A 70,074-nucleotide genomic window follows, 5' to 3' on the forward strand; every position below is an offset into this window, starting at 1 on the left:
TATATTGTTGTGGTTGTGGATGTTGTAATAGCTTATATTTGATTGTTTTTTGTTCAAGCATGTCGTTTTGTGATTGTAGAATGGATACAGCTTTGTGAAGCATACAAAGTTGTTTGTGAAAAATGATGAAGAGGCAACAACTGATTTAACTACTTTGTTGATTCAATTATTTAATACATGTATCAACATGGTATTTTGCTATCATTTTCAATAGGTTTCTTGAAGGTAAAGATTTTCATTCATTTGATGCTATATTTTTATAGTTCAATTTTTTTATTAGACCTTTTTTCTGACCATAGTTGGGATAATCATTCTTTTGCACTATGCCCCATTATTAGAGATTAGATCTGTTGCTTTCTCAAAGAACAGAGAAATGCAGAAGGTATTACATTAAGGAGTTTTTATTTTATTTGTCTTTAATGTGTTATGAACTTGCAGGATATGAGGTAAGAGAGATGCCAACTCTAAACACATGGATAAAAGGGGGATTGGATTACATTATGTCGCAGTTCTTAAATACTGATGGAATACGTACCATTGGAAGTGTTCTTTGTCAAAGTATTGCTCTTGACCACTATGTGTGCCAGGTGTGTAGTATTTGATCTCTAGTGTTGACTTTCTGAATATTAACTTGATTATGACTCTCAAAACTTTTTTTTTTAATCATAGGTTGATGGGATGGTTGTAGAGTTTACCCACATAAATCGTGGGATGAAAAAAATGGGAACATTTACCATGGACAGCAAAAAACTTTTTAGATAGTGGGAAAGGCAAATTCTAATCTTGTTGATGTGATTTTTAAGCTTGGACTTTTTAAGAGGTAACGTTTTACTGTCCATTATGTTGGTAATTGGCCCACAATATATATCATGGCTATGAAACTGTTTCCAAATTAATTTGTAATAATCCATTAATTTCACTTTATTTGTTTTTAGATTGGTCTCATACGGGGATAACAAAAAATACCAACAGGAATGTCTCTTTCGGAATGTATGCAATTTAGCTCATGCATTTTTCTTGGTTTTAACGGATCAGATATTGCTTGGAAAGATGCCAAATACGCTCAAATATGGGAATTTTTATGAGATGAATTTGAATTAACTCAAAGATTTGCGAGTCTTGATTTTAAGTTAAAATTTGTTGAGGTATGCTATTTACTCTCTTAGAAACATGCATTTATAAAAAAAGGCAATTTGTGGCATACATGTTTAAGTGTACTACTCAAGATATACATATGCATGAAAACAAAGTCATTATTGATATGGGACTTTTTCTTTTATGGTAAAACTATAAGAAATATTGTACATTGCCTATCTGCAAACATATGGCATCCCTTTCTCCCTTTGCAGCACAACATTCAATTTCTTCAAGAAATTCTTCAAAATAGGAAATTGGATTTTTTGGAGTGGCTCATCATTGTGTTGATAAGTGCTGAAATTGTTATATCTCTTTATGACCTTATTAAGAGGTCGTTATGATGACTGCTGTACAGGAGGTTAGCAATTTTTCGCATCTAACTATTAGTCAAAATAGTTGCTAATCAAAGGTCGCTGTTGTTAAGACTCGGTCAGGTCTTTGAAAAAAAGCTAAATTTGTTTGATTTATTGTATACCCGAGTTTAAATTTTGCTTCAATTTGCTTTGTTTTAAGTAAAAAAATTTAGAACTGGTTCACGTGCGAGTCAAATGCTTTAGTGTTTTCTTGTATTAGAATTGGTTCATGGCTAACAAATTGCTGTTAGACCAAGTAAGAAAAACAATTGCTTCATAATTAGTACAATTCTCATTCATTTTGGTGTTTTCTTCAATCCAAAAGTTTAATATGAATGATTCTGATTTTGGGTTTTTTATTTTTATTTTTTATTTTTTTGTGTTCTATTGAGTTATGATATAGAAGCATACATGTTTTGGTGACTTTATAAAAGTCCTTATAGAGTTGAACATTCTTCCAGGCCATGGCCAATCATTTTATGGATATAAATTAGACCTGTAAGTTATATAAATGAATCTGTTGTAACATGAAATGTCATGAAAAAAAATGTGCAAAGTGAACTAATGTGCAAAGAAGATAATAATTTTGAATTTTCTTTTTCATGTTTCATTTGTAAGAGCTTAGACTAGATTTCAGTTCTGCTTCAATTTTGATATCATTTGAATATTTGATTTCTTCTCAATATAGGATACCTCAGGAGTTGGAATTGGAAACTTTGAGGAGATTGGGCCATTAAACACTAACTTGAATCCAAGGTATTCTACTTGGTTGGAAAAAGTTAATCTTTTATTTGTGGTTGGTTAGCCATAATTCAAATTTCTAATTTAATCTCAGTACTAAAAAAAGTTTGGGATAAACCCACTTTTTTAGTTTTAAAGGATTTGACTCCAAATGCTATTATTTGGGTTTAGGTTGCAACTGCTGTTATTTGGGTTTAGATTGCAAATGTTGTCATTTGACTTCAATTTCTTATTGATGATTGTTTATCATTGGTGGTGACAGTAGCTTTTTTGTTGCTATTTTTAATCTTAGTTTTACCATTGAAATTTTAGTTTTTGATGTTTAAAGTCAGTGAATTTTCTTTTTGTCTTGTTGGTATTTGATTTGGGTTTTTTAAATTGATCTTTGATTGCATGTGAATAATTTTTTGCTATAAAAGGTTCTCTGTTCTTGGTGAATTCCATTGTGTTTCTTCTTTTGTTTTGTTTGTTTTTGTCGAATCTTACATGAGTTTTTGGAGAAACTTCTTGCTTCAAGTTTTTGGAGAAGTTTTCTTCAGTTTTTGTAACCCAAAATGCTAGAATTTGCATTGAATTTAAATATGGTTTTGTTTTTTTCTTATGGTTTTGTTCCATTTGGTTGATGAGAAAAATTGGGAAGCAAAAAGAAAATTTGGATTTAAAATTTAAGTGTTTTTTATTTGTATGATCAAGAAAAGAAAACCCTTTTTGCTTGAATTAAACTAATTTAACTACTTGCTTATACTTGTACCATTTTATATAGCATCAGATTTGAAGGTTTTTTTTTTTTATTTTTTTTTTTATATTAATGTTGATCTGTTTCTAACCGAGCATATACATGGGTGATTATTATTACATAGTTGCTTGCTTTAGAATTTGATCACCCAACTTTTGGTTCCTTATGATATTTCCATAACTTTAGAGCATATTTATCAATAAGTGATTTGTTCAATTAGTTAAAATTATTTTTTTCGATGATAAAATTTTGATTTTAAATTTTTTTGATAATCATTTATTGAAATCATCTTAAATGTACGATATGTAATTAAATATCTTATTTTTATATAATTTTATGTTTTGTGTGTATATATATATATATATATATATATATATATATATATTGTTGTTGTCCTATTTCGTGGATATGTGAATCTCAAACCTTTTGCCAGGTGTTGGCATGTGAGCCCGAGGGTGATTTAGTTATTGTTTTCTGTTAGACTAAGATTTTCCACTTTTCTATATCTCCTATGGTTCTAAAAGCTTTAGTAGTTATAGGATTGGTAATTGACAAAGAAACAGTTAAAAAATGATATTTTAAGTAACTTTTTTATTTAGTTTTGATAGGAGTTTTGGTAAAAAAGCTGCATGTTATAATTTTGATCAAACTTAGCTATGAAACCGAAATTATTATTGGTAAGATATAAATCTTTAAGAATTTAAAGTTATAGCTAGAAAATTGGGAAACATAAGTTATGTGGCTCGAAGTCTATTGTTGCAATGCTGTTTGGCTTTGAAAATAATTAGTAGAATTACGAAAAGGACTTGAAGATCTTTTCATTGAAATATTAGACATGAAAGAAAAATGAATGGAAAATTTTTAATGAACTTTTATAAAGAGATGTTTACATATGTTCGGGACATTATTATTTAGATTGCGAATTATTTCCAGCTATAATTTTTGGTGCTTGTTTTGACAGGTGTGTTTGTGTTTTTGGGCGTTGGACAGGTGTATTCGTTTGGCTCTGCTACACTTATTCTTTCTACAGGTGGATCTCTTTCTTTCTACTATTTCTTGCCAGTATCTCTTCTTTCTCCCCTTTGTCTCTTTCTCTTCTCAATATTTCCTTCTTTTGGCCTTTTGGGGTGCTCTTAATCTCATCCCTGTGATCTGAAACACAAAGAAGATGAAAGGGGTTGCTGCTGCTATAGAATATTCTCTATATTCCGAGAGAGAAAGCAAAGACATGGGAGAACCTATGCCACGAAATGTGCGCACATCTGTCAAAGTTTCAAATGTGAGTTTATCTTTTTTGTGTCAATAATCCTTTCTCACTGTTTTAGCATTGGTAGAAAGTTAGAACTGTTTATTCAATGGTAACGCTTTTCCAATATGCAAGTTATTTTTTGGAGGGTTTGGATGCATAGTTGCTTTCCAATTGGTCTTTAACATGACATCCGTTTTGCTTTTAGGACTAGTGACTACAAAGATTCACCACATTACAACTAAAACGAAAAGTGTTGATAAAGGCCAAATTTGTTAGTCCCTCAGTCCTGTAATGACATTAGAGGCTTCCATTATAAATGCTACCATGGCAATCTTTTATAAAACAGGTCAGATGCTTTTATACTCTTGTGAGATTGGGAACTAGCACATGTTTACAAATAAACCTGAACTTTTTTGTCAAGCACATAAAACTTTGTTTTTTCTCCAGGCAAGAATTCCTTCAATCAAATTCCATTTTAGGCATATCATGCCCGTATTCATCCAGAACTTGATCATTCCAAGTGCTCCCTCTGTTCTTTAAGTTTTGCTACAAGTTGTTACTTCTATTCAAGTAAGAACTTTTGGCATATTGAATTTCGATTGCACGAAAATAATAGATCTGTTTTTTTACATATTTCTTTTACTTTGGATATCAGCGATGTTTTTCCTTTTCTTTTCATCATCTATTTTTTTATTTGTTAAGGCTATTGAAAGGTTAAAACAGAACAAAGAAAATCACAAAGGAAAGTTATTTATTAAAAATACTCGTGTTTGGAAATTATAATGTGTTGCTAAATTGCAGTTGGTGGGATCCCTCTGTAGTGTGTAGACATGTGTGCTGGAAGTTTGATGGTTAACTAAAAATTCTATTTGCTTATCATATAGGTTAGGGGTCATTTCCACTGACGCTATGCATTCTGGGGAGAGGCATTGTTGATGCTTTCATTCGCTGTTTTTGGCTTTGTGGTGAAACCTTTGCAGTTGAGAGGTCACTATTTTTATGTGTCATTTGCAATCCAGAGTTTTTAATTTTATGATCCTACAACAATTTAATTATTGAATACTACTCAACTTTGAACTATAGGATTTTGTTTTTTTGAATCAAAAAAAGCATCGACATCTATGGAGATAATTTCCGGTGTAATTGATGGTATCAAACATGAATACTAAAAATTATTATAGTAAATCGAGCGAAGCCCATACTAGTTTCGTATAAATGTTTTCCTCCTTTAAAAGCTAATAACAAAAAGCAGGAAGACGTGGAGTTACAAAGACTTGAAGTGGAGTGGCTTTCAAATTTGTCAACCCAATTGCCTCAGTCATATCAACCGATTCATCCGACGGGGTTCCTAGCTCGAACCCTTGCAGCAGACTAGCTAGTGTAAGCTCCAATACCTGAAGCGCAAAGGAAACTCCGGGGCACATTCTTCGACCGCTTCCGAATGGAATCAGCTCAAAATTCTGTCCCTTAACATCAAAATCTTTGAAGGTAGTTAGGAATCTTTCAGGCTGAAATTCACAAGGATATGACCATACTTTTGGATCGCGATGGATTTTGTTAAGATTGATCAGAAGTCGTGTGCCTGCAGGGATGTGGTAGCCACTTACGACACAGTCTTCCATGGACTCGTGAGGCAAAGAAAGTGGTCCGGGAGGGTATAAACGCAGTGTTTCCTTGACGACGGCTTGAAGATAGACTAACTTTTTGAGGTCGGATTCTTCCACTAGTTTGTCTTTGCCGACATGGATGTCTAGTTCTTCTTGTGCTTTTTTTAATGCGTCGCGGTTGTTAAGTAGTAAAGACAAAGCCCACGTCAATGTAACCATTGTGGTGTCAGAGGCTGCTAAGATCAAAGCCTGCAATAAGGAGGTCCAACAATGGAGGATTTTCCATAGGGGTTAGTTAAACAGATTAATAAGATTATATTAGTTACATAATTCCATCAACTTCTCAATTAGATACATAGCAAGACATAATAGAATGAAATTGCACATTCAAATTTATATTAAAATGTTAAGAACTGTAAACAAGTGTCAATTTGCACTTTGTCAAGATTCAATGAAAATCAAACAATTAACCTTTTTTAAGAAAAAGTGATGAACTATTGTGAACATATACTATAATATTCCTTTTGGAGAGTTCGTCATTTACTGTCAAAATCACTAATATGATATGAATTAAATGAAATGAATATATACTAATTAGAATAAATTACTAATATTATTGAACCCAAATTAAATATTTGTGACTAACAAATTCGTACCAGGCAGGTTGCTTTGTTGATGGTATCGGCATCATGTTTCCCATCGTCAATGACGATTGAAAACATCACATCCATGAAATCTTCGTCGCTCTTCGATTTACCTGCTGCATCTGATCTCTTTCGTTTGTGATCTTCTAACCATCCCTTGGCAACGTCGTCTAATTCTTTTCTTACCTTCTTCATGAACCTCTCGTCTCCTCCGATGTCCAACCATCTTAAATACGGTAACGCATCGGATATCACAAACTTCCCACTCAAGTCAAAGAAGTCCTTCAGCGCCTGTTTCCATCTCTCACTCTCTGCATCGTTGCCCGAACTTGGGATTCGCTTACCTACTATCATCCTGAGAATCACGTTAAGAGTTACATTCTTAAACCATTTCTTCATCTCCACCGAAATCTTACCAGAGCTATCTTTCTTCTCGTTCCAAAGTTGATATAACTCTTGTACTGATATCTTTATCTCAGATTGTCGAACATGTCTGAGCCTGTCAAGCCGGTAGCTGGAGAGGAGTTCAAGAGTGGCAATTTTACGCATTTGACGCCAGTAAGGTCCGTAAGGGGCGAAGCCAAACATGGCATGGTTGTAGCTCAAGAGCTCCATGGCAAGAGTTTTTGGACGAGTGGCAAAGGCTTTGTCGTTTGTGGTTAAACACTCTTTAGCAGTTTCATGGTCGCTGACAACCAAAGCCCTATGAACACCCATCTTGATGGTGAAGATAGGACCGTATTTCTCTGCCATGTCGCTCAGGACTATGTGGGCTGGTGTCGGTCCTCCTAGGAGGTGGAGATGGCCGATTAGAGGCCATGAGCCGCCAGCGACTGGTGCTGCTCTCTTTTTGTTTCTGCTTTTGAAGGCAGTTTTTGATATCCATAGGAGTGACAAAAGAAAGAGTGGAAAAGCGAATATGGTACCAATTACAACTGAATTTGTTGGGAATGTATGAAAAAGCTCCATTTGATAGATTATAGGAAAGAGGAGGATGTGAGATTTGAGAGAGAATTATTATATACCAGGTATACATATAACAGTATAGTATAACTATAATAGGTTCCATTTCACTAAATCTAATATATAAATATATATATATATATATATATATATATATATATTACAACAACATACATAAATAAGTTTATCACATAAGCACTAATATGAACAACTATCTTAAATAACACATAGGATACTTTTTTTAAAAGAATAAATAGTTTTTTTTAATTACAAATTAAATAATTTTAAATTTATTCAAATATTTAAATTATTTAAATTATAATTAAAAATCAAATCAATTTATAGATATATTTTTTAAAATTAAAAATATAAAATATAGATTTTATTTTTTTTAATAAATAATTTTAATTGTTTACCAAACAACTTTATTTAACAAATTATTTAATTATCAAAATCTTTTGAACTTGTTTAAAAATTACAAAGATTAAGTTTATTCAAATCTTTCAATAATTTTTTTTACCTTGATTTAAAAATTATCTTTTTAAAAAATTTATGTAAGACATTAAAAATTCAAATAATTTTATATAAGATTTTAAAAATTCAAATAATTTTCATATTAAATTTTTAAATAATAAGATTATCAAAACGATTATATCCATTTGAACTCTAATTATGAAATTTATATTTCAAATAAATACAAAAAATATAATATTATCTTTATCACTTATTATATCCATTTTAAATTTTAAAAAATTAATTTAAAAATTATCTATTTAATCCTAATTACCACTAAAAAATTCTTTTGCAAATTTAAGACTACAAATATAATACGTTAAATTTTATTTTTTTTATTTTTTCAGTAATTTTTTTCAAGGTATATTTGATTACTATTGCACTTTTTTTTTGTTTATAACTTTTTTTAAGAGAAATTTTATTGTTGTTACAATTTCATTTTTATGAAAAATAATTTTTTTAATTTATTGTTTCTTCTTTCACATATTTTTTAACATTTTTCATATTTTACATAATAATTTTGTCGAGATTACTAAAATAAAAATATGTTAATATTTTTTTATTATTTAATTTATCATTTAGTAATATATATTTTTATTTTTTAAGAAATACATAATTTATTTTTATTTGATATAATCTTACAAGTATATAAATATTATTATAAATAAAAATATTCAATTTTTTTATTATTTTCATAAAATTTATTTTTTAATGACAAGTTAATATATATAAATTTTATGTATACTATAAATTTAAAAAATTTAAATATAAATTTAAAAAGAGATTAATATATATTTATATTAAATAAATAAAATTATTTCGTATATGACACGAATTATAATTTAGTTGTTAAATAAAGTAAAAAATTATTATTCTAGAACTTTTACTTGGTCCAGACGTTGATAGGTGAATTGATAAGGCAAGCCGAAACAATTTATTTTTTGAGCCAATAAAATCTTGGCAGCAGCAGCACCATTGGAAGAAGAAAAGCAAGGCAGTCAGAAATGTTGAAATGAGCGGCTGAAAATGTGGTAAAAAATGAAAAATCTACATCGATTTCGAAACCTTGGCATAGAAAAAATTTATGTATGGGATTAAAAATTCAAGTAATTTTATATAAAATTTTAAAATTTTTATTTAAAATTTTTAAATAATAAAATTATCAAAATAATTATATTTATTTGAATTTTAATTATCAAATTTATATTTTAAATAAATGTAAAAAATTTAATATTTTCTTTATCACTTATTGTATCTATTTTAAAATTTAAAAAATTAATTTAAAAATTATCTATTTAATCTTAATTATAACTAAAAATTTTTTTTGTAAATTTAATACTATAAATGTAATGTGTTACACATCATTTTTGTTATTTTTTTAGTAATTTTTTCAAGGTATATTCTAGTACTATTATAATTTTTTTGTTTATAACTTTTTTTTAAAATATATTTTATTATTATTACAATTTTATTTTTATAAAAAATAATTTTTTTAATTTATTTTTTTCTTCTTTCACGTATTTTCTAACATTTTTCATATTTTACATAATGATTTAGTCAAGATTATTAAAATGAAAATATGTTAATATTTTTTTATTATTTAATTTATTATTCAATAATATATATTTTTATTTTTTTAAGAAATATATAATTTGTTTTTATTTGATACAATCTTACAAGTGTATAAATATTATTGTAAAAAAAATTCAAAAGAAAGACATAATTTTTTTATTGTTATTTTCATAAAATTTATTTTTTAATGACAGGTTAATATAAATAAACTTTATATATGCTATAAATTTTAAAAATTTAAATATAATTTAAAAATAAAATTAATATATATTTATATTAAATAAATAAAATTATTTCGGGCATTATAATTAGTTGTTAAATAAAGTAGAAAATTTCTACTTGGCCCAGTCATTAATACGTGGATAGACAAGTCAAGCCGATACAATTGATTTTTTGAGCCAATAAAATCTTGGCAGGAGGAGCACCGTTGGAAGAAGAAAAACAAGGCAGCCAGAAATGTTGAAATTAGCAGCTGAAAATGTGGGAAAAAAAAATCTACATCGATGTTGAAACGGAAGCATGGGAGATGAAAGTCAGCACAGAAAGTCTTGTAATATAATGTGATGAGAAGCAAATTTTCTGAAGCCCGATTTGGAACATTCAAAAAAATTCCAACCACCGCGATAGAGCTCGAGAGAAAATTCAGAGAGTGACTGAGCTGGAAAAATAAAAGTACTTATTTTGAGTTTTTGACTAGTGTGCCTCATTCTTTGTGTTTTTATTTTTAAAGTGAAATTTTTTTATATTTTTTAAAATAAATATATAAAAAATTTATTCTTTAATAAATGATATTATCTTATTCATTATATTAATAAGATAATATTATTTGATTTTTTAATAATATATAAAATTTATGTATCAATAATACATCAAATATAAAAAAAAAAAATAGTAATTGACTGGCCTTATTGTCATGAGCCTTTGCATCACCTCCTCCAAAGTACCTCTTCCCGGCAGCATCCTAAAGACCAGATTGAAGGCCAAGTCCCCAAACCATTGTTTCATTTCAACTAAGCATGGTTTGAGTAGCCCTTTTTATCGGTCCAGAGTTTGTAGAGCTCTTTCAACGATGTCTCTACTTCAGGGACGTGCTTGAGCAGCTCGAGTCTACCGTTTGACAATAACTTTAAATTGACAATTTTGCGCGTTCCACCCCAGTATGGGCCGTAGGGTGCGAACCCAAACATGGGTATAGTTGTAGCCTGTAGGCCATGTGTTTTGAAGTTGCCATTTTGGGACGAAAGGCAACAGCCACATCAAGGCTTGTGAATATTCCCTTAGCCAGCTCCCAAGAACTCACTACCAACGCCGGGTGCACCCCTAACCGGATGGCTTAGATAGGACCATATTTTTCAGCCATGGCTCCAAGTGTTCTATGTACGAGGAAGCTTTGGTCCTCTTAACAATGGAAGGTGGCCAATAATGTTTTTGCTCTTAGCGTAACTACAGAGCTGCTTAGGTCAGGCAGAAGGAAACCCATCGAAGCAAATGACTGATCTTTTGATTGGCCCAGACAATTTGTCATGGATGAATTTTTTAAATTAAAATAAATTATTAAGTGATAAACTTGTTACCATTGGATGATAACATTGAGAATGAATAAATAAATATCTGCCGTGAATTGATTAAAGTTTGAATGCTATTTCATCATATCTCAAGCAGGACAAATGGATTGCGTGGTGTCTCTCCAACCAAACTTTCATTTTCCTTTTCACCTACTTTGTAACGATCATTTTGTATTAATTTTCAAATTTTAATACTAGTATTTATATAGTCTTTTCCTTAATCACGCAAATATGGATCATTTGGTGCATCAAGTCTAGTGGCCAATTGTAGTACATTCTCTTTGTTAATTATTTGTGAAAACTAAGAAAAAATTTATTCTTCTTCTCATTTTCTTCTCATTTGACCAATAGATGAACCAAAAAACTTTAAAGGAATTCTAGTAACGTCTCTTTTTTATGTTAAATTTTCTTTCAAGTTTTTATCTTATTCGGACTCCGAATGTTTTTATTGAAAATTTAATAATACTTTTATAATTCGAGCATTAGAATGCCTTTATTGAAAATTGAATACTTCATTCTAGAAGTGATGATTTTTCACTTAAAGGTGAAGAGATATTTCTAATTCTAGTCAAAGTTTATAAATATTTTCATTAACATTCATTTTAACATAATTTTATGTAATTTTACATCCAAATCTATGAAGAATTAAACCATTCACTCACTCTCATATTTCTAGTTCGAAGGTTCATGTATGTTCAAAAAGAATTTGAATTAAAATCCTATTCTTTTTCATTTAGACACTATGTCGTGTGATGATATTTTCAAGTGATGATTTGCACCTGTAATTAGAAAACTATTAGTTAAAAAACCTTCTAAAAGTGCGTTACTTAAGTTTCTTCATTTCTTTTCAATTGGATCAGTCTCCTGTCATCAAATTCGACGAAGTTTTTAATATGACACTTTCTACTTCAGAGGCTCTAACATGTGTCGATAGCTCAAGCCTACGGCTTGACAAAAGCTCCGAGGCTGTTATTTTGCTCATTTCGATCCATTATGCACCATAAAGGCAGAAACCAAGGATGGCATAGTTATAGCCGACGTAATTGCCTACAGTAAGTTTGGGCCGTGAGGACACAGCAACATCATAGGTGGTAAATATTTCCTTCGCCAACTCCGAACTACTGACCACCACAGCCCGATGCAAGCCAATTAAGGTGGTGAATATTGATCCACACTTGTTAGCGAAGGCTCCCAGTGGTAAGTATGGAAGCTGCGATCCATCTAATACATGGAGATGACCGACTAAAGGCCATATCTACCGGCAGCTTCTGGAGTTTTTTGGGCCTTCAAAGATTCTTTAGACCATTCTAATTAGCAGGAAACTGGAGAATTGTATAGCAAAGACACCTGTAATGTTATTGCTTAGGTAAGGAAGGAGGAAATCAATATCCATTGTGGCTTGGATTACTGCATGATAGCATTTGGGGGTGTTTAACTTTTGATTAGTAAACACAAATAATTTATTTAAATAAAAAAATATGTCAGCAGTTGAACATAGGACACTGATGATGTTTGTTACACATTTTATTTGAAGCTAAACTTTGTTATAGATGGTTCAATCCTATCTAGGATGGTCCTCATAGTATTGGAATACCTTAATCAGACAAAAATAGGAACAGTCTATGTTGCACAGCAGAGCAAGCACTCATTCCAACATTATAAGATAAATCATGATCTATGACGAGAGACAAGGTAAACAGTCTAAAAAATAAATCAAAATTCCCCTTTGTTTGAACAGTGTACTGAGGAATCGTTCTCTGAATCTATTCATAACATGGAAGACATGAAGCTCATCCAACATGGATTCACAAGAAGCCCAAATGCAAACAGAATCAAGGAATGGTTCAGCAGCATAGATAATAATCCAATAACATTGGTTTCTTTGTATAATTTCAAATTGTTGCATAGACAAATATAGTCATTTCCTTTATGCATGATTCTTCTCCCAAATGGGATCAGATCAGTGCAGAGAGTGAAGCATTCACATAATCAGGTCTCAGAAGACTGGAATTCTCATCTATATTAATCTCATGTAATCAATATATGAAATTCTTTATCCAATATTGACTTGTTCGCACCATTAGTCACATAATCTTTAGTAAATTTTACAGTGTCTTGGGATTACATTAAGCTATTGGCAGCAAAGGAAAATTGACCAAGAAATTGAAATGCCCCAATAATACTAGAAAATCATCAATACGTCAATTTGGGACCACAAATCCATTGGCAAAGGATATGTATGATTAAATCAACAAAGTTATCTATAATTTGTCTGGAGACTGTATGTTTGATATACAAATTAAATTGTAATTTATATTACATACCCAAAAACATATAAAAAGAAACAAAAAAGAATCTAATACATTGGAAAAAGCAGAACAGGTTAAGACATGAAAAGAAGTTTCAAAGAAAGAAATGGAAGCACAGGATAAATAAGTGTTTTGTCGGAAAGATTTCTTTAACAAGATGAGATATGTAATGATAAAACCGCCTGGAAATTTTGTAGAAAACAGCTTAAAAATTTTAGTAGAAACTAGAAATGATGAAATTTTTGCTTTTCTTGGGTGGGTACTCGAAAAATGACGCTGTCTCATTGGCGGACACAATTTCCACGCAACAGACAACCATGCAATCATTATCGACAAAAACAAGGACCAGTTCCCAATTTCCAACACCCTTCTTTTTTTTTCCTGGACCGCAAATTTTTTGAAGGCCTAAAGGCTAAGACAGAGTCGAACAGGCCCACAATAATTTTGATTTTCAGCGATGGAGACCACCTGATAATCAGCACAAAATCGAGATTGGATCTAACGGGCCTTTTTCTTTTCTTTCTCTGTTTTTGTTTAACCTTCAAGAAAAATGTACAGGTAGGAATTGAGCCTAGGGTAATGAAAGATTGATAGCGACTGTGCACCATATATCCAAATGAAAAAGTACAAGATTTCATTTTCTGATTTCTTCACTGCAGTGATGAAGAAAGGGGCGTGGGCAATTACACGACAACTAACAATGGGGGAAAATTGTATGTTTGCTTTTGTGAGCGTGTGCCTCCATTAATGACTCTGTCATATGTATATGGGACTTCAATTTATAACAGTGTATAAATATAGTCATCCCTTTGATTTTAAACCGAAGTTATCAGAAGGTTTAATTGATCAAGTTGAGATTGAACAGGGGAGGGGACCTCGACCAAACTGGATATCTATGGAGAATTTATGACCACAAGCCTTATTGTTTCTGACATATGCTCCAAAGGAAACGAAATCCGAGTAAGTTGGATATGTGAAATTACTCTTGGATTTCACTAGTCGGTTGAAAGAATCACGCAAATTTGGTGGTCATAGCTTGGATAGTAATTTGAAGAATTGAAGAACAATCATGATTCATGACAACTTTGAAAAAATGTGGTCCTAAGAGAATCATCACGATTACTTAATTAATGCAAAGGGTCATTATTACTATTTTTCAGTAGACGTGTTATATGTGTGGAGTATGGACCCATCTCTTATCAAATCGTACGTTCAAGCTTCTAAGGCCAGAGCCCATCAGGACACGAGCTTTCAAATCTTGGCTACAATCATATCCGTGGACACGAAGGCAGGCATGGCCATACCCAGCTTAATGTTCACAGAGAGCACCGAATGTGAAATTGATTGATTAGCATAAACTGTCGAAGATATTTCGCACACCTGTTCACTGTTGGGGACCCTCCTGGAACGATGCAGAACCCTAGCAAGGACCATAGACCATGGCCCCGAAGTATCAAGATCATTGCTGGATTTTAGAATGCTGGTTTTTTTTTTTTTTTTCACAATGCCATCAAAATTACATGGAACAAGAGGGCTTACACGACATTCACAAGGCTAAATACACTTTCTTTCACGTTTTTGCTTTTTCACTCCAGACAAAATTTAAAGAACATGGAACAATCAAATTCATGCAAATTAGATATTTCCCCCCAAATTCACAGGAAAAACATCATATTTGCTGGTTTTTATGGTGTCTATTGTATAACACTTGAGACGGGTTAACTCATTTGAAGATTCAGCATAGTCCATTTGCCAGCTTGGCCTGCCGAGGGTGAATTCTAGGTTAAGGAACATGTCTGAAGGTGACAAGGAGCTGGGATCTAATCTCTCCTTCATTCTATCCGACACACAAAGCACTTCCTTGTCTCCATCCACCTATAGCAAAACTAAAATTAATCATACGATTGATTATTAACACAATGATAGCTAATTGAGCAACCAATATGTTCGATTTTGTTTTCGCTTATGCAATCATACCTTCGCATCATTTGGCTTAAAAGTCAAGCCATTTCCAGGGCTTGATATGCTCAAATTATTTGTCTCCGTTGAGGTTAGCCATGAACCGCTGCAAACAAGTAAGAAAACACAAAGTAAGATTAAATATAGCTCGCTAGCTCATCCTCCAGGAAGAGGAAGCACTAGCAATTATTAGTCTAAACCAAATCCCCTCTTCATGCATACATTGATCTTATTTGCAGTCTATTCATTTCTAACTGTTTATCATTATTTAATTCAAGATGAAACAGATAAAGAGGGTTTTAATTTCATCTATTTAAAATGTGTGTATAAAAATTGGCTTTCTGAAAATAAGATTGGAAAGTTGATTATAATTACATGATGAGGATATATCTATGATCTATAGTATTTCTTCTCTTCTCTTAAGTTTTGATATATCATATCAAGACTCTAGATATAAATGACTCAATTAAAAAATGTTGAGCATGGAAAGCCATGCAACTCTTGTTGAACATATCTCGGATTAGGAATGCAGCTCCAAAATCTTGCTTTTACAAGATCACATTATACTAAGCTATCGTTGAGGGAGTCAACAAATTAAAGGAGACAGCAAAGTGTATAATTAATTAATTAATTAGTAGATCAATAAATAAGTACAAAGGTCATGCGAAGTTTAGGGTGCTAGCTTCTTGTAAAATGTAGCAGAAGAAAGCCCGTCAGGTTATAGACTTATAGCAGCATTGAAATTTGAACAAAAAACCTTGACTTTTATTAGAAGATAGATATGGGGATTAGTACATTCGAAATCTAACGGGTGGAAACTGGATGGAACTTGGTTTTTGGAATGGAACACGAAAAAAGCTTAGCTTATCAAAAAACCCTAGGTCATCTTCATTAAAATCTATGTCATTGAGGTTCTAATAAACTGGCTTTATCTACACTACAAACAATGACAGACAACACATTGGACCAAAGGAGTCCATGGCCAAGAATATGTGTATTTGCGTGCATGTACGATCGTATTGAGTTGATGCATCAATTTAAATTAGGCATTGTTTTATCTTTAAATTTATGAAGATAGAGAAGATCACGATGCAGCTTCTTAGACAAAGAAATTAAACAGGAAAGCAGAGAGGGGAGATGTTGCAGATGTCCTCACCTTAGGGTCCTTTGTGGTGTCAGTTGTTGTGAGGTTGGTGATGGTTTGAGAGAATAAGAATGGTTGGTATCAGCTTTTCCGGAAGATAGTCTTCCATCCAAATCATCACTCCCTGTCCTTAGGTTCAAACTCATGTCTGTCAGCCCTTGACCTGAAACACCCACGATAAGTTGAGGCACTGCTATTGCTTTATCAGACACCCAGCAAATAATTCATATTTAGAATCAATCAGTCTAATAGTTCCAAACGATTCTGTTTTAGGGGGGAATAGTGGATCAAATGATAAAGCCGCTGTCACACTTGGTCACCGAGTTAGTTCTCAAACAAATTAGAGAAATAATAGAAGAGAAATAAAAATGCTGTAGTCCTAAGGGAAAATCCAATTACCTGATCCCTTGTCAGTGCTCTTCACTGTTCTATACATCTGCATGAACACAGAACACCCATAGAGATAATGAGAAAAAAGTCCATCTTGGTAAGATTACCATCTATAACTAGATGCCCTTTTGTCCTTACCCCTTGTTTCTTCACACCTACTACAGTTGAATCATAGAAATACAAAAATAGAACACGATAAAGATGCCAAAACAACTAAGGAAAATCATAAAATAATAACACTTCTGATCATATACATAAGTTCAAAGAAATGAAGATTGCCCACAGTAACCCCACCTGCAAGTGACTCTTCACGTGAGCTAGGGTTAGATCCTTGACATTCATCAACTCTAAGACAGATTTTGGCGTTGCTCCTGTGACAGTTGCCGATACAAAGATGTAAACTTGTTATGCTTTTTCCAACAAATTTTTCCATTTTGCACTAACTGGGAAAGGAGAAAAATTAAATATATCTATTCTAGATGAAAAGATATGTGAGGTTTATATTACTTTCATGGCCTCCAAGAAGCTGGACTGCATGAACAAAATGAGCATGGAGGGTTGAAGTCCATCTCATTCTGGGAGCTCTGATGCTTCTTTTTACTCCATTGATCATTCTTGCATTTCTCTTGAAATCACGACCATAGATTTGAGGCTGATATTGATGCTGATGATGATTAACGTTTCTTGGTTGTTGTAAATGGGGAGGACCCAAATCTGCCATTTCAAACCCTAAGCTCAACGTGGGTTCCCCAGGTCCTGGATTACTGTATCCATTTTCATGGCTCAAATCGCTTCCACTGCTGCCAGAATCAGTCGTTGAACTCCTATCATTATAGATTGATTTCCTTGATAACCCATCGTAGGCCATTTCCTTGGCCTTACAATCTGAAACGGATGGTGGGCTAATCTGCAAGGATAGATCAGGCAAAGGTGTGGTTCTCATTATATTATTGGAGCTTGTAAACACAAGGAAAAAGTTGAAGATCTTAGTCAAAAAGCCCTGAAGGGAGTATTTTAACACTTAACAGAGACAAGAAATTAAAATAAAGAGAACAAATGAAGGGAAGTGTAATCAAAGCACTGCCCAAAACAATAAGGAAAAGGAAAAGAAAACCGACAGGAAAAGTTGGGTTAGAACTTCGAAGGTAAAGAAATGAAGAGCCGCAAAGGAAAGGAAGGGATGTGTTGTGATTATATCATAAGTGCCCCATGATTTGCATGAGTATTATGTGTGAAAGCAAGAGCGAGTGAGAGAAGAGATTATAGGCTTGTTTGTAGGATCCCTCTAGGTTTGATAGAAAGATGAGAGGTTAAAAAAAAATTGCAGAGACTACAACCAGTCAGATTAAACCAAAAAAAAAAAAATCAATTGCAGCAAAAGAGAAACTAACAATGTTTTTCGAGGGATGATGGTATGAAGGAAAAGTTAATGAAAAGGGCAACTTGTGTATTTAAGGATGCAGAAAAAGATCAGAGACCTTTCCTTCCTTCCCCAGAGTAAGAAAAGTGAGAGAGAGAGAGAGAGAGAGAAAGAGACGAAGCAGGAGTCCGTTTTTCCTTATCTTTTATAATGGGGAATGAAAAAGGAGGTGCTATAATGGTGGTTTATGCAGGTTTGAATTCGAGAAAACACAAAGGGCACTGTTCAATGGAATATTTGGAATGGAAATTGAGTCACTCTCTCTAGAGATCGATCAGTCTGTCTACCTTGGTGACGGATCGCCACCCCCCATTTAAATTCCTCTCCTACTCTTTTTTTCATCTATCTATCTATCTATATATAAATATATATATATATATATCACATTTTTTATCTCAATTTCATAGCTTTTCCTAGAATTGGAATATTCCCGCTTTCATTTCTTGAACGAGGATTGCCTGGCTGCAGGCCAAAAATACCCTATGTTTAAAATTTTTAGCTGCTTTTGTTAGGACTTTTTCATGCAGACATGGCATAAACTTCTTTAAAATCTTTTTCTTCTCTTTGAAAGCTTACTGCCTAACAAATGATGTTTATGCTTAAACTGCTGCGATGTTGTTATTCATGTTGAAAGATTTAACAAAGCGACAAACATAATTATTCACAATGATAATCATTAATTCCATGCTATATATACCAAAACATACTCACCCTTTTCTGTTTATCAAAATCCTTATCATTTCTTCTTATTATGGGTCCGGTTTTACATTTAACTATCCAAAAATCCTGATCAAACCACTATATTTGCCAGCTTTGGTCAAGTCTGTGTCCAATTTTTTAAAAGGAGTCGGGTGCTTTGGCTCAAGGAAAACTCCTGTGGGTGGTGTGTTAGAGTCCTGGTGGGCACGTATGGCAAAAACCTGAATTGTCAATGAGCATCGAGCTGTACACGTGGGAAGATGTTGCCAAGAGAGAAAATATGTGTGTGGGAATGAAAAAATAAAAGGTCCAACGAGTAATAAGGAGGGAAGGAATATGGAGCGGGGACTATTGAAGAGAGGAGTAGTGTCAGATTGGCTGGGGTGTCCGGCAACACCAGGGTCTCAGACCCACATGCAACTCTTACCTAGGCCCCATGTATTTCATTTAAGTTTTTTTTCACTGTTACTTTCCCACGCGCCCTAATCTTAATTTCCTTCTCGTTTTTCACTTCCAAGAGCCCTAGCCCGAGCCTTCAGTTTTTCATATCAAAAGTAAAGGATACCATTCCTCCTAAGTGTGTTTAAAATTATCGTCAACAAGAAAATATCAATAAATTTTAAATTTAAAGGATTCGATTAATAAGTCATGCATATGAACACTAGTTAAAAATAACAAGAGGGGACAAAAACAGAAACAGAGAATTGTGTTGATATTGATTTGAACAAGGTCATGAGCAAAGTGATGAATTGTAAAAACAACAAACAACAAGATACTTGTACATTATTGACAATTTAGTAACTCATTGCATAGGATTATATAGTATGCCATGTATAGTTTTCCAAACACAATAATCCTACCATTGTAAAACTTATTTTAGGGGGTAAATGGTTATTGTAAAACTTCAAACTGTTAGGTGTTGTGTAATCTATTAGTAGAACATTTCATTTTTAATATAAATGAACAAAATTTAATTTCTTGCAGCTTCAAATTCATGAATTTTAACAGTAAAGTATGCAAAAAAAACTAAATACATTAAATTGTATGTATTGAAAATATTTATCTTAAAATTTAGTACTGCTTTGTGCTAGTACAAATTTTACATCCCAAAAATAATACTACTTGGTGACAAAGTGTGAGGCGCGTTCGGATCACGTGAAAGAAAGCGAGTAGGAATTCAAAGACACTGCCCAAACATAAACGTTGAACTCTATGGGTGGTATTTGTTTAACGTGTAATCCTCGCCAACGCCCACTTTCGCTCCCCGTGTCCAAATATTCCTGTTTTAACCTTAAAAGAAAAAAAAAAAAAACCTTGTTGTCGAGCCCCACCCGCGCGTGAAAATCCACATACCAAAAATTAATCTAACATAAGACCATATTCCTCGGCGTCAACATGGTATCTATCACGTGAACATGCGGACGTGAGTCGTGACCTTGTCTAGGTCGTAAGCTCTTCTTTTGTTCTCTTGTCTTGTTCTTTCCTTCTTCAAATCCCCGTTTTATTTGCTGAATTTTCCCTTTAATTTATTCTCATATTCTCGAACCCCCATGGCCTGTCCTCCTTTTCTTTAATCCCATTTGTTTGATTGAAATGTTGATCAAACAGTAACAACAAGAGGACTACAAGGAAAGAAAAAACAATAGATCATATGTTTAAAATGCTTTAATCATTTGTTTATAGTTTTCAAAGCCACGGTCAGCGCCTGATGCGCTCTAGATTCTCCGAGAAATGAAAAATATTTTGGTTTCTTCTGTTAGTTTATTTGAGAGAATAATTAAAATTCTTTTTTATTTTTTCTTTCTCTTTGGTTTGTGTTGGGCTTTGGATTATTGAATTAATACGTTTTGCAGTGGGGTAATATCCGGTCAACATGTCCCTCTATGGCTCACTTGAAATGTTGTCAAATGCTTGGGTTATATTCTCATTCCATGTGTTTGTCTTATAAGAACATTTTGCCTATGAATTTTTTTTTCAATTCGTGAAATCTTCCAAACTTGTAGTTTTAATATCGTTTTCATTATCATATATATATATATATATGTATATATATATATATATAAATTGAACATCACTCTTTTTATAAAACCTTTGTTTGATATATATTCAACTGATTAAGTCTAGAATTCAAGATTAATTAATGCTTCATTTGAATGATCGATTAAAGGAGATTGAATTCAGTAATAAAATGAAGTGATGGCATGGTAGGAATTTTTTTCCATCATTCATTCAAATGAAGTATAAATAACAACCTATACCATTTAAATTAATCTCATAGTGCTTATAATTTTAATACGTTTCCAGTTGGTAGCTGTGGTTTTACGAGATGCATAAATGTTTTTAATGGTGACGTTTGTCTCTTAAAAAGGAAGAAATGATGGATGCAGTGCATATCAAGCAAGAACAGACGTGTTTATATTACTATTGTTAATTACCAAAATTATTAGCTGGTAAATGACTGTCGGACCGCCGAAGAAATAAAAAATTTAAGGCCTAACCATAGCTTTATAACTAATATTCTTCCTAGCTACCACATTCATAGTCATCTCTCATTTCTTACCACCATTGTTCAATTCTAAACTTAAATTTAACAATGATGAACTTCATATTCCAACAAAGTTTGGGTAAGTTTTGATTTTTGAAGAGAAGATCAGAAGAGTCCAACATTAAAGACCAAATATTGATATGCAAATCATACAAAACAGGGTTTTTTTTTTCTGTTTTTTTTTTTTTATGGTTCATTCTTTGATACTTACTTTGTCTTGAAGATTAAAAAAAAAATGTCTATTCCAATTGGAAGAATATTAGCTTCTTCATGGTGATTCGTGAGATTAGGTTAACAGGCATGTGTTGCTTTGAAATTTGAATATATATATATATATATATATCACCTTCTCGGCTTCTCCCACTATGTTTAGAGTATTTGCGGAGGTAAGAAGACAAAAGAGAAAGGAAGGAATCACCGAAAGCAACGCCGTTTAGGCTGACGTGAACCACGACATTACATCAAATATACTCACAACAGTGTATAAAAAAGAGAATAAACCCTGGCTGGCTGGCTGGCTCCCAATCCCACATCGTTCCATTGGTTTAGAATTTTCTTATGTCTTAATTTGTATGGCATTTGATGCTCGGACTGAAAAAGAAAAGAAGAGGACTGTAACTGTAATTAAGATCTTAATTATAATACCAATAAACTGTTAATTTGATGATATTGAAATTTGTTTAAAAATAAAATTAAAAATCTTGAATTTGAATTTGAATTTAAATTTAAATTGTAATTAAAAAAATATTAATCATAGTCATTAACAGTTAATGAATAACTAGAGACAACAATTTGGTCAAAACTAGCACTTAAAAAGTTCAATAATTGATATGATTAATGTAATTAAAAGAGAGGGAGATCAGATGGGTAGGCAACATTTTACTTGTAAAAGGGATAAATAGGTTCAAAGAGAGCCTTTCCTGGTAAAGTAAAAAGAGTTTTGAGAAGAAAACAACACATTAATGAAATCAGACCCTACGCAAACCCTAAAAATATATATTTCTTAGCTTGTTGAAAACAGCTCAAACTAATAAAATTTAATTGAACACGATTTCAGACCTTGGGACTTGAAATCTTATATTCTTAAATATTTCTGCATAGATTTGAATTCTGATCTTGCTGTTACTATCCTGGAGACCTCACTAATTGGTTTGTCAAACTTGCCACAGCTCAGCTTGATGATTATCATTAACATCAGGAAAGCCAAATAGAGTATATATATGGACAATATGATGACTGAAGAAACAAAATTTGATCAAACTGAAATATGTTAAGAAAAATGACATTCGTTCAGTTCATTGAAAACCTTTCTCTCTTTTCTCTTCTATCTGGTGTCTCTTCTCTTCATTGGCTTAACCCCCCCTCTCTCTGCAATTTTTTTTTTAGCAAATAAATTTTAAAATATATAAATTATTCAATCTTTTAAATAAAAAAATATATAACGTATCCAACAATTTAAAAATAATAATTACAAATAATACATTCAAAATTATCATAATAAAAAATTATCGACTGAACTAGAACCTAAAACTTTTACTTTAAAAAGAATGATATTTATCAATTAAACCAAACTTTTGTTGGTAAAATTTGGAATTGACCCAAAAGAGAGGGGGGAAAAAGTCAGTACGAAAACGCATGTTGATTCATGAATTGAAAAACGAAAAGTGGAGAGAAGCAGTGTAAAAAACAGTCTCAATCAGACAGAAAGGATGCAGCAAAGAAAAGGCCGTTTAAGCTAAAAAGCTGTCCAGAAAACACTCTCCAAAAAAGCAGAAAGTGAAGTGAAGATTGTAAATTAGGTGTGGGATGATTTGTCATGTGTACTAGGGTTATATAAATTCCCAGTTGTACGGTGTTTTTTACCCACGAAGTTTTCAATTGGAGCTGGATTGTACTTTTACATCACATGACCCACTTTCAGACAGCAGCTCATGTGCCTGCAATCAGTTCTTTGTTGGGATCTCACAGTGGCCACCGAGAATTCGTCTGCCCCCTCGTAAAAGAGTTGATATCCAGTGGAAAAAGCCTTACCCAACTAAATTAAATGCCAAACTAAGAGTCAAATTGATCATATGATCATATGATCTTATCATGTAACTGTGGTAGCTAGTTCCTTAGGCTTTTTGAAATTCTAACACTAAAAGTAGTAAAAAATTTTTAGCCAAAAAAAATAAATAAAATTATGTAATTATTGTTAGAATGTTATTAGTTTATATATTTTGTAAAAAAAATTAAATTTTGTGAAAATTGTAAAAAAATTCAATTAATAAAACATGGTTTCTTACAATAAATTTTTTATTTGAAGTATTTTTCTTATTAAAGACTGTTAATAGATAATTAAGATATTTTTTATTTTTATATTAATCTAACATATATAATATCCCGTCAACTTGATTATGTTACTATTGTACCTTACAAACACCTCATATTTTATTTATAAATACAATCATATAAGAACTATCAAGAAGATCCATCTTTTTCTTTTACTTTTTTATAATTTCTCTTGTTCTAATCTTTGATTTAAATGTTAGAGCATAAACATAAAGAACATCCAATGCTTTTGCTTTTAATTATTTTTTCTTCTCTTATAATTTTAAAATTTTGACCCTCAACTTAGAGGTTGGCACCAACATTTTTGTTGCGTAATTGATCATAAAATGGTAAGTGAAGAGATTGCATCTTGATGACCTCATGCTTTTTCCTTCCCTTATAACTTGGCCAAATTCAATGGAGTAATAAAATTTCTTTCCCTATTGTGTTTCCGGGGGTACCTTGTCAACATTCTCGTGACACTGTCCTCCGTATTCTCTTTTTCTTCCCATAGTTGTCATGATTCTTTTGGACCACATTTACACATTATTCTTTCATATTTCGGGTGCAAAAAAAATGCTTCTGTTCTTTTTTTTTTTTTTTTTCTCACCTTCAGACCTTTTTCACCTTTTTTCTTCCTTGTTCTGACTCTTTCTAACATTGCCAGAAAGAATGCTCTTTTTTCCTTGTAAATTGTCAAACTCCTCTTTAATAGAATGTAAGAAAACTAAAACTGACAATGTCAACATCAAACTAATTAAAATTCTATCTATTTCCCACTCATGAAGGAATAAAAACATCCTCATGACGTACCAAAATTATTAGTTTTTTGAAGCTTTGATTATTCTAAATTCCATTAAAAAATAAAACAATTTATTTAGATGATTGCATCGTTTCTGTATTCCTTAAGACACATTACCTTTGTAAAATTGTCATATGAACATGACATGAAATATTAGTTTTTTTTTTTTTTTTGAAAGAAATGTAAGAGTAAAGAAATTACTCAATTCTCATATCAAATTAAAATATAAAAACCTTTACTAAGTAGTTAAAATTCGTATATTTAAATTAATTTTAATAAATAATTATCAATTAAATTTAAATTCAAAATTTTTACGTGGATGATATATGAAAGATTAGTTGTGATTAGATAATGGTTAGCTTTCTTGATTGGCAACATATTTGTGCTTTACCCTCAATTCCTTATCCTATCTGCCACTAAAAAGGCAGAATGAATAATAAAATATATACTATATGTTATAATTTTGTTTCTATATACTTAGAGAGGCTTTAATTTGGGATGTGGTCAGTTTCAAGAGTATTGGAGTTTGATCTTTTTCCTATTTGGTGTGACTTGAGAGAAAAAAAAAAAAAAAACCAGACAAGTTCTAAAATGAAAATTAGAAAGATTAGACTGTTTGATTAACCCATTAAGCAGATTAAATCCAAGTGTATCCTTGGAAATTGAGCCTCAAATAATATTGTGGAAATCTAGAAACCAAAAATGCCAAATGAGGTCATGAAGAAAGGATCACAGTATCAAATTAAAATGGCTCAAACAGAGAGATGACAGCTTTCTAAATGAAGTATAGGTGAAAAAATTAATTTTGGCAATGGGAAAGGTCATTAACAATCATTAATTTTTTGTAATCTTTCTCAACATATATATTATGATTTATTTTATGTCAATTTTAGGTGATTGTTAGACTTTGAAGAATGTACTAATTTATTTGGTTTAATATATAAAAAAATTATTTTACAAATAAGATTAAGAGGGTAATATATAATTTTTAAAATATATTTTAAAATATAAAAAAATAATTAAAAATAAAAATGAAATATATACCAATTTTAAAAATCATTTATTAAATTAAAATTTTACACTAATAATTTATCAAATAGTAACTCTAATATATAAGTCTTTGTCCAATTGTCACATTAATTTGCTTTTTTTTTTTTATAAAAAAAATTCGAAGGTAAATAAATTATTCAATCGTTTCAGATTATGATAAGATATGCTTGACAACTTAAGACAAGTAGTTACAGGTTGTTCATTCGATATGATCTCAATAAGTAACCACCGGTGACACTTGAACCTAAGATCTTTTCGTCGATAAAGATAAACTTAATCGATTGAACCAATCACATATTGATATTTTTATTTTCACTTACAACCAGCCAAAAAGCTGTCAAGGTTAGAAGAGTCCAAGTCGATTTTGGAATAGCTCTTCTCAAGGTAAATCTGGCCCAAAATGTAACGGGTCGTTCCCGGCCCAATACAGATTTCCCGCTGTCGTCAAGCTGAGCCGAGTCCAGAATTGGAATCCATGCAAGAAATTTGTTCAGGAGACGAACAAATCATCGCTTGTTTCTAGAGTAGTGATCAGATTGAAACTTGGAAAATAAAAAAAGAAAAGAAAAGACGCTGTTTCACTTCTTCAATTGTGCAATTCTGACCTTCGGTCCTCACGCCGTCTACTACTCCGCCATTCCCTCGTACGTCCGCCACCCCCTTTTGCTCGATTGTACACCTCATTTTCATGTAATTTTATGATCTACTAATCGATTAGAATCTTTTTCTTTTTAATGTCTTCGTTTAGTTAAATCTCACACGTCGATTTGTTCGTTCAAAACCGAAAAAGGAAAATGTCTCGATCGAAAGATCGAGCTAAGATCTTTTAAACAAATGTTAAAAACGTTCGATTAAAATGTTCAAAAGCTATAATATGGACCTAATTTGATGTTGTTTTAGAAAAAAATGTTCAGGAAAGGTGTTATTTTCTACTAAATTATAGTATTTTTAATGTATAAATCAGTCTATTTATGTAAATTTATGTTTATGCAGATCTGAGTATGATACTCTTGGTACCTCTGTTAAAGCTTCCCTTGTTTATCTCGGAACAGCTTTTGTGAAGGTTATTACCACTTCTAAAATTACGTGCTAAACTTTAATCTAATGTCTTTTTGAGTCGCATTTTGGATAGTTAATTTGGTTTGTTTTGATTTTATATGGTGGCAGCTTGTTTGCCTGGCAACGTTTTTGAAGGTTTCTGAGAATGATATCTTTGATCAATACGAGGTATTTTCCATTTTTTTGTTCTGAAATTGGAATCTACATGGATGAATGCTAATATCGCCTTAATTATACATGTTTACAAATTCTGATTTGATCTTTTTTTGTGGTTCAGTTGAAGATAGACAGATGTTAAAATTAGATAGAAATTAATGTGAAAATTTTTGCCACTTTGTTGTCTATAGTTGCATAAGGGGTATGTTAGGGATGTTGCTTGTGATTTTGCCATTAGTCTTTAGGAACAGTCTGTATTTGCAACTTATAACAATCATGTCGCTTATGCATTTTCAGGAACTTTTGAAAGCACTGATTGGTTTTATAGATGTTGCTGGACTTTAGTTTACCTTAACACAGTTGACTTACAGGAACATCTCTCAAAATCATAAATTTCAAGCTGTTGGACTTGGTAAGTGAGATTGACTCAAACATTTAAGTTGAAGTCAGCTTTGTCCCCTTCCAAATGCCCCCCCTCCAAATAATTTTTTTTTTTTTAAAAGAAGAGTGCCTCATTTTGCGTTTGTGGTTTTTGACCCTTAAAACTATCACCATTCATCATATCATCTAAATTATTGATGAGTTGAATTACTAGGAGCAAGGCTTGATCTTTGTTACAAATAAAATAAATATCATAGTGTTAATAGAATGAATGTTCAGACTAAATTCAGTTCAAGAAGGTTGAAATCACTCAGTTTTCCATTTTGAAGTACTTGTAGAGGAATACCTCAATTTGGAGCAGGATTTCTGGTACTATTTTTAGTGATGTTTGATGCTAGTATTGGCCTGATGTTAACAGTTAGTAAACCATTGAGGATAAACATTAGTAATAATATACATAATAGACGTGGGGATGAGCTTCATCTAGCGTATTTTTCATGGTTCTTTTCACTTCCTAACATCAGCACTATGGCTTCTTTCTTTCCATGTTGATAGGATGGGCTTTTGCTGATTCGGTTCTACATAGATTGGCACCCCTTTGGGAGGTAGCTAAAGGACTAGAATTCACTTGGGATTACATTCTGCGAGGCCTGGAAGCAAATGCTAATTTGGAATGTTTATTTCTTCAATGGTTGGGACATTTTTTTTTCAAACTTCCTTGTTGGGCATTCTTGATTCTGTAAAGTAGTTTATTTGCAAAGGTGTTGATATATCAGAATAATGATTGTGCGACAGCAACATTTTAGAATTATGTGTTAGTCTAATCAAAAGCGAAAGTAGAATTTCTCTCTCCTTATAGACATCCCTATCCTTTTCTCAATTCAGGTGTTTAGTATATCTCTTGCAACATTGGGATCTTTGATGTGGCTTTGGAAGAACAAGCCCAAGACTTTGATCCCCAATTCCCTATAATATATGCATGTGCTGGAATTTTTGCAACCATGCCATCCGTTACAAGTCCTGTTTTAACTTGTCACTGCATCTGCCCACAATTTTCTCATTCTTTCTGCTTGACCACAATGAAAATACTGAATGAAAACCTTTTTCCTTGGCTAAATTTCGGCAGTTATCTGGGGTGAGGATTGGGATGGCACTTTGCAAGGGTGGTGGGCTTTGAATTGTCCATATCTCTGATAATGGCTTTCATTAGTTGGCAATTGTTTTCTTCATGCCAATTGCCAAAGTCCCTTTGCATGAGCGGCACAGTTACACCCTCCACCTGATGATTGATGAGATACTGTCAATTCCACTTCGTGAGATTCTTTACTAAATTTTTCCCAATGCCACTCCGTTGTCTGCTTTAAATTTCAATTATCTTCGATGTAGTTTAAAAGTTTTATCATTGTTGGAACTGTCTAACATTAATCCATAGAATTTTGCCCAAGGCACAAAACTCAAATATTGTATCTCCAGAAAAAGTAGTGAAATGATTTTAAATGTAGAATTTGGTAGCATTATTGTTCCATACCTTCTCTTCAAGAACCTTTGCATATTATTATTATTATCTTTAAGGTCAAGTGGAGAATTCATCAATCAAACTAAATGCAATGCATGTTCTGTTTACAGGGGAAAATTTCGGCTTGCATTTACTGAACAAGCTCGATGCATCTCTACTTGATAAAAGGCTTCTATTTTAGGATTTGATTAACTCTATTGCAAGTTATTAAAACTTTTAAATGATCTCTGGAATGTTTTGATTATACAACCAAAAGTATTCACGTTAACATTACACAAAAGGAAAAAACATGTTTTTGTCTCTGAAGCAAGACAAATACTAGAACAAAAGTGCTTGCTGCTCAGATTCCTCCAGAGATGCTTCGATACACAAAAGAACAAAGCCAACTGCAACCCCAATCAGAATATGCCCGTTCATGATAGCTGCAATCCTGAAAATCTCTGCTGCTGCATTGCATGTAGAGGATAGGGCTCCCCACCCTTTTCATCCTTTGTCATGGGCCTTCAAGGAGCTGGCAACATTAGCAAAGCACTGGTAAGTGCACACCGGCAGCCCAAGGGAAATCACATTGTTGTTTGCTTTGAGACCAATATAGGAATTCATTCCTCCAATGTGCACCACTTTGGGTGTTCTTGGTCGGGTTTTGCTGCCACAACTCACCACTGCGCCAGTGACTATTGTAGGAGCAAGGACAGCTGAAGTTGTCGCCACGTCCACCGAGCTTGAGATCAAGAAGATACAGCATTTTGGCATGCCAAAAGAATTCACTTAACAAAGACCTTAAGGCATTCGAGAAATAAAATGAAACAAAAGAAACGAAATGGAGGGGTTTGGGATTACCTATTAGTTCGATCAGTGCAGGATTTTGCAGATAGAGGAGATGAAACAAAACTCAGTGCCGTATGACGGGAAAGTCGTGATTTCAGATAAGGTTGCGTGAATTATTGAGATGAGGAGATGGGCCCTTTGATGGTAGAAAATATCAAACATTCAAACTGTGGCATATTGAGATTGGGCCTTTTCTAATCGTTTACGAGAAACTACCGAGTTTCTGTCACTTTGTCATAGATTGGGATAAAATTGTAAAGAAGCAACAATAGGGGTAAAACAGGCTCCTCAATGGCGGTATAAATACATGTAAGAATAGTTAGCTTAGTTGCGCATGTCAAAGTGAAAGAGAAGAGGTTTGCTAAACAGCAATATGGTTGATAATGAAAGCACTCTATCAACAAAGCTCAGAGAAATTGGAAGAGACAAGTGACGGAACATTAACCACCTGAACATGTATAATTACAATCTGATCGAGTTTCCAGTAGGCAGTAGTCTAAAACTACAACTTAACAACATATTAAACAGTTATTGCAAATTCACTTCTGGCAGATTCTACGATGTAATTGTCTCCAAGAATTATTGGACAAGATTTAGGACGAGGCAGGGTGTAGTTGGGTCAGAGGAACTGCTGCTTCCAGAACGTGGAAGATGGTAACATCCAGGATGATTGGTTTTCTTCCAATATTGGCAGGCTCAAATACACACACATCATGTTCTTGTAAGTCGTTGTCATTCACAAAATTCCTCCAACCACCAGAAAGCCCTCCACAATTACGACTTCTGTGATAGTTAAATCTGGTCCTCCATGTACGCTTGTTAATTCGTAGAATCACATCTGCATTTTCTTTTGAGAGATGTTTAGCCACCCATGCAGCAGGGATTGACTGCATGGACCCGAAAATACAAGATATAAACACCATCATCTTTTTTAAATGGAGAAACAAGGCATATGTTATGTACAAAACTATGAAACTTTTTGCTTATGTCAATATATAGGATGAATAAAAGAAGTAAAAGACAGTCATTGAAAAAAGGAAAGCACAATGAAACCAAAAGTTCGATCAAGTTCAAGGAAGAAGCTTACCATATAAAACCGTCTCTCTACATGTGTGGGCTTCATAAGTACCATAAAACCCTCTTCGGCTAATGCTTCCTGTGCCATTAACAAGACATTTGTTTTCTCAACTTGAGTCGCAGGCCTTTTACAAGATGCATGCTGAGGGAAAAAGACATCTCCATCCATGGATGTATGTTCAAACTCTGAATCATTTGGAAATTAGGGTGGAAAAGAGAGTACAATCATCAGTCACCTAATTTCAGTCTCCAGCAAGGCAATATACTACATTTTGGTTTTAGTCATTAAGCAGAAAACACATTCCAAAAGTGGGTCCGACAACAAGGCACAACAATTGAATATCCAAGAAATCACCAAGAAGTTCCCAAAATCATTGCAAGGACCATAATATTGCAGTGTCAACAATAAAAAGTAGGAGGCAGGTGTCAACAAACTTATATCAAATGTTAAACCTACCATGAAAAGCAGGTTTTATGCATAGAAAAAGTTTTAGAAGTGCTCTTACCAGTTTCGACCTTCACTTCTCCAGAAAAAGAAGAAAGTTCTTTGCCTCCAAGGCTCTCCCTAGCATGGATGGACCTAGTAGAAGAACCCACATTCCGCATCTTCTTATTAGTAGCAGCCGAGTTGATAGGTTCTCTTGGTGGCCTCATGTCAATGTCATTTTTAGGAGATTTTTCTGGTCTACTTTCAAGTCCACATTGTGAAGAGTTGTACACAATTTCATCAGGATTTTTATTCATCTTTCTTTCTGTTTGATATCCGCTGTCAAATTCTGTATGCCCACACTTCCTCACAAAATAAGAAGATGCCTTCTCACACAAGCTCCGGCCATCAAACATCAAAACATCAAAATTTGACACTCCATTGAACTTGAAGATCAAAAAGTCATTCTCTACCAAAGAATGGTCTTTTACAAAATTTTTCCATCCACGATCAAAGAACAAGGCATCATCATCTTCGGTCACGCCTACATCCCAGATGATTCCGCCGGGACCTTTAAGGGTCACAGTTTCCGGAAGCTTTTTCTTGATATTCTTAGTAAACTTTTCGGGTACTTCCTGCAGTTTCATACATCATTAAAACGCAATGCAAAGCTCAATATTAGAAATTTTAAATTATCCACTATCAAAGTAAAAGAAATATCAACAAAGGCTCAGCAACTCCTGGATCTCCAAAATTCCTGAATTTTCTAGCAAAGAACAACCAAAGAAAGGTAAAATGCAAATGCCAAAAGCCAAAAGCCTGCCTAATACCCCATGTCTCCTACACCAAAATCTAAAATGCCATAAGTGTAATAGGAGAAAGAGGATAGACATGCAGACTTGGAACATGATGACAAGATCACTCTTTCTCCCTTCAAATTTGCAGCTTGATTGCTAGAGAAAAAAGCCCAAAATATATTGGGGTTTACCTTAAATTTTATGATCCCACATCGAAAGTTAAGTGAAGTTATAAAAGTTTGAGTTTTACTTATATCTCACATTGAGAGTTTAGTAAAGTTATAACAGATTTCACCCTCATAAATAAGATTTTTTTATTTTAGTTTAATAATCACTGACAGTTAGACACCAATAAAATAGTTAAGTGAGTAAGTTATTAAAAAGGTGTAATTGAGTTTTGGGTTAATTTTTGAATAAAAAGTTTTGGTGATTTTTTTAATTCAAAAGTCTCACAATTTTGGGTTTTGAGTAGGTCATTTTGAGTTAGATCAAAACAAATATATATTTTTGTTTTGAGTTTACTATTTTATGTATGGGTCTTGCGCGTTGATTTCCCAATATTTTAAGATATATGAAAAAGGTATGTCTAATATGACCATGTCCAAGTTTGAGATTTCTTTATTTGATAGAAAGAGTAATTTTATTTTATGGCACAATACAATTCAAGATCTCTTAATACAACAAAGATTAGATCAGTTATTAGAGAGTAATAAGCCTGAGGTAATGTTTAACAGTAATTGTAATAGACTTCAAAAGAAAGCTATTAGTATTATTAGATTGACGCTAGCTCCAAAGATAAAGTATAGTGTCTCAACTTAGAGTACTCCGAAGAGTTTGTAAGATAAAGTTAAGGGTATTTATGCTTTGAAGTCGTTAGCTAAGAGATTAAGAGATTATGGGGATATTATGGTTGCCAACTGTGAAAAGGTGTAGATTTAAGATATTGGGAGTGTTCGCCTTAGATCTCATAATGGTGTTGTTAAAATGCTTCATCGTGTAAGGTATGTACCAAGTTATAGCTATAATTTGATTGCTTTCGGTGAGTTAGCTTATTAGGAGTACACATACTATGATAATAATGATTGGTTGAAAGTGTACAAGAATGATAATGTGATTTTATAAGGAGGACTTGTTGTGGTTTGGCTTAAATCTCATAATCCCGTCGAAAGTTAAAAGTAAAGTTATAAGAATTTGAGATTGTCTTGTATCCCATATTAGGAGTTCAATAAAATTATAAAAGGTTTCACCGATACTTTGGTTTTAGTTTGATAATCACAGATAGACACCAAAAGAATAACTAAGTTAATAGACTATTAAAATTGTGTAATTGATTTTTGGGTTAAGTTTTGAGTAAGTAATTTCTGGGTGATTTTTCTTATTCCTAAAGTCTTGTAAAGATTTATTTGTTAGTAAATCGGGTTTAGAGTAGACCATTTTGAATTAGACTAAAATAAATATATTTGTGTATTTTTATTCTTGTTTTAAGTTTGTTATATTGTATGTGAGTGCTGCATGTGCCTATTGATTTCCTAACAAAATGAATCTCAAAAAAGGTCGTCAGTTTATCCCCTGATAAAGTCAAGGTATGAACTATAGACTGCAACGTTATTATTTAAGAGTTCCACTTCAACTAAGGAAACATACAGCGATCAGAAGATGAATCTGGATAGGCAAAAGAAAAGGCAATGTCAAGATGGAACTTACAAGCCGCTGGAGAAAATCACCACGGAGAAATTGAGAGAAATTAATGGACTGAAAATGGGTCCAAAAGATTTCCTCTTCCCAGCTCCTACAATCCTTATACTTGTCTCCCATTTGCTTAATCACATGGTTCTGCAGCCAAAATTCAGATGATTAATAAAAAATAAAAAGAGTTAACGACACATCAAACCCAAAAAGTATTGCAGATCTCAAGAAGCTGAATACCATTCAAAAAGAAGCGGAAAACCCACCAAGAAGAAAGCAAGCAGAATAAAATGTTAAATGTAATCACTCACCTTAACGGGCTCACCTAGGAGGTCAAAGAAGATAGAGTAACAAATGGACTATAAAACCCAGAAAAATAAAGTTATTAATGATCGAAAGTACAGTTCATCTAGACCTGGCTTGATGTATTTATGAGATAAATGCCTTGCTTTTATGATTCATTTGTTTTTAATTCTTTGTTTCTGTAGAAGCAATGAAGAATCCAAAGGGGATTGAAATGAACAAGGCAACAACTGTGTAGATTGAAGAGCTGAGAGAGAGCCAGAGAGGAGTAGTCCAGGGAGAGTCGTCGTAAAGGACAAGCCTTGGTTTTGGAGTGTTAAAGAGTTCATAGGAACACGCTTGGCACTCCCCACGGAGTTGGGGTACTGAACCGAATCTACTGTTTTGGCTTCGTGGACTGGGCTGGTTTCCGCAGCTCCCATTACGTTTGGTCTGCGATTTGACTCTGTTAGGAAATTCCAATCATGGGTTTTATATCCATTAATTTGTATATTTTTTTCTTCATGAACTTTGTTGGTATTAATACTTAATAATATAAAACTAGAATAATGAATGTATGCATGTACAGAACTATAGTTACAACGATATGATAAAAAAAATTTGTTGGTATTCAAGTATTTATTTTTCATTTTTGTTTTAATAAGTTTTAAAAGCAATATGATAAAAATAAAGTAACCAGATTCAAGTATATGTAATAAGTTGTCATGGGTCAAATTTAGGCAAAACAAAAGTCACCGTCTATAACATTAGAATGCCCAAATTACCTTGAAAAATTAATAACAGATATTTATGGAATCTAGCAAAGATAGAACATCAAAAAGAAACTTGTGGTGACCAAGAAAAACCAAAAGAGAGAATTTTGCGGAGCCTCTCAAATGCCCTTACACATGTCTGGTTGTTTCTTTCAATAAAATTTATCCCCATTGTTCCACTTTTCTAATGCATTTCCCATTAAGGAGCCTTGGGTCGCTCCATGGTATGACGGGCATGAAAGCACTAGCAACCATGCAGACCTCGGGCTGCTTCCTGGCTTTTCTCCTTTGTTCTCTGATCTTATCATCATTCTCTTATGCTCTGTCCGATTCTGAAGTTGCATTCATTACTCGACGCCAACTCTTAGCTCTTCCTAAAAATGGTGATTTGACTGATGATTATGAAAATAGAGTGAAGCTTAATCTCACGTTTGAGAATCCCAGGCTTAGGCGTGCATACATTGCACTCCAAGCGTGGAAACATGCCCTGTATTCAGACCCCCTAAAAACCACTCAGAACTGGGAAGGCCCGAATGTTTGCGATTACAATGGAGTTTTCTGCGCACCGGCGCTTGACGATCCAAAGTTGAAGGTTGTTGCTGGCATTGATCTTAACCATGCTGACATTGCCGGATATTTGCCTGTTAAGTTGGGTCTATTGACTGATATTGCTCTATTTCACATAAACACTAACAGATTTTGTGGGATCATTCCTAAGAGTTTCTCAAAGCTTAGGCTTCTCCATGAATTGGATGTTAGTAATAACCGTTTTGTTGGCCCTTTCCCAGATGTTGTAATATCATTACCCTCGCTAAAGTTCCTTGATTTAAGGTACAATAATTTTGAAGGAGAATTGCCATCCGAGCTCTTTGAAATGAAGTTGGATGCATTGTTCTTGAACAACAATCGGTTTGTATCTAGCATTCCCGAAACTTTGGGGTCTTCTCCAGCATCTGTCGTTGTGGTTGCCAACAACAAGCTCTCAGGTTGTATTCCAAACAGCATTGGCAAGATGTGCAACACCTTGAACGAGATAATCTTCCAGAACAACAACCTCGCTGGATGCTTGCCATCTGAGATTGGAATGCTTGGGAATGTAACAGTTTTGGACGTTGGCTCCAACTCTTTCAGCGGAGTGTTGGCAAAGACATTTAAAGGGCTTGCAAAAGTTGAACAATTTGACGTTGCTCATAACATGCTGACTGGTTTTGTTTCGGACGACATTTGCCGCATGCCAAGTTTGAACAACTTTACATTTTCATACAACTATTTCAATGGAGAGGCTAAATCATGCGAGCCATCAAAGGGAAGGGACATTGTGTTGGACGATACTAGCAATTGCTTGCCAGATAGGCCTAAGCAGAAGTCAGCAAAAGAATGTCATCTAGTGGTAAGCCGACCAGTTGATTGCAGTAAGTCAAAATGTGGTGGGGGCGGAACATCACCACATCATTCAGGTTCTCCGACTAAGAAGCCTTTGCCACCATCACCAAAACCAGAACCCCCAAAAGAACAACAGCCTGAACCAAAACCATCTCCAAAGCTTCAGCCGCCTAAAACAGAAGCAACGCCAAAACCAAAGCCCCCAAAAGAACAACCGCCTGAACCAAAACTATCTCCAAAGCCACAGCCACCTAAAACAGAACCAACACAAAAACCAGAGCCCCCAAAAGAACAACCGTCTGAACCTCCAAAGCTGCAACCGCCCAAAACAGAATCAACACCAAAGCTACAAACACCAGAAGAACAAAATCCAAAGCCAATACCATCTCCAGAGCCAACACCACCAAAAGCAGAACAAACACCAAAATTACAACCACCAGAAGAACAACTTCCAAAGCCAATATCGTCTCCAGAGCCAAAATCACCAAAACCAGAACCAACACCAAAATTACAACCACCAAAAGACCAATCTCCTGAACCAAAACCAACCGCAGAGCCATTTCCAAAACTAAGTCCAACCCCTCTTCCTAACCCTCAAAAAATAGCAGCGCCACCACAAGTACCAATAAATGATCCTTATGGCGGAACACCTACTGAAAGACAGCAGTCTCCACCGCAACAATCAGCGCCACCAGTTGTTCAGTCTCCAAAACCACCAAAGCCTCTGGCCCCGGCACCAACATCAAAAAATCCCCATGAAAAATCACCTTTTACAAGGCATCTCTCTCCACCTCCTCCTGTACAATCTCCACCACTTCCCATCCACTCCCCACCGCCCCCAGTCTATTCTCCACCTCCACCACGACCGGTAAGTTCTCCACCACCTCCTGTTTACTCACCACCACCACCAGTTCATTCACCACCTCCACCAGTGCATTCTCCGCCACCACCACCAATGCATCCTCCTCCACCACCAATCCGTTCATCACCGCCACCAATCCACTCTCCACCACCATCGGTTTTCCCACCTCCCCCACCAGCAATCCAGTCCTCAACTCCACCTTCCCCATCTCCTTCTCCTGCTCCTACTCCCGTTTTCTTTAAACCACCGCCAAACCAAGAAATCATTCTGCCACCAAATCTCGGCTTCCAGTACTCATCACCGCCTCCACCAATATTCCCAGGATACTAATTGGTGTAACTTAAGCTTCTTTTACTTTTTAACCCAATAGCTTTACGATCTTACAACATAAACCCTTCTGTTAGTTTGTAGCTGCTCATTAAAATTTACGTAAAATTTTGTTGTCTATTCATTTTAACAAATATTTGTACATGTCAGCTTAACTTTTACAACATTATTATACTAAAGTAAAAATAATAATAAATTCTAAAAAGAACAATCAAAGTGAATGAAACAAAAATTAATGATTCCTATTCAATGATTTTCTGATACCATAGCCAAAAAAATTTTTCTGATCAGCTGTCATACTCATTCGTGCATGAAATAATAAATTCTAAAAGGACAACTAAAGTGAATGAAACAAATTAACGAAACAAAGGTTGGGTCGAATGTCCCTAGTCCCTACACAATTGTCACCTGCTACATAATCCAGTGTAGTATGTGCTCTCCGGTGACCAAGTTCCAAACTAAACTCAGAAGATCAATCAAGATCTGAATATAAGCATTTAAAAATATAAGATTCCAATGAAGGAGATGCCAAACTTTCCCCAAACATCCTTTGTCGCTATGTGTGCTGGATATAACTTAATGCCGGCGTAAACAATCAAAACAAAACGGGGATTAATATTTCATATACTGACAGTATATCATTTTTATACACTGTCAATTAATAATACAAAGACAACTCATTAATGAATAAAATTTAAAATTTCAAGCATTTAAAAATAAATATTAATAAATTTATTTAGGGTTAATTAATTAAAATTAAAACTTTTCTCTTATTTGTCACCTCTCTTTGCATTTACTGCCTCATTCTTTTGATTTTCTAATTTTTTTTACTTGATTTTAATTCTCTTATCTTCATCTCACCAGATTCTGCTTTGCCATTTTTGAAATTATACAAAGATCAATGGCACATCCCATATCTTGTGAGTATCTAATATGTTTCAACAGTAAACATATTTAATAAGCTTTTCAGAACTTCTGCATATCTGCGAGCTTTTGCTTTTTCCAGCATCTCCTATCTTGGATGTTCAACTTTTAACTAATCATTATAGTCAGTGGGCAGATTTATTTACCTCATTATATTATTTCCTTGCAGCAAGACCAATTTGAATGCCTTTTGCCAACCTTCATCCAAGTAATTGATTTGACAGATCAAGAAGAATTTGAATATTGGACTATTATGTCTGCCATTTTTTAAGGCAAACCAATTGAATTTATTGCATCTAGGCCTAGTATAGAATATGTTGCTTCCAATTCAATTAAAGTTAGCATCAACTGCAAGGTATGGTTGCAATCATCTTAAACATTTCTAGAGGCCATTACTAAAGTAGACATTGCTACTAGTAGGGTTCGTTAGAGGTAGACATTGTTGTTAGTAAGGTTCGTTAGAGGTATTTGATTCCTCATATTTGTGTTCATATTTTTCATTCGAAGATGGTAGGTTAATACTTCGATTTAGCTGGCACATGACATGATTCAAATTTTTTAAATTTAAGGGTTATTGAAGCTGACATGTTCCCTTTTATTGATGGAAAAATTATTTAACTAATTTAAAAAATTTTCAATAAAACTATAAGAAATCTCAAGTTTTTTTTTCTTGTTACTTGTATTATGCATGATACATAACATGTGTCGATGGGGTAATGACTTTTTTTTTTTAATAGTTCTCCTCTAATTAGAATGAGATGTATTGAGTAAGTTATGACTTTAAATTACATAGGTGCGTTTGTTAAGGACAATGCTCCAATGGGAAGCGCAACTACGATCAAAATCAAGTTTTGGAAAACAAGATGGTGGTGCAAAATCTAGTATCAACCCTGATTATGTTGTCCTATGGAAGGTTGTTACTATATGTTGGCCCCATGGTGACATAATGAGATTAAGAACCGACAGCACTGCTGCAGATGCTGCAAGAAAAGCAGGACTTAATGGAAAACTAGTTCTAGTTAATGGTCAACTAGGATTGCCTAGCACAGAGCTCAAAGAAAGAGGGTGATGTTGCAAAAATAAGATTGTAAATATAGAGAACATAACTGATTTGTATATATAACAGGGTAAAACAAAATCTATTGCAATTTAATTTATCAAATCTGAAAGTTGTTGATAAAGGTGAGTGGGGTTGAAGCATGCAGGGCATTATAGTGTGTGATTGGATTTCGCCAACATTCAATGTAAATACAAAAAATTATAGAGCAGGAATGAATGAAAATTTTTTTTATTTTTTTGTCCTCTTCTGTTATACAATTTGGTTACATGCATGATTGTCGATTTTTTCATTGTCCGCATCCTCTTCTGGACCTATGCCTAAAACCTTTTGGTTGTCTTAATAGGCAATTGTTGCATTGCAGTTATCAAATCTTACAAGAAAATTAAATAAAAGAAATAATCATGAATAATATTAAAAGAAATACATGAATAAGATATTTCTATAAAATTTTATCAATGTTTAGGAGATAAATCATATAAAATGTAAATTATTTTATCGTAAAATTTGTAGTGTGAGACTCTAAAGATATATTTATTTGTCCTTGATACCAATTTTGAGTCGCACTTAGATCCTACATACACAAAGATATTTCAAGTGATTCATAGTTCTAATAAGACAAATTTACATATTAATAGATTTAATTTAATTTTAATAACATGTTTGAACAAAGTAAAAAAAGTAACTAAAAATATTATAATATTGACTTATTATTACCTCATTTGATTGAATAGAACAATAAGTTTTAGCAGTATTGAGATTTGACACTATCTCTTGGCTAGAATCACACCTTCAAAAAATAAAAGTAAAAAAATAAAATAAAAATTGCTAATATGGTAAACTATACCAAATTTAAAAGCATCAAACAATACCTTGATTGATTTTTTAGCAAGCAAATATGCTTTGTATGACCCTTTTGTTTACAGAATGAACATGTTTTTGAATTATTTCTTTGTTTCAAAGCCCCTTTCATTCTTACAGTTTGAGGACACCCTTTAGTAGTCACATGAGAAGGATCATGCAAAGTTATATTATAACTCAAAAAATGAGTCTCATGATCTTTTGAAACATCTTTAAAAACATTTTCACTTGTTCAAACACCAGCACTACTACTTTTCTCCTCCTCAGATATTTTAAAAGCATCGAGCTCTTCAAATAACCGTTGCAAACCTTCAATTGCCATATCATAATGTTTTTGAAATCTTGAAGCTTTTTTTGAAAGCTCCATAGAATGAATAATGACATTATTAAACAATATCATTAAAGACTTTGGAGCACTATCATGTTGTTCATCTAAAATGCTTTCTACTTCTCCTTTTTTAGCATCTCTTGTCCACCATTTTAAAACATATTGATCAGGTAATGAATGCATTTTTTTTAATCAAAATTGTCAATTGATGCCTGCAAAGGATGCCTACAAATTCAAACATGTGACATGAACAAGTTGTAGTTGCTGACAAGGAAACAAATGTCACAATATATTCAGGCTTCTCTTTGTCAAATTCATGCACTCTGTAACGGAACACTTGCTCATTTACAGTGATCTTTTTTGTAACATACTACTGAGAATGAACCAATTTATCTTGAAATTTTCTAAACATTTTTCTTGTGTAAACCTCCAAAGCTTCTTTTTTCATTGGATAAAATGTCTTTAAAATTGACTTAGAATTGAATGTTTTGAAAATTTTCTCCCTATTTTTGTTGTATCTTGCATCAAGGGCTTTTTTATACTGAATGACGAACTTACTCATCAAAGTGCTTGAGTTAACATAATCTTTGAAATACTTGTTCATACTCTCACTTCTCTAAGTAGTAGACATTTCAGCATAAAAGTTGTTTCGCACATAAGTAAGATCTATTTTTCTCAAATGGAATACAACTTCTTCAGCCAAGTATTTTCTTGCAAACCATACTTTTCAATTATTTAAGCACATTCCGATTCAAACTCATCAGGAACTAATGCATAATTGATGAATTTAAAAAATTGATTCTTGAAATCATCAAATTTGTGGTAAACATGGCTAAAATTCTCAAGAAATTTTTTTCAATATGCCACAAGCAAAAATGATGTTTAGATATGGTAAAACCTTTGCAACTACATTAGTTATAGCTGCATCTTGATCTGTAATGATTGTTTTTGGATGATATCCAAACATTGCTTCTAACCAAGTGTTCAATAGCCAAACAAATGTTTCCTTTGTCTCATCCCACAATAAAGCACAACCAAATAAAATGGATTGGTAATGGTGATTAACTCCAGTGAAAGGAACAAAAGGCATTTTATACTTATTTATTAGATAAGTTGGGTCAAAAGCTACAACATCACCAAAATACTTATATGTCATTCTGGACCTAAAATCAGCCCAAAAGCAATTCGCTAGTTGACCTTCTGCATCCATTTGTATTGCATAAAAGAATCCTGGATTCTTCGACTGACATTCTTTGAAATAAGTTAGCACTAACTATACATCTCCTTTCTCAAGCTGTTTCTGCCTTCTATTATTTAAATAATTTTGAATATCACGCTCAGTTAAACCTACCGTATCCATGCCACCTGATTCAGTAGCTAAAACTAACATGATTTTACTAGAACGAATTCCTAAATCATCAAGTACATCAATTAAATTTCGTTGAACTCTTGTCTTTTTTTTGTGAACACGTAAAAATTGAGCACTTTTTGGAATAACAAACTTATGAGTGTGATTTTTTATTAATATAGAAATTAACCATTTGTCATTATCTTTCTTGGACACATAAATCATGGCTTTGCATCCCACTCTTGTCTCATCTGATGGTGCTTGAATTCTATATTCCCTTTTGAGATATTTTTTGTTACGAAAACCTTCTGTTGAACAAACAAATTTCTGTCCAATAATCAATAAAGTTTTTAGAGATTTTGTAATACGGCTCTTATGAATTCCAAATCTTTCACGTTTTGCATACTTAATATAGTACTCTAAAGCTTCTTCCAAAGATTAAAACTCCATTCCGATAAATGGTTATAAAAACTCATGATTTTTATCAGCTAACTCTGTAATAATTTCAAAATCATATTCCTGACCAACTTTATCAACATTTAATTATTTATCAGAAGACGTTGCCATCACCTGTAACAAGAATTGAAAACCTTATCAATCAATTAAGATAAAAATTTGAATCACCTCTAATTTCACACCATTATATATATCATGATCAAGTGACATTTTCATATCATCTTATTGTTGATATTCCAACACCTAAATCCTAAAAACACAAACAAGGTAAAAGAACTTTATAATATGAAACACATCCAAACTAAAGGAAAATAGTGCATAAATCCATTCATTTACAATTCATTAAAATAGAGCAAACAATAGTTAAAAGACCAATAAGGTTTACTTTATGAGGCATAATTGATGAGCCAATCTCACCAACTTTAGTTATCTGCTCCAAATTTTCTTCAACGAAAAGATATTACATTAGCATAATAATGATACTTTCAAAGTTAAGTCAACATCTTTCATCAAAACACTCAACTGTTTAAAGTATCCTAAAGATATGTAACCTCATATATCTTTGTTAAAGTCAATCAATATATTGTTAAAACGGATAATTGCTTAATAAAGTTCTGTCATATAATCGTGTGTCTCAATTTACAAAAGCAAAGCCAGATATGTTCAATCAAAAGAATATATCAACACTTTGATAAGATTGCATAATTACCAGTTTTATCTATTCCAGGTGAAGCACATAAACTTATGACCGATCATATGCCATATGACGCTAACTAGAAGTGTCATTCCTTCAGGCTTCAACTAGCTAACATATATACTTTTACAATAAAAAAGGAAAGAGAAGTGTAGGAAACATGCTTAAGTAACATAGGGGTTAAAATTTAATCCAAGAGAAGACATAAACTCTTTCGCTATTTGAGGCCAGTTAATATTAGCTAAATTCAGTATAGTGTAAATATTCCAACACCTAAATCCTAAAAATACATACAAGGTAAAAGAACTTTATAATATGAAACACATCCAAACTAAAGGAAGACAATGTATAAAATTGTTTCTTTACAATTCATTGAAATAGAGCAAACAATAGTTAAAAGACTAATGCTGCAAATAAACAGAACCTTAAGATTAAAAAAGTAAAAATTGACAACAGATAAAGTCATTCAACACCCATTACCCAAAATTAGTTTCCAAAACTGCAAACAAAAATGAAAATTTCGAAGTGAAATTCAACTTACCTAGTAAAGAAATCATGAAATTTGACTGAAACGAAAAGCTTACCCAAATATGTAGAAGCTTACCCAGATGGAGATGCTGGAAGAAGCAAAAGCTCACAGATATGCAAAAGTCCTAAAAAGCGTATTAAATATATTTACTGTTGAAACATTTTAGATACTCATAAGATATGAGATGTGCTATTGATCTTTTTACAAATCCGAAAATGGCAAAACAGAATCTGGTGAGACAAAAATAAAAGAATTAAAATCAAATTAAAAAATTAAAAAATCAAAATAAAGAAGGCGATGATAAAAGCAAAGGGAGGTGACAAAAAAGAGAAAAGTTTTAATTTTAATTAATTAATCTTAAATAAATTTATTAATATTTATTTTTAAAGACTTGAAATTTTAAATTTTATTCATTAATGAAATGTGTTTATATTATTCACTGAAAATATATAAAAATGATATGCTGTCATTGCATGAAACACTATTATTATTTCTTTCACTTTGCAATACTTTTATCTCCTACTGCAAAAATCCCATCTCTGTAGGACTTTTTGTCGACATCTGAGTCATTCTACAGATTCATTGTATAAAAATAAAAACGGTTTTTTTTACAATACATATATACATATTTTACAAGTCCCTAAAGCTTGTAAAATTCTCTGTTCTATAGTCAAAATATTCACCATCGCAAGTATCATTAAATACTTACAATCTATGTCCTTTGTCAACTCCGTCGCTGTTGTTGGCATATCTTTCTTGTTCTTCTTGATTTTCCTTAAAAGATTTGTACTATCGGGTCACAAGATGGGATCTACGGGCCTTCCAACTGTCCCAGATACATAAACCCTCAGTTTTCTCTTCTTCATGTTGAAAGCTTTTTCGGGGGTTTTCTTCGTCTGCCTAAATCTTTATTATTATCAGATTGAAATCAAATGGAATGAGGTTTCAGATTTGTTATTATGGGGTTGGTGCAGAGGTACCAGGGCTACCGTTTATAGGAAATTTGCTGCAGCTGAATGAGAAGAAAGCTCACAAGACATTCACAAAATGCGCAGCGATATATGGAAATCTATTCTATCAGAACCGGAGCTTCTACTGTATTGTAAACAATACCCCAGAGACGGCCAAAGAGGTTAGCACTTTAGCTTCCTTTCGTGTGTTTTATCTTGGCCTCCCTCCATTTTCCCCCATTGCTTGCGCAGGAACATCATTACTGCCACATCACTCGGATATCAGTAATCATTACTCCAACATCAACATTCGCAAATCGCAATGCATGAAGGGTCGTTTGTATTTTCCGAAATGTCCAAATTTAATGGATTTTCTTCTAGGCCGGAATTTGGGTCGGTGAAAATATTGAAGGGCATGGTTTACAATATATTCATATGACATGACTCTATGGACCAAACGATTGTGGCCCGATTTTGCCCAAAACTAGGCTTGGCCTCTAAAAACCTGATTCCACTGGAGTTCGATTTAGTTCAATAATTCATAGGGTGGAGGTGTCCTAGGCATGGTGACCCGTTTAACATCTTTGGGCCGGGCTTTATCCACATTGTTATGCTTATAAATTTATTGAGTCAAGCATGGGCTAAATTTCAAGCACAATATCAGCCCATTTTGGCCTGACAAAGTATTGGAGTATTAACTTATATATTTTTATTATGTAGTAATAAAAAAGATATACTATTTACTACATATTTCATCGATCCTTCATGTTATTTAAATAAACAAATATATTATCAGACTTATGGGTGGGTTTGGGGTTTGGAACTCCAAGCCAGCCTTGGAGGTCTTGGGCAAAACCTTTAATTGTTAATATAACCCGAAAGCCCAACTGGCCTGGCCGTTGGACAACTTTGATGGAACAAAAACAAAACCTCGTTACGTGTGTACAGTGGTTCCAATTAACTAAAAATCGGTTTCGTAATCCTATGGTTACTTCATCTCAATCTCACGAATAAATTGAATGTCTAAAGGTAGTTCTAGAACTGTTCAAGCAATTGATCCACTGGAATTTATATCTTATCCTGTTAGAGAAGTGATGTAAGTTAATGGTATCTTGGTTGTTACCATTGGTCGTTGTCCGGGCCATGGTGATCAGGTTTTCATCCATTTCAACAAGGAAGCTATCGAACGCCCCTGAAGATTCTCACTTTTGATAAATGCAGGGTTGCAACAAGTGACTACAGCTAACAAACACTTTGGGTGCAAACGCACAGGTTTGCCGCGAGGCTCTAGAACTTTATTTATATTTGTTCCTCTATATTTGTCTTTGAGTGGCATTGTCATTTCAAACGTTTGACAAACTAAAATCTGTTTTTACGTTGTTGATGCCATCCATGTTGTTCTTAGAGACGATATCGACACCACAGGAAAACTATGATCGAAATATATTAAGCCAATTGCATGCTTTTAGTGAGGGATGATCTGCTCCTTCCGGTCAACGTCAGGAAAATATTCAAGTCTGAACTTTTTGGGATCGGCAATGAAGGAAGTGAGTTTCTTTTACCCGTTCTGCTAATGGAAGATAAGGATGAGAGTAAGGAATTCAAAGATGTTGAGATAAACACACTGTTATTTGCAGGCTTTGGGAAAGGACGTCAATCAATTTATGTGGAGGAGCTTGGTACTACTTTGTCTAGAAAAGATGTACACAAAGTTTTAGTCATTGACATAAGGGAGGTTGCTATTGAGGTCGATTGGAGAGATTTCTTCCCATACTTGAAATGGATTCCTAACGAAAGTTTTGAAACAAGTATCCAGCAAAAGCATTTCAAGAGGATGGCATTGATGAATGCCCTGATCAAGGAGCAGATGAAACGAATTGATTAAGGGGAGGTAGTCTTTTCTTGAGAGCTGAGTCATTGTTTTGCCAAATTTTCTATTTTTGTTTCTTGAAACCAATTAGCCTCTGATGCGAGTAATATAACTTGGCTTGGCTGGATCAAAAACAGGAAGTGAATTGTTATCTTGATTACTTGTTATCCGAAGCAAAGACGCTAACAAAGGAGCAAATTGCAATGTTGCTGTGGGAGACAATCATTGAAGCAGCAGATACTACTTTGGTCACAACAGAGTGGGCAATGTATCAGCTTGCTAAAGATTCAATCAGGCAGGTTGTTTTAATTACTAAATTCTTTATTCTAATTCCCTCCATTTTTGTTTTTGACAAGATTTTGAACTTCTTGTTTCATATTTAATAGGATCGTCTCTAATATGAAATGGAAAAGGTTTGTGGTTCTAGCAAGGTTAAGGAGGGAAAATTTTTTGCAACTCCGATTTTTGGATGCTGTTTTCCATGAGACCCTCAGGAAGCACAGTCCAGCACCTTTGGTTCCTTTAAGATAGGTACATGAAGATACCCAAATAGGAGGGTTTATATACCAGCGGGAAGTGAGGTTGGTTTTTTCCTACCTGAAATTCCCTGTTTGATATTTTCCCTTGTAAAGCAAACATATTTAAGTGACACTACATTTTGAGCAGATTGCTCTTTACATCTATGGCTGTAACATGGACAAGAATCATTTGGGAAACCCTGAAGTGTGGAATCCAGAGAGGTTTCTTGATGAGAAATATGACCCTTTGGATTTGCATAAGACAATGGCATTTGGAGCGGGAAAGAGGGTATGCGCAGGTTCTCTTTAGGCGATGCTGCTAGCTTGTGCAGCAATCTTTAATGCACGATCTTTGAGCTGCTTTGGAGCACTGGACATATCACAACTTAATCACTGCATTAAAACAATTAAGACTTAAGCTATAATAACTGTCCAATCTCCACTATGTGAAAAAGAAATGAGTTTACTTGATGCATCATCAATGTATTCTAGATTAGTGGTTAACTATGTCTTGCAAACACTAATGCATGCCTTTAGTTCCAGGCCAAATGATTACTTCTCATTATTTGAATTGGAGACTACATTCAATGAGTGGTATATACTTGCATTTGGAGATGGATTCTAACATAAATTGTCTAGAATCACATCCCCTGAATGGTCATTTCTTAACCTCTTGTCCTGTCTTGGTCATTTGTGAACATCAGACTAAGAGATGTGGATTGGCTTTGCCATTGAAAGAGTTGCGCGAAATTGTAACCATTCAAATAGGAGGATTAGCGTTGGGGCAGGGCCCCAAATGAAAGGATCATGGAACCATCCCGTAACAACCGGGAACCATGATCCATTCTTGATGTGGGCATTTTGGCACTGTAACGGACTGAAAATAATTTGATGTCAGATGGAAGCGTTACGCGCTCTTAGCCATAAATATTTCGTTTTCACTCTTTCCTTTCTTCCTTACGTTACAATAATCATGTAACTTCTCTTACTTAAACTTTAATGCACACCCCGCCAAAGTCAATATAGTTGTTGTAAAAAGAAAGCTGGCCATTTTTGCAGGCTTAGAAACCCCGATGGCTACAGTATTGGGATTTCAGTTACTTTGACAATTTCAATTAGGTTACTTTGGTTAGACTTCGAGGGCCCCAGAGAGATGGAGGTAAAAACTAAAAATGCAATGCAAAATGAGAATGGGGGAAGGTTGGAGGTGTAATTGGTAATGTGAGGGTCATACTGTCATACAGGCAGCCTGGGCAGTCAAAACAGGTCTGAACTCTGGTAGCAGGGCCAAATGAAATTCACATTATACACACAGAGGACAAGATGGCAGAAACTGATGGAGACAAGAGGAGAGAAACTTTGGGACTAGTGACTAGGCTCACCATTTCCCTGTTCGGCTTACCGCTGCTAGACGCTAGAGCCGCACGCGTGCTTTGCTATTAACTGTAACCACCAATCGCTATTCGCCACGCGTCTTGTTCAGCGTTCAACTGTCAAAGGAACCAGCCATACTCGGACACCTGTCTGCCGTGTCACGGCAGGCAAACTGGCAAACCCAGTCTCTTGACTCTTCCTGCGCCCACCCGATACAGGGTCATACCAGGTCAAGTCAGGTCCTCAGAACAAGTCAAGTCCATGTCTATTTGCCAAAACCAGCCTCAACCCAATTATCTAATGTCCAATAAGAATTTGGATAACCATCAGTGCTGAAAGACAAATTATTACTAGTACTAGTCTACTGCGATGTGATTAAAGAATGATTACGTGAATACACAAAGACAAGAGGGTGGATACTTGGGAAACTGTACGAATAAAGACATAGGTAGAACCAAAGGAGCAGAGATCACGGCAACCGAGAAATCCGGCTAACAACAGAGGGAGTGAGTAGGGGGGTCGTAGCCACAACCAGCAGGCAAACCCAATTATTGTTTCCCACGCTGCCCAACACCAATTATGTTGTCGGTCCTCTTCTATTATTTTACTCTACTTCTGCTTCTCTTGTATTGTACATCGCAATTGATAGCTTTCCCTCTCTCGTTCCACCCACCTTTGACGGTTATCTAAGCCAACTCTCCCCCATTTTGAAACTTGATAAGAGATTTAGGTTAATCTCTCCTCTTTAATTAATTGGCAATTCACTTTATTTTCTTAGTTTATCAAAAAAAATTCAGAAAAGATGATCCTGAATCCTGATTCATCCACATTGGCAAACTAAACACTCAAGCAAAGGATTGTAAACGTGAGTAGCAGCATGCTGTCTAATAAATCTAACAAATCCAAGTATATGGCACCTTTTCCTCATTCATGGTCCGCCGCCTGACCCCAAAACCAAGAGAGGAAGGATTGCTACATATATCAGTAAACAGTATTGACTGATAACATTAAGGTTCTAAAAGAAATTATTTACCAATAAATTCAATGTTTAATTTCTGAACTTGTAAAGGATTTACTGAAGCCGAGCCAAGCTTTGAGCGGCTACAAACATCGTACACAAACAAAAGCCACCGCCTTATTTGTTGGTTTGGTGCTGTAGCACAGTAGTAGTGAAAAAAAGACATATTTATTAGGTTTCTCAATTCCCCTGCTTTTGCTTGTCCCTCCCCACGCCAATTCAACATTTACAAAATCCTCGGATAGTCTTTTTTATAACTTCCAAAACATATTGTTGCCTTTCATCCTCTCTCAAAAATCTTCTCTTTTCTCTCATTTGTCTCTCTTTCTCTGTCAAAAGATTAACCTTTAACCATCACTTTCCACACAACTTAAACCAACAAAAATGCCTGCTGATTCCGGCGACAGGCGCCCGGTTCGAGTCCCAGGAACCATGGGGTCGCACCCACCACCCAATCTGACCGAGCCACTTCCATGTCCAAGGTGTGACTCAACCAGCACCAAGTTCTGCTACTACAACAACTACAACCTCTCTCAACCTCGCTACTTCTGTAAGTCATGCCGCCGTTACTGGACTCAAGGCGGAACTCTCCGTAACATTCCTGTTGGTGGTGGGACCCGCAAGGCTTCCAAGCGTTCTCGATGTCCTTCTGGCTCTTCTCCATCTGTTGCAACTTCGTCTTCCTCGAGCGTGACGAATGAATCTGAGTCTGTGACTATGGCTGTTAACCCTGTAATGGTTGTGCCTGGACCTGGAGTTAAACCTGAAATGGGTTTGGCTGTTGTAAATTTGAATGAAAGTGTGGATCTTCCTGTGAATGGAGGCTTCACTTCATTCTTGAATTCTCAGGGAGAAGGGTACTTGACACTTGGTGGATACGGGTTTGGGGCTGGTTCAGAGTTTGATGGGGTTTGGGGTTATCCTGGAAATGGTTATCTTGGAGGTTTCAATGGCGGGGGTAGTGGTGGACCTGGTGGTGCCGTAGGTGGTGCTACTGGGTGTAATACATGGCAAGCAGCAAGCGATGTTGAAGGTGGCGAAGGTTTAGTTGATGGGGATTGCTTTGGTTGGCCAGGTCTTGCAATTTCTGCTCCAGGTAAAGGTTTGAAGTGAAAAAGATTTTGCCATTTCGAGAAAAGGTTTCGTCTTTTACTTTTTTTTTTTGGCTTTTTGGGTAGCGTTTGGAGAGTTTCCTTGTTGATGGTGTTGTTTAGGCTGGATTTTTTCAGTTCTAGTTGTCCTTTCTTTTGGGTCAGTTTTTTTCATCTGGTGGGTATAGAGAGAAAGATTATAGTAGAATAGAAGACTGTTGATCAAAGTGTCTCCTTTTGAATGAACTTAGGGTTTTGTTTTTTGATGACTGTAAATCTCTGGTGTACTTGAATACTTTGCACTGGGAAAGAAATGAATGATAAACGACAGTTTTTCCAGCTGAAGTTCTACACTGTAGAAGTGAATTTTCTTTCTTTGGTTTGGATGCTTAAAATCCGAATACTAGCCTTTTTTTTTTTTTTTTTTGGTGTTCCTGTCTTTGGAAAGGGTGATTTTCATTGAAAACTCTGCAGCAGAACACTGAGTGACGAGTATAGTATTTGAGTTCCGAGTTTCGAAGAATGTCTGCAGGTTTCAGTTACCGACTATTCAACTACTACTTAAATCACTTCAATAGCATGTGAGCTGATCTAGCAAAAATTTTCCAAGCTCTTTGGCTCCATTAGAGCTTGGCTGCACCATTTCCCTCTCAAATTAATTGGCACTGCCAATTATAGCACTGAGCACAATAAAAGCAATCGAAATACGAGTATTTGACCCCTTTTTCATCCAGATATGGAAGATTAATCAAGAGGGAATAAAATTTGAGCCTCCAGATTACCAATTCAAAGAAGGAAAGAATGGCACAGGTGGATCTGGAATGCCATGGAATTTAGAATGATACCTAGAGAAAAAAGAAATCACTTTCGGTCTAGTTAGAAAATTTGATTGCTTCCTTTGAGTGACATTCCACCAACCAAGGGGCCGTTTCAGAGGCATCTTGTTCGTATTTGCTCTTAGTGGAAACGCTATTGGTTTCATGTCCCTACATGGGGTTATTGCACGTTTTTAAGTTGAACACTCGCTTCTCCCTTTGACAGCTTCAAGTTTGCAAAATTCCCTCTCGACAAACTCTTTCTCTTTTGGAAGGTAGAATTTTAAACCTGAAAATGTTACCATAATCCCATGCCTAGCCGGCCCATTGCACTATTCAATGATCTATTCCACTCATCTTAGACGTGGCCTTAATCATAATATCATATGATGATGTAAATTGACTGGAGTCTTGAAGATCTAAGAGCTCAATATGCTTTGTATGTGAGAAGAAATGGGATGGCCTCTGACTAGCACAGTTGTTTTAATTTCAGCTATTGGATTCGAAATAACACCGAGAGAATGGAGTCACGGACCATGTTTCCAGGTTTATTTTTTCCTTTTAACTTGATGGGGAAGAGAACACAGATCATTTGGTCGGTGGTTAGTAATTTGAAATACACGTAACTAGTACTTATCTTCCTATTTTAACTTTGTCTTATGTTGCATTCGTAGTCAAATTCCTACCTTTTTAACCTATACAATGATGATAAAGATGAAAGGGGGAAGGTCAATTATGTCTCAAATCATTTCCCTTTGTGCCTTTCCTTTGGGATAGTGGCAGGTTGGGTACTATTAAGGCAGCAGCCAGATTGAATTTGCTTTTAATATGTGCTCACAGTGCATTCTTGAAATGGGAAAGATGCAACTTTGTCAGGTGGATTATCATTTCAATCATATATGTCTCCACCATACATGAAGACAAATTCATCCGCTTTTCAGTACTATGTAGATTATGGGGTTTAATAATAATAATTTTTTTTTTAAAGCGCAAGAAGCTAAGACCTGTCTTTCCAGGAACCATCCATTTCCATTGCCACTCAACCTACTTTAAAATTAAGAAAAGCTGTTTAAAGCTGAAATTTATCAGAATCTAAATGCACCCACTTTTGATAACCTTGAGACAGAAAAACTGAAGTCACAGAATGTTCCAGGTTGTCCATTGGCGAGGGCTGAGGACAATTCCATCTCTTTTAAAAGAATTGGCTTCAAATTTGTTCCCTTCATTGGTGATTTCTTTCTTTCTTTCCTTATGTTAGTTATGCTTCCCTGCACAAGAAGGGACTGTGACAGTGAAACCTTAGTTACCACGTCTGCATGCGCATTCGAACATGTTACCCCGTAATTGACGGGTTCATTAGCCATATCAAAAAATGATAGTTTCCCTACATGATGATATACAGTGTTTTGATTGCAATGAATTTGCTTCATAGTGATGTCAAGATGATAATTGCAGTCACTTCATTACCGTCAATTTTCTTGACAAGAAATGGATTATATGTTGACGATATTTTACAATCATACAGCAGCGGTAGTGAGAGATTTAGGAGAGTGACTTCCACGTTATAGTTCTAATAGTAGCCCTCAATTATGAATCCATGGGGCACCGTTCTCCTTTCATTGTCTCTTGGACCCTATGAAAAAGTTATTATATAGCTCCATTGAGAAGAGCTAGTGACATTTGAGGTGGGACTAGAATGCAATTAAATTTATCAATTTGAATATTTATGTTATATAAATTATTAAAATTTATTTATTTATATCATATTTAATATAAAAATTATATATTATAATTCATATCAATATAAAAATATAAAATATAATTTTTTATTTTATTAAATTTATATATAATTATTATTAAAATTTTAAATTATATTTATATGATATCATCATATTATAACGTGATACCGGTGAACCATATTATAATGTAGTACTAGTGAAAGCTACGAACTGGCTCTTGTTCTATTATAAGTTAATTAGTGAAGAATGTTATTGTTAAACCCCAAGTTTATAACTGAATTTATTCATATAATTATCATTAAAAGATATTACCCAACCATTCAAATTTCAAAACATTCAATCCCTTCCTTTTCTTCCTTTATCCAAAGTGGCTTCCTTTGAAAAAAAAAAATCTGTAACATCCTGGAAAGAAGAAACAAGATAGACATTCTGCTTTTATGTGATTGATGAAACAGAACAGAGCAGATCAATAAACCCAATGCATAATTTCACAAATTAAGGCGCTTATAATTACAAAACCTCACATACCCTAAACCACATCATGAATACTTCTCTTTCATTGTTTTAAGACTGGATGGAGAGAATTCAAGTAGGCAAAGAAGAAATGTTTCCATCCAATCTGAACTATCCATCATGAAATATAAAAGAAAGTGTTACTGTTTTTTTGCTTGACATTGAAACATCCACGGAATATGACTATGATAGGTAGATTCTACGCAATTTAAAAGCCTTGTTCAGGTGTTTCAGCTTCTTAATTGGGCTTGAAGAATTTCAATTTAAGCCCATTGTTCACCATGCTCCAAACACCACCAATAGAGAAGGCCAAGCTGAAGGCAATGCCCAGCCAACCGAGGATCCAATTGAAATACCAATTGAAGCTGTATTTCGTAGGCCTTTTTATTAAAACCCACATGAAACAAGGATAAGCAAATGTAACCGGAAGAGTGAGTCCTCCTAACAGTCCAGCAAGACTTGAAAGGAATGGGAGTGCTACCCCTATGAAGAAGGAGACAAATCCATAGAAAACACGAAAACCAGATCGAACCCAGATTGGGCAAGGGCGGTTGGTACGGCTAGTATACCCAGCTTCAAAGCTATCAAAAACTGGCATTGAATATATTTGGAAACTGCTCAGACAGTTGAATACCACAAGAAGAAAAGTTAGGGCAAGAAGTCCTCTTGGAATGTCGTGACTGTGAAACGCATAAAGTGCATTGAGAATCCCTCCTGAAGGCATCTAAATCAAGAGAAACAAGTGCAATAAGCAATAGATTGACATTATAGAAGATAGAATGGCAATTCAACACTCAAACCTTATCAAATGAATGGAACAAGTCATCTCTTCAGTCTGCTTTAAGTCTCTACCGGATGGAAAATTGTTATTAAATGAAGTTCAAAGTTAGATTACTTACTAGGTTTCCATAAGCCCAAAAACCTCCAATGGCAATAGGGAAAAGGCACATGGCAATGAAGAAATAAGAAACCTTGGCTCCTCTCCACATGGGGACATGGGCTGGGTGCTTAAATGTTGATGGCATTGTTGCCTGAAACAAGCCACATAAAATTACCTCCCTTCGAAAACCAGAATGACCATTGGCTTTCAAGAAATGATATTGAAACTTGTTTAACAGTGCACACCTGAATCTCTAAAACTAAATTATGGCCTCTGAACGCAAAGGCTACAATTCCAAGTGCATTCATGACTGAGAAGAAAGTAGCAGCAGAGGATGGCAGTGAGAGAGGTTCATAAGAGATTGTCGGTGGCCTTTGTTGGCTCACAGAGAGCACCCATACCATAGTGGAGTAAGTGATTGCTGTCACGGCTCCTACTAGAGACAGTCCTGCAATTGAATTAAGATTGGGGAGCTGAGAAAGGACAATGCACAATGAAGTGAACACTAGATACCACTCGACTGTTGTCAAAGGATTCGACGAACAGAGAGGCCCGCAAACAATCTGGAAGAATAGTTTCATGGTTTCCCCTCCTATGAGAATCAAAGCTGTTGCAGTTCCTGCTGATAAATAAACTGTTGGGAATAGAGCAAGCCAAACTCCTAATCTTTCTCCTGCAAAATAAAAAAAAAAAAAAAAAAAAAAGAGACATAACATCAATTCAATTTTACATGGTGTATAAAGCTGATTTGCTTGAAATTCTCTCCTTTACTTGACCAAATTACAGCTATATGGAAGTAATCTCTGAGACTTACAACACAGAAATACATGAGTTGAAAGGATCACCCAAGTTACTTAATTTCCTATCTTTCCAAAGGTTACAAATGGGCAGAAAATAAGGAATTTCTGAAGCTGAAAGTCAACAGCAGTCCCAAAGCAGTATAACAGCATAACTGTAGCATTTGACATGAAAGTTCAACTTGCAGCACTAGCTACAAGTGGTCATAACAAACAATGTTCATTCATTTTAACTTCTTTTCTTGCATATTGCATTGACATGATTTTACTACTTATAACTAGATTGCTGTTAATAGAAAGTTTATCTAGAAGATAAGGATTGATTATTCAAGGGAGGTTTTAAGCATCTGTTCTCACCAAAAGCTGCTTGTGCGAGCTCCACATATCTATTATACCTCTTTCCTGGGACAGCTTCATGTAACTGAACCAGAATCCATAGGGTGTAAAGTTGCCAACAGTAGGCTATAGTTAAGGACAATATACCCCAACTCCTACACAAACAATCACGGAAAGCAAATCAAGTTAACAGGATTCAAAAAATTTCTATTATCGTTTCAATATTTTTGTTTTACTCTCCTAGTTGCTTTTACAGTTATTCCATCTACAGAATATCGGACAGGGAGCTCTGCCTCCAAAATGAATCCAATGAACATTATTCTCAGACCAAGCCACATGTAACGGAAGGACCGTATAGGACAAATTTAAGAATCATTACCCTTTTTGAATTTCTTCTAAGTTCTACCAAAGTTTGGTTAATCTTACTTATCAAATAGGTTTACTTCGATAATTCTTTCACAAATTTTGAAAACACTGAAGGCTGTATAGTTTATTTTTTGCAACATGCTTATCAGCTGATATGATGCTGTACAAAATCATGAGAAATGGTTATCATGAAGCAGGAAAAAGCAAAACAAATGCTAGTAATAATCAATGATAAAGGGCCCATCCAACTTAATCCCATAAAAAGAATAAAAAAAAAAAAAAATTAATGGACCCGGCCGATCTTATTCTCTAGAAAATTTCTACTATTGTGAAAAATTGAAAGATGGAAAGCAGGAAATGAGAAATGACTTGCTTTAAAGACATTTTTTCTTCTATTCAATTCAAAGCTATGATAAATTATAGTAAAGAGGATAGTAAAGGACATTGGGTAGGACCACACCCACATAAACTTTAGTCAAATTCCAGTGACTGCATGTAAAGGCAGAAACAGAATGACTTTCACCAGAAAAAGAAAAAGAGTGACAATCACCTTAAAGGGACAAAAGACATTAATGTGATATTGTGAAAGAGGAGGATGTAGATTCTTTTCCTAGGTGATAAAAGCTGTACAAGTGGAAATAAACTAGGAAGAAAATGAAACAGTAGGTGAACAAAATCCAAGTTCAAACTAACATAAGGAAAGATGTTCATACCAGCCAAGAAAAGCAAAAGCAACAGGCAAGACCAAAGCTTGGAACCCAACCCCAGCATTGAGATTATGAAACGCAGCATAATGAGCGTTCCCATTGCGTGATTCAGTGATGGGAAGCCAAGCATCTTGAGGGTTAAGCTTAGTGAGATGACCCACTTCCTCCAAGTAACCTTTCATGTTGATCAAAACCCTCTTCATTGGAGTCCCGATAGGACTTAAAAACCTGGGAGATATAAACGACGTTGGAGTCCATGCTGTCGATGACTTCGCCTCCTTAGAAGCCGGCCTCGGTGACCTCTGCCCAGATGGTGTCTGTATCTCCGGCGTTGACACACGTGGCGTTGCTGGGATCGATATCAACTCTGTCTCTGGCCTCTCCTCCATGACTTGAAAATGCAAGCTAAAACCTTCTGTGTTTCGCTGTGCAGCTCTAAAAATGAACTGAGTACGAGAAGAAATAATGGAGAGTTCTTCGTCGTATATATATTTGTTCCTAGTGGCTTTGGTTTTAGTTCACTTTCAGAGTTGAAGTACGTGAAAATGGCAAAGACGAAAATAAAAAAGAGATTGTACATCAAAACCTGCACATCTTTAATAACCACCGTTGATCAAAAGAAATAAAATAATTTAACGGCTATGATGCAGTTTTAATCTTTTATCTAAAATCTAAGCGCTAAATCAGATGTGATGTCGACGGGTATGATTTTGATTGATGGGCTGAGTGTTAGTAAACATGAGAAGCAACATAGTCGCGTTTATATATACAGTAGTACAGTGAAGAGGGTAAAGATTGTGTGCGGGAGGGAGCACTGGAGCGCAATAAGAAGATGCTTTGGTTTGGGGGTCAGTCAGGCAGTCAGTCAATAATCAAACGCAGTGTTTGATGAACCTGTTTTCTGGTGGGGTGCATTGTCTTGTTCCGGATTTTTCGGTTACCTGGGCCAGGAATGATTCACGCGATGTCAGGCGCGTTATGATTAAATTAACGTTGTTTTAACTTTTAAGCACCTCCTGCTTGAAATTCTATGATTAAATTTCTAACAATTAATTAATTTATCTTTTTAGAAATTATTTACTACAATTAATTTATCTTTTTGTCCAGATTTAATTCTCTTCAAAAAATTTTAAATGTGCATTATCTAATTTCGTCTTAATACAATAAAATATTTTATGTTGGTATTTAAATAAAAAAAAGTTATTTTTATATTAAAAAAATTATTTTCTTATCCAAATAGAACTTTGAGCATAAATATAAATACTTGAGAAAATTGTATTTTCCATATAAATCAAATGCTAATTGTATTTTTTAAAGTTTTGCTCTTTTATTGCCAAGCTGCCTTCATAATTACATGAGAATGAGATTTTTTTTACTTTTTTTTTTTTTGGTTATGATGATATCTGAAGGAATCAATGAAGCATGGAAGCAGAAAAAGAGAGAAAGATGCTTAATGTTATGCTAACATTTCTGATGAGTAATTCCATCATTATGTTCTTTTTCTTTTTTACTTTAACGGTAAAAATTATTGCAAAATTTAGCATAAAATTTTTTTTTACATTGGCAAATTGGTAACGTAGCACCTTTATGCCAGAAAGAGAAAAAAAAAAAAAAGTAGAGGAGTGTGAGAACATGTGTTGAAGAGCGCGTGGGAAAAGGGATAATGATCAGACAATGGTCCTACATTCATCGATGTTTGTGTGGCGGTAACTTTGAAAAAAGTGGAAATACAAGGGGCTAAAAGTATCAGATTTTACCGACACTACCACGTGCGACGGTCTTGCGTGGCGTGGGTCCAAATTGTTATTCTTTGATTATTAACCGCGCGTGAGAAACCTTTTTTTTTATTTATTTTTCTTCAATTTTTCAGCTACTAATAATTATATAACAGCATGCTTAATAATATTTATCATTTATGATAAGCATGCGCATATTTACCAAATTTACCATAAATATTATTAAATATTGTGAATATTTATTTATTAATATTTAATTAATTTATAAGATTATATATAAAAAGTGATATTTAACGTATTTAAATTTTAAATTTCTTTTTTATATTTCCAAAATGTAATATTTTTAAAGCAAATAAATTTATATATGGTTTTTCTTTAGTAGTACTAATATTTATTTTTTGAATAATTAACAAAAGGTAGGGAATGGACCTCACCCGCCGAAAGGAAATCCGGTGGTCGGCGCTGGTGCCTTCTTTTTCTCTTCCTCTTCCGTTTCTCGAGAATTTCTTATGGACACAAACTTTCTCTTTTTGTAGATGTAAATATTGAACTCAAAGAGATAATTTTGTCTCTTCTCAAATGATTTTAAGTTGCACATTTTAGTATTCGAATTTGAAATTTTTAAAATGATATTTATAAAATATATTTTATCTCATATAATCTAATATTTTCTCCAATTATTTTTTGCATCCCTACAAAACTATTTTTCACATAGATCACAAGTATAACATTCTCTCGTAATTATAAAAATTAAGATTCACTCTATGCCTATAGAGTCATATTGATCAACAAATTAAAAACTCTAACCTATTAAAAATACTTATTCATTAAAAAATTTAATTATCGAATAATTTTCTAACCAACAAATTTTATTAGAATTCAAATTAATTTTTAATTAAGATTTAAATCAATATCTAACATAATGTTTCATGAGTCCATGATTTCATTTTTTAAGTTATTCGCATTTGACAACCTAAAATAGATGATTACAAGTCATACATTTGATATAATCTCAATAAATAATTATCAATAAAATTCAAATCTAAAACCTCTTGATCAAAGATAATAAATCTTAATTAATTAAATTAATCACTTATTGATCATTTATTCATTGTTAGACAAAAGACAAAATCCACTTTACCTTAAATTTAGACATGTAACTTGACATATAAGAGGAACACCCAAAGGAAATGTTGGATGTTTGCTGTCCTTTTATAACGACTCATATAAGTCAAACCTCATTTAGTATAAACCGGCTTTATTGAATTTGAACCGTTCCCAGTAATATGACCACCGAATTTCTTGTAACAATCTTTTTTTCTTTTTTTTTATGGGTAATTAAATCCGATTGCTTTTACATTACATACTTCAGTTTCTAACAAGAAATATTACTATTTAAAATCATGAAGATAGTATAATCTTTTTTCCTGAATAAACAACAATTTTCTTTTAACAAATACGATAATAATGATAATAATTGCGTGATATATTAGTAAAAATTTAATAATTAAAAATTATTAAAAAGTTATTGAATTATAATTAAAAATTATCTAAAATTTATTTTAGGTTATAATTAATTAATCTTTCCAATATTTATTTACATTTAATTAAGTTTTTTATTTGAATAAAAATTTAATACCATTAATTTTTTTGTCAATTACAATAAAATTTTGTGACATTAATAAAATGTATAAAATTTGTCATGTAACGTAGTTAATATATATATATATATAAATAAAATAAAATAAAATATTTTTTCTTTTTTTTTCTCTTTCTTTTTTTGTAAGATTATTTTAAAATTTTAATTAATTATAATTTAGAAATTGATTGATTTAATTTTATCACATAATTAGATTTACCTAATTAAAGATTTAATTAAGCCAAAATAAAAAATTAAAAGTTTAATTAATTACAATAAAATGCCAAGAGTTTAAATAATTATTGATTTTTTAAATTTTTTTATCTTTTTGCAAATAATAATAATAATATAATACTCTCAAACTCTATAAACTCATTCTAAAAGTTTAATTTATTATGTTTCAAAGTTTAATTAATTTAATTTTATCACATGAATAGATTTATTTGATTAAATATTTAATTGAATCGAAACAAATGGTTATGAACTTAATTAATTGCAATAAAATTTCAGTAATTTAAATTATTATAGAAAATTTATTTGATTTTTTTGCAAAAAAAAAAAACTCTCAAACTCTTAACAAACGTGCCTATCACTTATCAACAACACCAGCACGTCGAGTTTCCTCCGGAAAACTGACCTTGTAGTTTCCATGTTCTCACAGAGTGACGGCTTGAGTCTTCTGTCCTCCCGATATCACATGGCAAATTGAATTAAAACTTCAAGTTTCAATTTCAAAGTTAAACTTTAACCGCTTGGGGTCGGAATTCAGACATGAAACATGCGTAAAGGCCATCACTTCATGCTACACCAGCTAGCCCAAGCCCACAACGGCTTGAGTCAAACCCAAAACCAATCTAGATAATGTCCCAAGGCTCATTGGCTATGGCTATTGAGGATTTGTCGTGTCCTAGCCCAACACATAGAAATAGAAGAGTGTTTGTTTCTGTTCTGTTTGTGGCTTTTGAGTTACAAAATGCAATGAATCTGGGACATGGGTAAAACACAGTTTCAAAGCTGCATACTTCCTGTCTCTTACACATTATTTTGGACATTCTGTTGAAGATTTCATGTCAAACCCATCTCTATAATTTTGCTTAAGAATTGTCAAAGAATTACTGTCAATCCGTCATCGTTTTTGAACCTTGGAAAGTTTAATAAGATGAGACGAATTATTCCTTCTTAATCTTTGAGAGAACAGGGGAAAAAGCCCCTCCATATACCAACAATACCAAAAAGGTAAATTTTCCTTAATGATGAATTAACATTTGATTCATGTATTGAGTGAGAGATAGCTAAAATAATAAAAAAAATCATTGAATTTTACGATTTTATTTAAATAAATCTTTATATTCTTATTGCATCCAAATAAATTTTTAATTTTTAATTTACTCCTAAATAAACTTTTAACATTTAATTTGTATCTAAATAATTATTTAAATTTTTTATTTGAAATAAAAATTTATTTGGATACAGATCAAAGTATAGTAATTTATTCAAATACAATAAAAATCTAAAAGTTTATTTAAAAAAATAAAATAGTTTAAGGATTTCAAAAAAAATATTTTAGCCTTCACTTTTTTTTTTTTTGCATTATTTATTATATAATGGCCATTTATTAACAATCCACAACTTGGTGTCTATTTCATTAATCTTACCTCAACTTTCCTTTTGTTTTTCTTAAATAATAACAATTAATATTATGAAAACACATGTCAAATTGTTACCTAAAAAATATATATTTACATGTTAACCGGATTTTTTTGTAACAATCTTATAAATTAATTTAATTTGTTGTATGTTATTAATTTTGTTTTATAAAGGAATAAAAGTAGATAATCTGTCAATTGGGAAGTTAAGAACTTAAATTAATTAAGTTTAAAATACACTTATTTTAATGTGACAATCTTTCTTTGAGTACGGAGTGGCCAAATTTGCACCTCTCTTAAGCTGAATTGATTGATTAACTTAAACAAATGATTTTTTAATTAAGAATTTAATACCACCTTTATCCTTTTTTTTTGTTCATATATTTTTTTAGATGTCTCAAAATTTTATCTTTTTTTTTTACATTTAAAACTCTTATTTTTTATATTTAAATTTTTTTATTTTTGATATTAAAAATCATTAAATTTTAATTTTAATATTAAATATATTAAAATTAAAATTTTTTTCTTAAATACCATGAAAATCAATACACGACAAACATTTTGAGACAGAGGGAGTACCGATTCGTATGCATTTACGTTACTAACTACATCATTGCCAAAAATGAATTATGCAATAAAATTCATTAAAAAATTTTAATTAAAATATTAAATATATTAAAGTAAAATTTTTTTTCTTAAATACCGTAAAAATCAATACATGATAAATATTTTAAAATGAAAAGAATGATAATTAATAGTAATTATTATTGTTGAATCATATTAAATTAAATCATATATAACTTAATAAAGACGTAAAAACGAATTCTGCACAAAAATCAATTAGTTGTATTTAGATTATATTTTAATATAAAACAATTTTATTATATTGATAATTTATTTTTAATTAAAGAATATTAAAATATTATTTATTTAGATAAATAAATAAAATTATTTATATTAAAAGCTTATTTAAATAAAATTAATATTAAAATTAGTCATTTACAATCCTATTTTTATACATATTAAATATAAAAAAATAAATAATATTAAGTTATATATTTAAATACATTTAAATAAACAAAAATAATATGACCATTAAAAAAACAAAAGCCAAACAAACAATCTCCTGGATATGGAAGCAAACTAACGTAAAAACTAACCACCGCCGCCTCCTATAAAGTCTGAGTCCTGACCGTTCTGTTTCACATCATTGCCAAAGACGGATTCTGCAATAAAATTCATTAAAAACTTTTAATTTTAATATTAAAGTTAAAATTTTTTTCTTAAATACTATAAAAATTAATATATGACAAATATTAAAAAAAAAACAATTCATAGTAATTATTATTATTGAATCAGATTAAGTTAAATCATATTTAACTTAATAAAATAGTATACGCTTACGTTTTAACATAAAAAAAAAATTTTTGAATATTTTTACGTCACTCGTTATATCATTTTTAAAAATAAATTTTGTATTAAAATCATTTATTGTATTTAGATTATATTTGAATATAAAAAAATTTTATTATATTGATAATTGTTTTAAATTAAAAAAAGTAAAATATTATTTATTTAGATAAATAAATAAAATTATTTATATTAAAAACTTATTTATATTTAAATTAAAATTAAAATACTAGTCATTTACAATCCTATTTACATACATATTAAATATAAAAAAATTAAATAATATTAATTTATATATTTAAATATATTTAAATAAATAAAAATAATACGACCATTAAAAAAAAAAAAAAAAAAAAACTAACAAACAAACAAACTGGTATCTAGATATGGAAACAAACAGGTCCACTACTAGTGTAAAAACTAACCGCTGCCTCCTATAAAGTCTGAGTCCTGACCGTTCTGTTTTACAACGTTGTTGAGTTTTTGCTTCCCAAAAATTACTTTCCTGCTCTCACCCCTGAGCCCGGTTCTCTCCTCAGAAGAGCCAAAAAAGCTCAGGACTCTCCGCCCTCTCTTCGCTTCCCTTTCTCTTCCCCTGGCCTAGCCCAGCCCTCCAATTCCCCGCTCTCGTCTCTCCTTCACACTATTGCTTACTCGAAGATGGCTTTCATTTGCCTTTAGGGTTTCTAAGATCAACCCTTTTAGTTTGCGAACCCAGTCTGGACCGAATCTTAATCTAACTTATCCAATTCATCAACATGGCTATCCGCGTCACCTTCACTTACTCCGGCTACGTTGCCCAGAACCTAGCTTCCACCGCCGGCTTCCGTCTCGGGTCTTTCTCGTCCCGACCCGTCCAAGAATGCTGGCTCCGGTCCCGTGTACTTTCCCCCAAACAAAAATCCGAAGTCGACCCTTCCCCTCCTCGTGCTTTCCACTCCTCTGCTGCGGGTCTCCGTAACCCACGGTCGAGCATGTACTCGACCCTCGCCGCTGATATCCTTAAAGATGGTTTTAATAACCCGATTATCGTTGGTTTGATCTCGCTGATGATGAGGTCAACGGCTTACGGTTCTTGTTCCTCGGCTACCACTTTGGGAATTTCGCCTTTTAAAGCTAGTTCGATTATCCCTTTCTTGCAGGGATCGAAGTGGCTGCCGTGTAATGAACTGGCTGCTATGGGACCGGAGAGTAGTGAGGTGGATAGAGGAGGAACAAGCAATGATGATCGCAATCTGAGCTTGGATTTGGATCCCAAAGCGTTAGGTAAAAGCAGTTGGATTTCGAGGTTGTTCAATGTTTGCTCCGAAGATGCCAAGGCTGCTTTAACTGCTGTAACCGTTAGAATACTTTTCCGGTCGTTTTTGGCTGAGCCAAGGTCAATTCCTTCAACTTCAATGTACCCTACCCTGGATGTTGGCGACCGCATTTTGGCTGAGAAGGTAAATTTTCTTCTTCTGATTCACCTTAATCGACAGTAAATTCGATATTGTATGGTTAATTTTGTTTCTTTTACTGATCTCAACAGGTTTCATATTTCTTTAGAAAGCCTGAACTTTCCGAGATTGTTATATTCAGGGCACCTCCTATCTTGCAGGTAGATCTTCATATTTTCTCTTTAAAGCTCTAAATATTTGCTGATGGTTTTATTTCAATATGTAGGAAATTGGGTACAGTTCAGGCGATGTTTTTATTAAAAGGATAGTTGCTAAGGCTGGTGACTGTGTTGAAGTAAGATCTTAAGATTTTGTAATTCATTCTGTTTAACATATAAGGACTTTATTCATCTTCATTTTTGTCCGTTTATTTCACGTTTATTTCACTGTAAGATGTATATTATTTACCTTTTCTAACAGTCCATATTAAATTTGTGGTAGGCTTGTGATGGAAAACTGTCAATAAATGGTGTTGTTCAAGATGAAGATTTTGTTCTAGAGCCATTAGATTATGAAATGGAACCAGTGGTTAGTCTCTTACTTTGGACTGTCCTTCTTTAGTCTTTTGTGTATTGCGCATTTATTCATATCTATTTGTTTATCTGGTTCTTCATCATGCTTGTTACCTGGTTACTGAGTCGATCACATCGGTTAACAGAGTTTATGATTTCTTTTGGGTGATTTTGCAGGTTGTGCCTGAAGGTTATGTTTTTGTGTTGGGAGATAATCGCAACAACAGTTTTGATTCCCATAACTGGTAATTCTAAAATTTAATTTCCACTAATAATTATTCGGTTTCAGAATGCATTGAACAAGTTGTGAAAGCAAAATACGCAACCCGTTTTTGGAAGCTTGTGAACAGAATCTATAATTGGTGTCCCCTTTTATTTTAGGAATGTAATCTCTTATTTTTGACATTTTGTTTCCAATTACGTTCTTTTACAGGGGTCCACTTCCCATCAAAAACATTGTTGGTAGATCTGTATTTCGCTATTGGCCTCCTTCTAAAGTTTCAGATACTTTATTTGATCCACATGTGGGGAAAAATGCTGTAGCAGTTTCTTGACTACTGAGATAACTTAGACTTTTACTTGATTAGGTGGCTCATATTGAGCATCCATGAATATTCAGCTCTATATTCATGTCCCTGGACATGGTTTAGGATTGACAATCATGTCTGATTATCATGTCCATTGGTATGTATCTTTTTGTGATGGCCAACTGTTGGCCACTGACACATTTTTTCCTGTAATCACATTGTCAAATTTACTTTGATAAGGATTTGGAAGAACCAATAAAAGAAAATTGAATGAAATCTCTGTTATCTGATGCTTTGTCTTATTTTGATGCTTAAATCATTCTTATTGCATGCTAGAAAGTGGGCTGCTCTTATCAAACTGAACTGAAATGAGAATCCAAGGTCTTAAGGTGGTTGATAGCAAAGATGGGCGATTGTTTAACGTGAAGCAGATGTATTCTGTCAGATTTGATGGTTGGAGAAAGATGGAAGCTGGAGGGCAATATTTGGGCCATTGGATTCTCAATTTTGGTCAGCGGAGAGGCATTGAAAGTAGAAAGGGAAGGCTACTGATTTTCACCAACCATATTTAAGGCCTGTGAATCTGAATCTAGGTTTTTTTTGGTTTAATCTTCATGCACTCCAACCGTAGTTCAGTGTTTGAACTTTATTTTCTTATATAATAGAATAAAATGTGGTAATTCACATTCTTGTTCTGTTTATTATTGAACAAAAATGGAATGAGCATTGTTTAGATCATATTGTTTCAATTATGAGAATGATTGAATTTTATCAACAAGGTAAGGTTTGAAGGCGAATAATTTTGTTTTCCACGTTTTTGTTTCCACATTCTTTCTTTTTCCATTTCTTTTCCTAGCCATGGGGGCTTGACCTTTATATTTTAGAGGAAGGGGAAAAAAAAAGGCCTATGAAATAACATTTGTGAAATTTCATAGGCATGGCACAAATGTGTTGCTATTACCTTCCAAAATAAAAGCTGAATGTCTTGATTGATCCTATTCAAATAGTATTAAATTTTCCTTTTCATCAGCCTTTCAGATTCAGCATACATAAAAAAAGGTCAACAATACCATCTTCAATGACTGCCAGGAAGTTAAAAGCTTAAACCAATCTTATTGGTTCACGCACATGTTTCTGAGTTTCAGAAGAAAATTTTTGTTATGGCCAATGTCAACTCCATAGAAAATGACCCAACCCTAGCCCTCGTGGTTGAAAAATACAGGAATTTCAGTTTCTTATGCTCCTTCATAACGTTATCTAGAGTCTGGAACAGGGTATGAAGCCTACGCACCGAGTGGTACCAAAAGACAACTACCAAAGTATGGTATCGATAAAAAATCTAATATATATATATATATACTAAAATTTTTCTTTATAATGATAGATAATATATTTTTTAATTTTAGACTCTTTATCAAAAAATAAATTTCAAATTTTATTTAATTATCCAAAACTTTTAAAATTTAAAGGAAAAACTAATTTAGATTTAAAATAATTAAAGGGATAAAATTATTATTTTTTATTTTGGTAAAATTTTATTTAAATAAATAAAATTAACTCTTATTTTTTATTTATGGATTAAATAAATTTATTTAAAAGATTATTGGTTATCCAAATCTTTCTAAGATATATTTATTTGAAAATTTTAAATTATCCAAACTTTTTCTTTTTACTTAAACAAAAACAGCTTTATTTGTCAAATACACTTTTAAATATATCTTTTTATTTTTAAAATTTAATTTTCTAATAATTAGTTATATATATAAATCTGGACATCTTAAATAGCCAAATAGCTAATGAAAAAGCATAATTGTTCTTGATCAATAATTAGTGTTACACTTGGAAATGCTTATATTTTTGTTACCTTTACAATTAAAATTATAGTATTTATAATTACAAAGTTTGCCCGTAGAATATAAAAAACTTCACATACCATTTTCAATTAGGACAATAATATATATTTTTTTATTTTTTTAAATTAATTTTTTATATATATATCTTAAATTTTAAAAATATCAAATATAATTTTATCTTAATAGATTTCATAATAATCTTTTTATTATTTAAAAGGATCAAAATTAATCTCTTAATAATTTATACATGATTGTTTAATATCATTCTTTAACATCAATTTGATTTTTTTTTTTTGTCATTGTTCTTCATTTTTGTGTTACCTCATTTTCTTTTTATATTAAAAAGTGAAAGTTATAAAAACTTTTTTCTTATTCTTTCTTAATTAATCGTTTCTGATTTACCGGCTCTTATCTCTTTTGATGAAAAGGAAACAACAATATAATCAAGATATTATAAAGTTAATTAAAATTTTATATTCTTAATCTTTTAATCTTTCTCAAATATTTCAAAAATATTCAAATTTCAAAGTTAGAAGTAATTAAATAATATCACCGTGTTACTAATAGAAAAAAATTCCTTTTTTAAAGCATTTATTATTATTTTTAGATACTTATATTATGTACACAATCTTTAACTTTAACTTTTTTTTTTATATATTACAATATGTAAAGTTACATAAATATATATATTCTTATATTTTGTAGGTACTGTGTATAGACTATTCATTTAATTAGGTAATATTTTTTCTTTCAATTGGCTTTCTTTTTCATATATTACAAAGTGCAAAGTTATAGAAAATATTTTTTCTTTTATTTTGTCAATATTATCTATAAATTTTTTTTTCTTTATATTTGACTATTTACTCAATCAGGTAATTTTTTTTTTTAATTTAGGTTTCTTATACTATGCAAAAACACTTTCATTAATAGTCTGTTTGATTACATTGATTTGAATCTACTATTTATATCAAAATATTGTTACAAATAACAAGAACTAATTGATTTTTGAAATCATATTTTATGTATATAATATAATTAGCTCATCAATTATGTATAAAAATTTGTAATCTGCTATTCTTATTCCTCTTCAAAGTCATAACATTTTTTTATTTATTTATAAAAAGGTTAGGATAAACCGAAATCCAATTTGATTTTATTCTTTTTTATTTTTCAAATCAAATATCATTTAGTAAGCACTTGATTTTTTTTAAACATAATTTAAAAAATTAAGAAGTGTCCATAAATTTGGTGGCATCTAATTGTAAACATTTTTAAATTTAGATTCTATTTCAAGTTTGACTCAAATCACCTATTCAATTTATATTTATTATTAAAATGTTAAAATTTTATAATATTAAATATATTTAAAATTTAAAATTAAATAAATTATTAATATAATAATATTTTGAATCTATACTTAAAAAGTTATGCATAAAATCATAAATATAACCTATAATCCAATTAACGAATAGGTCTACTTCCTAATAAGGTTAAAAAAATTATATTCAATTATGGTTCATTTTTTTTCTTTGCTTAAATTTTGAAAAACATTCATTAATCAAACATGAATATGAATTTAAAAATACATATTTTTTAAATTTGTTTTAATTAGTTAAATCAAATTAAATTTATTTAACTAACTTTATAAGATTTAATTGATATAAAATTATATATTTTTCGTATGATAAATAATATCATCATACATAAAGTGTATGAGATTATTTGGTAAAAAAAATTGAAATTAAAAAAAATAATTTGTGATTTTTTAAAAAGCCTTATAATTAACCATAATTTATAGGATTTTTTTATTGTATTTTAACTATAAATTAATTTCAAACATAAATAATTAGATATATATGATTTTGTCTTTCTTTTAAATTTTAAAAAATTGAATAACTAATAATTTTTTAAATATATTTATTTGATAAATAACATAAAATTAAAAATGATCTTACAGGTTATCATGAAGATAAAATTTTTTACACATATAAATTATTTATGATTACCTTAATAAATAGATAACAAATAATTAAATTAAATGATAAATAATTTTTAACTTACAACATCACAAACTAAATCTCCTCAAATAAAAAAAAAGTTTCAATTACAATTGAATAATAATTAAAAATAAATTCATAAAGTAAGATAATTCGTGCATTACACGAATAATAAACTAGTATTATATAAATCAATCAAATTGGTTCAATTATTATTACTTGTAAAAGTAATAATCCACCTTTAAAGGTGGAAACGTAATTATCAATGAATCGAAGATTAGATGTTGAATAATGAGATCGTGTTCATATACTTTAATCGTTTTATGGTCCAAACACAAGAAGGATCAATGATCACGTAGCTATCGAAAAAGTTGTTGGTCTGCTAGTCGGCTTAGTTCCATTGGTTTTTGATTCGATAATGGCTAAAAAAGCTTTGATTTGACAACTCAATTATGCAAAATTTAGCCATGGAATCATAGATTAGATGGACCCTTTTTAAACCATTCAAGAACAAACACTGTCTTTCACCCACGGGAAAAAATTATTTATGGTACGATGCAAGTTTTAAGCGTTGATTCTTCAACTTTTTCTTCTAAAAATAGTTGTGTTGGCCTAAAGTAAGTGGTTGATTGGATCCATAAAACAAACATCCTAGGCGAAAATGTTAGACTTGTGAACTTAAAATAAATAGTGAAGAACACAAAGATTTGACAAAAGGTTTCAAATGTTGTTGTTTTTTTTTTTTTTTTTTTCTTTATTTTCAAAGCATCATTGCTCTTTCTTGACATATATTTTAGATGGATGAATAAAAAAGAAAATTAAAGTAGTGTTTGTAGACTATGAAATATGAGTAGCAGTGTATCTAAAGTCATGCTAGGGTTAGAC

The 70,074-nt window shown here is 32.8% G+C and overlaps 7 protein-coding genes and 4 pseudogenes across 13 annotated transcripts; 5 read left to right on the plus strand and 6 right to left on the minus strand.

Annotated features, from left to right (window-relative positions):
- Positions 1-5,356: 5,356 nt before the first annotated feature.
- LOC111300987 (cytochrome P450 CYP82D47-like) lies at positions 5,357-7,515 on the minus strand. The gene is made up of 2 exons (XM_022896527.2): positions 6,480-7,515; positions 5,357-6,072 (listed from the first exon to the last, which is right to left on the minus strand). The coding sequence occupies exons 1-2, from the start codon at positions 7,434-7,436 to the stop codon at positions 5,452-5,454; spliced, it is 1,578 nt and encodes a 525-aa protein (XP_022752262.1). The 5' UTR covers positions 7,437-7,515; the 3' UTR covers positions 5,357-5,451.
- A 4,360-nt stretch (positions 7,516-11,875) lies between these two features.
- On the minus strand, positions 11,876-12,697 carry LOC149519546 (strychnine-10-hydroxylase pseudogene; annotated as a pseudogene).
- A 2,192-nt stretch (positions 12,698-14,889) lies between these two features.
- Positions 14,890-18,634, minus strand: LOC111300998 (putative transcription factor KAN4). 2 transcript variants are annotated; one of them, XM_022896532.2, is made up of 6 exons: positions 17,390-18,634; positions 17,177-17,253; positions 16,892-16,928; positions 16,505-16,655; positions 15,367-15,454; positions 14,890-15,264 (listed from the first exon to the last, which is right to left on the minus strand). In XM_022896532.2, the coding sequence occupies exons 1-6, from the start codon at positions 17,823-17,825 to the stop codon at positions 15,025-15,027; spliced, it is 1,029 nt and encodes a 342-aa protein (XP_022752267.1). In that variant the 5' UTR covers positions 17,826-18,634; the 3' UTR covers positions 14,890-15,024. The 2 variants fall into 2 exon arrangements, with proteins under 2 accessions (XP_022752267.1, XP_089613989.1); XM_089757863.1 differs by having other exon boundaries at positions 15,078-15,275; positions 17,390-18,419.
- Positions 18,635-25,871: 7,237 nt separating this feature from the next.
- LOC111299527 (uncharacterized) lies at positions 25,872-28,156 on the plus strand. The gene is made up of 7 exons (XM_089757712.1): positions 25,872-25,939; positions 26,035-26,092; positions 26,252-26,352; positions 26,702-26,771; positions 26,876-26,935; positions 27,221-27,335; positions 27,860-28,156. The coding sequence occupies exons 1-6, from the start codon at positions 25,872-25,874 to the stop codon at positions 27,266-27,268; spliced, it is 405 nt and encodes a 134-aa protein (XP_089613838.1). The 3' UTR covers positions 27,269-27,335; positions 27,860-28,156.
- An 868-nt stretch (positions 28,157-29,024) lies between these two features.
- On the minus strand, positions 29,025-29,654 carry LOC111315473 (uncharacterized; annotated as a pseudogene).
- Positions 29,655-30,064: 410 nt separating this feature from the next.
- On the minus strand, positions 30,065-34,371 carry LOC111315398 (B3 domain-containing protein REM16-like). 2 transcript variants are annotated; one of them, XM_089758150.1, is made up of 5 exons: positions 34,051-34,371; positions 33,654-33,782; positions 31,232-31,787; positions 30,736-30,911; positions 30,065-30,535 (listed from the first exon to the last, which is right to left on the minus strand). In XM_089758150.1, the coding sequence occupies exons 2-5, from the start codon at positions 33,762-33,764 to the stop codon at positions 30,242-30,244; spliced, it is 1,137 nt and encodes a 378-aa protein (XP_089614276.1). In that variant the 5' UTR covers positions 33,765-33,782; positions 34,051-34,371; the 3' UTR covers positions 30,065-30,241. The 2 variants fall into 2 exon arrangements, with proteins under 2 accessions (XP_089614276.1, XP_022772855.2); XM_022917120.2 differs by having other exon boundaries at positions 33,947-34,370.
- Positions 34,372-34,648: 277 nt separating this feature from the next.
- LOC111301009 (pollen-specific leucine-rich repeat extensin-like protein 4 pseudogene) lies at positions 34,649-37,382 on the plus strand (annotated as a pseudogene). The gene has a single exon (XR_016340799.1). The product of XR_016340799.1 is annotated as a pollen-specific leucine-rich repeat extensin-like protein 4 pseudogene (transcript).
- Positions 37,383-44,128: 6,746 nt separating this feature from the next.
- On the plus strand, positions 44,129-48,985 carry LOC111299540 (ent-kaurene oxidase, chloroplastic-like; annotated as a pseudogene).
- A 406-nt stretch (positions 48,986-49,391) lies between these two features.
- On the plus strand, positions 49,392-50,619 carry LOC111301020 (dof zinc finger protein PBF-like). The gene has a single exon (XM_022896546.2). The coding sequence runs from the start codon at positions 49,574-49,576 to the stop codon at positions 50,300-50,302; it is 729 nt and encodes a 242-aa protein (XP_022752281.1). The 5' UTR covers positions 49,392-49,573; the 3' UTR covers positions 50,303-50,619.
- A 2,618-nt stretch (positions 50,620-53,237) lies between these two features.
- Positions 53,238-57,166, minus strand: LOC111301030 (lysine histidine transporter-like 8). The gene is made up of 5 exons (XM_022896553.2): positions 56,440-57,166; positions 55,382-55,515; positions 54,473-54,900; positions 54,247-54,378; positions 53,238-54,071 (listed from the first exon to the last, which is right to left on the minus strand). Exons 1-5 carry the CDS (start codon positions 56,820-56,822, stop codon positions 53,586-53,588), a joined length of 1,563 nt encoding a protein of 520 aa, XP_022752288.1. The 5' UTR covers positions 56,823-57,166; the 3' UTR covers positions 53,238-53,585.
- A 6,166-nt stretch (positions 57,167-63,332) lies between these two features.
- LOC111301041 (putative thylakoidal processing peptidase 2, chloroplastic) lies at positions 63,333-66,077 on the plus strand. Of its 4 annotated transcripts, none has more exons than XR_002691459.2 (7): positions 63,333-64,306; positions 64,393-64,461; positions 64,527-64,595; positions 64,742-64,828; positions 64,990-65,057; positions 65,246-65,496; positions 65,676-66,077. XR_002691459.2 is itself a non-coding variant. In XM_089758151.1 (6 exons), coding segments are annotated over exons 1-6 (978 nt in total). In that variant the 5' UTR covers positions 63,333-63,622; the 3' UTR covers positions 65,677-66,077. The 4 variants fall into 4 exon arrangements, 2 of the variants coding, with proteins under 2 accessions (XP_089614277.1, XP_022752297.2); XR_016340800.1 differs by having other exon boundaries at positions 65,680-66,077; XM_089758151.1 differs by lacking the exon at positions 65,246-65,496.
- The last annotated feature ends 3,997 nt before the right edge of the window (positions 66,078-70,074 follow it).

The sequence above is a fragment of the Durio zibethinus genome, chromosome 3 (genome assembly GCF_047325235.1).
Source record: "Durio zibethinus cultivar Kanyao isolate XHJ-2024 chromosome 3, ASM4732523v1, whole genome shotgun sequence".
NCBI lineage: Eukaryota > Viridiplantae > Streptophyta > Magnoliopsida > Malvales > Malvaceae > Durio > Durio zibethinus.

What these genes read in the sequence shown, in the direction of transcription:
- LOC111315398 (XM_089758150.1), bottom strand. Translation starts at nt 33,764, where the DNA reads ATGGGAGACAAGTATAAGGATTGTAGGAGCTGGGAAGAGGAAATCTTT. An exon ending in GTGATTTTCTCCAGCGGCTT is followed by an intron (nt 31,788 to 33,653) that starts GTAAGTTCCATC and finishes ATGAAACTGCAG; the next exon opens with GAAGTACCCGAAAAGTTTAC. An exon ending in TAGAGAGACGGTTTTATATG is followed by an intron (nt 30,536 to 30,735) that starts GTAAGCTTCTTC and finishes GGGTCCATGCAG; the next exon opens with TCAATCCCTGCTGCATGGGT.
- LOC111299527 (XM_089757712.1), top strand. Translation starts at nt 25,872, where the DNA reads ATGCTTGACAACTTAAGACAAGTAGTTACAGGTTGTTCATTCGATATG. An exon ending in ATCTCAATAAGTAACCACCG is followed by an intron (nt 25,940 to 26,034) that starts GTGACACTTGAA and finishes ACTTACAACCAG; the next exon opens with CCAAAAAGCTGTCAAGGTTA. An exon ending in TTGGAATAGCTCTTCTCAAG is followed by an intron (nt 26,093 to 26,251) that starts GTAAATCTGGCC and finishes TCAGATTGAAAC; the next exon opens with TTGGAAAATAAAAAAAGAAA.
- LOC111301041 (XM_022896562.2), top strand. Translation starts at nt 63,623, where the DNA reads ATGGCTATCCGCGTCACCTTCACTTACTCCGGCTACGTTGCCCAGAAC. An exon ending in GGGCACCTCCTATCTTGCAG is followed by an intron (nt 64,462 to 64,526) that starts GTAGATCTTCAT and finishes TTCAATATGTAG; the next exon opens with GAAATTGGGTACAGTTCAGG. An exon ending in AGGCTGGTGACTGTGTTGAA is followed by an intron (nt 64,596 to 64,741) that starts GTAAGATCTTAA and finishes AATTTGTGGTAG; the next exon opens with GCTTGTGATGGAAAACTGTC.
- LOC111300998 (XM_022896532.2), bottom strand. Translation starts at nt 17,825, where the DNA reads ATGAGAACCACACCTTTGCCTGATCTATCCTTGCAGATTAGCCCACCA. An exon ending in GCTTCTTGGAGGCCATGAAA is followed by an intron (nt 17,254 to 17,389) that starts GTAATATAAACC and finishes CAACTGTCACAG; the next exon opens with GAGCAACGCCAAAATCTGTC. An exon ending in GAGCACTGACAAGGGATCAG is followed by an intron (nt 16,656 to 16,891) that starts GTAATTGGATTT and finishes TGGGTGTTTCAG; the next exon opens with GTCAAGGGCTGACAGACATG.
- LOC111300987 (XM_022896527.2), bottom strand. Translation starts at nt 7,436, where the DNA reads ATGGAGCTTTTTCATACATTCCCAACAAATTCAGTTGTAATTGGTACC. An exon ending in TCAACAAAGCAACCTGCCTG is followed by an intron (nt 6,073 to 6,479) that starts GTACGAATTTGT and finishes TCCTTATTGCAG; the next exon opens with GCTTTGATCTTAGCAGCCTC.
- LOC111301020 (XM_022896546.2), top strand. Translation starts at nt 49,574, where the DNA reads ATGCCTGCTGATTCCGGCGACAGGCGCCCGGTTCGAGTCCCAGGAACC.
- LOC111301030 (XM_022896553.2), bottom strand. Translation starts at nt 56,822, where the DNA reads ATGGAGGAGAGGCCAGAGACAGAGTTGATATCGATCCCAGCAACGCCA. An exon ending in GCTCGCACAAGCAGCTTTTG is followed by an intron (nt 54,901 to 55,381) that starts GTGAGAACAGAT and finishes TTTATTTTGCAG; the next exon opens with GAGAAAGATTAGGAGTTTGG. An exon ending in ATTTAGTTTTAGAGATTCAG is followed by an intron (nt 54,379 to 54,472) that starts GTGTGCACTGTT and finishes GGCTTGTTTCAG; the next exon opens with GCAACAATGCCATCAACATT.